The sequence below is a fragment of the Nicotiana tomentosiformis genome, chromosome 5, assembly GCF_000390325.3.
Source record: "Nicotiana tomentosiformis chromosome 5, ASM39032v3, whole genome shotgun sequence".
In the NCBI taxonomy this organism is placed as follows: domain Eukaryota; kingdom Viridiplantae; phylum Streptophyta; class Magnoliopsida; order Solanales; family Solanaceae; genus Nicotiana; species Nicotiana tomentosiformis.
This window is the reverse complement of record NC_090816.1, coordinates 18661878-18733966: the sequence shown is the minus strand read 5'-3', so window position 1 is coordinate 18733966 and position 72089 is coordinate 18661878. Positions and strand designations below refer to the sequence as shown.

Genomic DNA, 72089 nt, shown 5'->3' with positions numbered 1-72089 from the left:
AACTTTGATTAAATTGATGCAACTTGTATGATGTAGCTTTGTTTCCATATCATTTTCTTTTAGCCTGGCATCATAGGGTATTTAAGACCATCTAATATTTTTTGAAAAAATACTCAACAAGAACATTATTTGCTTTCCATCTTTCGAAATGACTACCAGTGTTTTAAAACGCGTTTTCGGGGCTAGCCCTGGAGCGAGGCGCACCAAAAACACCCTGAGGCGAAGGTGTGGGGCGAAAGTCTCAAGAGGCGTACGCCCAACAATTCGGGGCGTACACCCGGGCATTCGGAGCGTACGCCCGGGCGTTCGGGGCGTACGCCTGGGCGTTTGAAGCACGTTTTTTTTAGTGATGCGTAAGCCCCAGAGACCTTTTCAAATTAAAACAAAAATTGTTGAATAATTCCTTTATAATATACCTAAATTCTCAAAAGTGAGCTTGGTAATTACTCAAAAGTTTTAAAAAGGAACTGAAATGTATTAAATTTAAAAGTCAAGACCTTTTTTTATTGATTGGAGCCCTAATTCATGGTCTTTTCCAATTCTTTATCTTGTCCGCTAGTCTGCTAATATCTCCCCAAAAGCAACGAATATTTAATTTTTTTTAACAAAACAAATACAAAGAGAACTCCATTCTCCTTCATAGCAGCAAGTTCAAAGTTCAAATTACAGGTTAGTCATTCTTTTTGTCCTCCATGTAGAAAACTTTATTCTTTTCGACTCAAGTTAGTTGTGCTTCTAAGTAGCGTATAATAAATTATTTTGACTAGTTTGTTTTGGGAATGGAACACACACACACATATATATATTTATAGTTTTCTTTATTTTTTATGCAATTTTACGTGTTTATAAATATTTTCTGTAGTTATATTTTTTTATAAAATATTAAAAATTAAATACTTATGGGGCTTACGCCCTGTGCCTCGGGGCTTACGCCTCGCTGAGGCATATGTAAAACGCCTCGCCTTACGCCCACGCCTTTTAAAACACTGATGACTACAATGTACTAAAAACACAAGAGGGCGATGGAACCTAATTTGGATCAGAGGCGAATCCACAATTTGACTATTATGAGTTCGGAATGCCATTGAACTATTGACCATTTGAGTTACTAGATTTGAAATTCAATATTTCAATAACGAGTGATTTTTTCACGATCAACACGAATGTTTGTTTTTTTCGATCATGATGAAATTAAAAAAAATAATTTTTCTCTCGCCCAACAACGACGAAATTACCCTCACGTATTTTCATCCTTTTACAAAAAACTTCCTTTGACACCAGCTAAGTTTTGATAGTATTTTTTTAGTGTACTTATGAAAATATAGAAAAAATGATATTGTATAATCGCACTCAAAATAATAGTTAAAAAAAGTATGTTATATAATTGCTCTATTATTTTGAGAGCGGCTATACAGTGTCATTTTCCCAAAAATAAATCGCTTTAAAAGATCTCGGGCTTTTGCAACTATATCACTCTTTAAAAAATAAACTGATTTAAAATCTTTTATTAATCTAAATATTATAATTTATATAGACTTTAGGAGGAGACATGAGCAGAGATTAGGTGGCAATGACAATATTCCAGCGTGGCAAAAAAGCAAAGTGGGGTCCAATGAGCACGAGATTGATATCTGGAAAGCATCTAAAGGCCGAGAAGGGACCCACCTCATCTAAATCTTTAGGAATGGGCGGTTTGTAAGGGCCCACCGGGTTTTGTGGACTTTGTAATAATTTTAATTAAAAAGGAGGTGACACGTCAGATTGTATATGTTGTTTTTGGGGTCTAAAGTCAGCTTTAACTCTGTATTTGCCGGCGCGGATCTACCTTAGTCCAAGCGGTGTCATGTGAGGAAATGTTTTTTAAATAAGTATATATAATTAAAATTCATCAGAAAAATATAGATAACTTTATTAGAGTGACACCACTTAACATGCGCGATTATGTAGCTCAACTGGTTGGGCGCTCTAATTTTCGTTAAGATGCCACAAGTTCGATTCAGCTTGGCTTCATTTGTGATTTAAAATCTTTGTGCCTCATCTATAATAAAAAATGTGTTGAGGTTTGAACCATTAACCTATTAAGCATTAACATTACACTAAATCAATGGATCAAGAGTCACATTTGTATATTTTATGCAACAAAATTTATTCTTGTACTATAAGTTGGCTACTTTTTTTTTTATTTTTTTTTTATTTTTTTTTATTTTTATCTTCTTTCTCAGCATTGAAATTGATTAAAAACAATTTGCAGAATAGTGCGAATGACGAATTTGTGTGATTACTTGTTGTTCTATATATCAAAAAGTATTTAGTATTATTTCTAATGAGGTTATGTTGAATACATTTCAAATAATAAAAATTCATATCTAGTAATATACTTGAGTTGTGTTTTATAAAAATAATTCAAAATATATATTTTTAATATGCTGTTATAGTGAATTATTATTTGTGTACTGTTTAAAATCGTGACACCGCTTATGAAAAATTATGTGTACGCCACTGTATATTTAATGTTATATTTTTTGGTTTCCGATCTGTGTCGGTACTCGTATTGGAATCCCAATTAGTTAGGAATAGTGTCGCACAAGCTCAATAAAAAAAAACTGACTCTCTCCTTTGTCCTGCCACATTTTCATGTCTGAGGCTCTAATACATGGACTCGATCACAACAACATATTTGATATATACGACTGTGTATGAATATTATGTATATGTTGTGTAACTTTTTACAAACTCAAAGTGTATTTAATTTGTTTTTAAATTATTCACGTTTTTTTAATTAATTTTGCACAGTTAAGACATATTTGAACGAAAATGAAAGATCCGAGCAACATAAGTCAAATCGAAGAAAATATGGGGGCGTAAATGATCAAAATTTGTGAGTGGGGGCCGAATAAGCGCCGGCCTAGCCCCCTAAAAAAGGTTTTGGCCATAGTGTTTGCCCGTTCATGTCCATTGTCCCCATATGAATCTAAATATGGATGTGAATATGATGACACAATTTTTTTTGGTAGGGTTATTTTTCTCCTTTAGAGAAGAACGAACAATGTTGCACTCTGATTTCGTTGTTTTTTTTGAAATTATTGTTTATATTGTGAAATAAAAATTTGAACTTAATAGATAAAATTATCTATGCAATAAGAAATGTTCTGCTATTTTTTTTTACTTGTATACTATTTTTTGAATATACCACTATTCCTCATATTATAAACCACTCAGTGAGGTAAAAAAATCGATATCAATGAAAAAGTAGTTTTTATGTGCGTCAAGCACATCTATGATTTTGGAGATAACTAATAAAGAAGTTGGCATGATCAGTAAGAGGGTATTATTGACGTGGATGGGGGCTTCTTCGCGTCATATCGTTGTTTCATCGTAAGATAATTCGATTTCGTGATGCAAAAGCTGATCGATTCTGCTTTATCTCTGATGGTTTAATTTAGGTGCATAGTTACACCTTTGAATCGAGCGGTAAATTGCGTTTATTCGACTAGCTTAGAGTTTGAGAAATTCTTTACTAACGAAAGCTCGTTTGACTTACAAAAATATGAGACAAGACCGATACAACTAATTTTCTCTTTTTCTGGAGCGAAAAAATTTATTTTCTCTTTCCTTTTTCTCCTAAAAAAGATAGGTGCACTTATTATTGCATTTTGTGCCTGGTAAAATTACCCAAGCACATTAAGATTCAGTAACATTTAGAAATACTTTATGGTGACAACACCTATTTGTTTCCTTTTTTTTTTTAATCTATTTGCTTATTTAGTTTTATCTTCTTAGGTGCTACTGTAAGCTTCGATATTAGAGTAAGAGGGCGAATGATTGTTGCATGCCGTAGAGGAAGCGTTTGGAAGAAATCTGTATGATTTACGTGAATAAGGCCAATAGTTTGCATGATCCAATAATACTTATAGAAATTGGAGTTTTTATTACATATAAGTTGTATGACCATCAAATATACATACATTTTCCTCGACAAATTAATAAATTTTTGTGAGAGTAGTGACAGATCTAGAATTATAATACAACGGAACCATCCGTATTCTGCTAAATCAATGGCCTCTAAAGGCTTTTAATGTTTGGGGTATTAATTTATTCAAATTAATCATTTTCAAAATATAACTAGAGGAGGACGAGGGGTGGAGCTAAAACCAAAAAATGCAATTAGAGAAAGAAATAGGACAAATTGCACGGAAACAGAATTTTTTTAATATAAAACTACACGAACATGAGAGCATGATAGTCTCAGTCACCTAAGCAGTAGACTTATTATTTCATTTTTTTCTCCTAAAAAAGATAGGTGGACTTATTATTTCATTTTGTGCCTGGTAAAATTACCCAAACACATTAATTAAGAGTTCAGTACTATTTAGAAACACTTTATGGTGACAAACTACCTAATTGTTTCCCTTTTTTTATCTATTTATTTATTGACCTTTATCTTGTTATTTGCTGCTGTGAGCTTCGATATTAGAGTAAGAGGGTGAATGATTGTTGCATGCCTTAGACGAAGCATTTGGAAGAAATCTGCACGATTTTACGTGAATAAAGCCAATAATTTGCATGATCCAATAATAGTTTTAGAAATTGGATCAAGATAAGTCAGTTTTTTTATTAAATTTAAGTTGTTTCACCATCAAATATACACTTTCCTTGACCAATAAATTCTTGTGTGGGAGGACTAGTATCAATGATTAAAATTTGATTGGTTCAATTTTTAAAATTTTTAATATTAAACTTATTATATTGTTAAAATTATAAGTTCAAATATAATATTTATTAAATTTTAATAGATTTTTGCATATATATATATATATATATATATATATATATATATATATATATATATATATATATATATATACTCAATCTAAATACTTATGGGTTGAGATGAATCCGTAGCCGATAAAATACATTCATCCCGAAAACGCGGGGTGGAGCAAGAACCAAGAAATACAATTAGAGAAGAAATAGGACAATTGCGTAGAAACAGAAAAAGAATTATATAAAAATACATGAACATGAAAGCATGATAGTCTAAGTCACCTAAGTAGTAGACTGCACAAAACACAGAATAAACCTCTCAAGACTGCCACCACCGTGCATGTGGCTTCGCTATTTCCTAAAATCACATCATATGGGCTTACACAACTAAGTTAATTAATTAATTAAATTAATTAATTACTCACTCTACTTGCGTGTTCGGCAGAATTCGGTGCTTTGAGGTTGAACAATATATATACGTGTGACAAAAAGAAAAAAAGAAAAAAGAAAAAAAAAAGGGTAGATCGGTGCATAAGGCATCTTGCGTTCATGCAAAGTCTGAGGAAGGGCCGCACCCACGGGCGAAGTCAGATTTTTTTTAAGGGTGTTCAAACTTGAAAGAAGTAAAAATAAAATTCCGACAAAGAGTGTTCAATATATGATTTATACATCTAAAATTAATATTTTACTCATATACACATTGTAATTTTTTGCAATATTAGCAAAAGATGGCTTCGCCCCCGCACTCAAATGGGTGTGATGTGGACAGTTTAACCTAATGCAAGCATTAAACAAAAATATAAATAAAGTTATACATACATTTTATAACCTATTTTCTCAACTTGTAATACATATCTAATTCTAAATCCACCACTGCTCCAACCTTATATAGTTAAGCAATGGTTAATTTGACCAACTTTTAGAGTCAAATTACAGTCAATTTAACTATATATGTTCTTAACATAAATATTAAAAATCAACATAAATGGTGTTGTCGAAGTTGGAGATCAGAATCATCTAAGTATCTCCATTGATGAACCAAGTTGAGTTTGTGAGAGAAGGTTCTAGATGACAGAAGAATTAGAGAAATGAACTCTATGTAATTTCTATTTCTATAAAGTGTATATACACACACGTATGTAAGAGTGTAACAGAAAAATAGAAAAATATCCTAATTACAAAAATGCCACTCTAACTAATTCAACTACATTGACCAATATTGACTAATCAACTACACAACTAAGTCTACACAACTGATTTACACATAAATATTACATCAACCATTTTCAATACCCCCCTCAAGTTGGCGGTGAGGGACTCATTGCCAACTTGCTGAGAAGATCAAAATGCTTAACCCTTGTAAGTGTCTTTGTCAAGATATCAGCCAATTGGGCAGAGGTGAAAATGTGATGTAACGTAACTAGCCCATCATATATCTTGTCTCGCACAAAGTGGCAATCCACTTCAATATGCTTTGTCCTCTCGTGGAATACAGGGTTCCTTGCAATATGAACAGCTGTTTGACTATCACAAAACATAGTTATGGGATTGGTGCACATAACTTTTAGTTCTTCTAGTAATCTCTTTATCCATACCAATTCACCAACAACTTTCCTGATTGACCTATACTCTGCTTCTGCAGAAGATAATAAGGTAGTAGTTTGTTTCTTTGACTTCCAACTAATAGGGCTTTCCCCAAGCAGCACAATGTACCCACTCACAGATTTCCTTGAATCAGGGCAAGCAGCCCAATACGAGTCACAATATGCATTGATGGCATAGCTGGGATTATTGGACAGAAATATTCCCAAAGCAGGATCTTTCTTCAAGTATCTAAGAACATATATAGCAGCCTTTAGATGTGGTTCCCTTGGCGCCTGCATAAACTGGCTTAAATGTTGGACACTATAGGCTATATCCAGTCTTGTGTTTGTTATGAAGTTTAATTTCCCAACCAACTTCCTGTAATACCCTGGATCAAACAACAAGGGTCCTTCTTCACTCCTCAATTTAATAGTGGAATCAAGTGGAGAGCTAATAGTAGAGTATGTCAAGCAATCATACTCCTTTAGTAGGTCCATAGTAAATTTTCTCTGGCAAAACAATACTCCATCAGCCTTACACAACATCTCTAGCCCCAAGAAGTAGTGTAACTTCCCAAGATCCTTTTTCCTGAATTGATTGTGCAGGAAAGCCTTCAATTCTTTAATTTTCTCTAAGTTAGTGCCGGTAAGAATCACATCATCTACATATACAATCACAAAGACTGTTGAGTTCCCCTTTTTATTGTAGAACAATGAGTAATCACTAGCTGAATGTTTGAAACCCCTAGAATGCAGGGACTCTATCAACTTATCGTACCACTGTGTGATGTCTTGTTTTAAACCATATAATCACTTCCTAAGTCTGCACACTAAGTTTCCATTAGGCACCATTAGACCTTGTGGAACCTCCATGTACACTTTTTCATGTAGATCCCTATAAAGAAATGCAGTGTTTACATCTAGTTGATAAAGATCCCACCCTCTCTTTACTGCAATGTTGATTATTATTTTGACTGTGGTCATCTTTACCACTGGTGAAAAAGTTTCTGTGTAATCAATTCCTGCTTCTTGTGTGTATCCCTTCACTACAAGTCTTGCCTTAAATCTTTCTACACTTCCATCTGCCTTGTGTTTGATCTTGTATACCCATTTACAACTTATAGCTTTCTTTCCTGCAGACAATGCAACTAAATCCCTAGTATGGTTAGCATATAAAGCTTCAAATTCGTATGTCATTGCCATTTTCCATACAGGATTCACAGATGCCTTCTCATAAGAAGATGGCTCACAATCATGTGAAATGTTTTTAAGTAATTGTTGGCTTTCAAGATGCAAGACATTGAAAGAAACATGTTATTTGTTGTTGTAGAATACATTAAATGGTGTGTGAATAGCGTGGTGTTCAAGTTCTATGTTATGATGCTGAAAGTTTGGCAAAGAGTACACATAGTATTTGAGGTGTGTAAGAGTGTTATATGTTCTGCCTGATCTTCTAGGTTTTGAGGGATTTGTTTGAAGGCTGTTAGACTCAATGACTTGAGATTCAATGGATTGTACCTGTGTGGATGATTGAGAAACATAGCTAGTTTCTGGAGACATGTGTGAACTTGACATATCTTAATTTGGTGTTGTTGAACTAGGTGGAGAAAAAGGTGTAGCATTATCTGATACGGATCTACTAGAGACAGAAATTAATGCATCCTTATTGTCACGACCCAAAATCCTAACCTGTCGTTATGACACCTCTCTCAATACTAGGCAAGCCGACAACATCAATAACCCACAATTTCTTTTAAATACTGAAAATATAATAATTAAGTTCAAGAGAAATCCCACGAATACTAGATGTAAGTACACTCCTAAAACCCGGTGTCACTGAGTACATGAGCATCTATACATCACTAGTTTGGAAAATACGGTCTATAATGTTTTGAGAATAAATACAGTAAACAAAATATAGGGAATGAGAGACAAGGTCTGCGAAACATGACAGCTACCTTAGAATCTCCGAAAAATTAACTATGCGAAGGAATCAATACCCATTGTGTCCGGAATCACCTGGATCTGCACACGAAGTGCAGGGTATAGTATGAGTACAACCAACTTAATAAGTAACAATATTAAATAAAGAATTGAAGATAGTGACGAGCTTCACAGCTAAGTCCAAATACAATACTTTCCAACATAAAAAAGGAGGCATGCTTTCAAGTTCAACATTTAAAACTCCACAGTAATTTCATATCAATTTCAACTGAAACAGAAATAATGTCTTTCAGAAATTTTCAAAACATCGATATATGGCAGTTAAAATGCAACAATAATGAAATCAATGCATCCTCTCAGGGCAACAATGTTACATCTCGCGTTTTCATACGTTAAAGTTTCATCTTCAGTTAATCGACGTAGACTCGGGGATGAGATTATCTTGAGGTTATACGCATTTATGCTATGTATAACGAGCGATAAATAAGTGCCGTGAAGTTTAAAAGGTAAACGAATCAAAGAAAATGAGTTTCGTCGAAGGTGATCAATTTGGGATATAATACGATCCGAGCCATAATACCCGGTATTTATAGACTAGTGCCACACAAGGTACCCCATGACCATGATAGTAGGGTACATAAAGTGTATTAAAAGTGAGTAGTATTTTATGTAATTTGAGGTAATTCTTAAATTATGTGGGTAATTGATTAATTATTGGATAATTAATTAAAGAGTGGGATAAGATTTAACCCCTTCCCCCAACATGGCAAGCATCCCTTTCCTTTTAATGACTAAGTAATAAAGGTTGCAAGGTGTCACACTCTGAGAAAGAAATATGACACCAAGCTTAATTATGTGGGGCCACCTAAAAAGTTAAGGATAACAATTATAATATCTTATGAAAGAACTTCACTCAAGCTTTCCAAGAGCTTTCCATACAGTAGTAACGTTATTTCTAAGAGCTTCAGTCAAGGTTCCCATTTCATAGTTACGTTAATTCCAATCACTTAAGGAAAAGTTTCAGCCAAGATGGTCTTTGCATAAGCAACATTATTGCTTTGAGCTTTTCATACAACTTGTTCCGTGTTTTGTCCCAATTAGTGTGTGTTAGAGGATTGTCAAGAGAATCGACTTAGGTATGTTACCCTTCTTTCTTTTGGCATGATCTATACGACACAAACGAAATGAGCAAATGCGCAATTTTCATAAATGACTTTATTCATAGAAAAAATAGAGATACTTATGTTCTTGATTCCCCATGTGTCATATTATTCTATCATCGGTTCATGGGTCTCAGAAAATATGTAAGTTGATAACATCTATTTCATGATATTAATCAGAAGCATAATGGTCTTATGACACTCCGAAAGATTTTATTGACGTACTTATCATGCATTGCATTCATTTACATTGACCCATGACCAGATGGCGTTATATACGCGTATATATGTATATTGGATATGAGAAAAAGTTACGGGTATATGATGATGATTTTGCCCACAATGGCCGAGATGAGATGATGGGATGCCCTCAGAGGCTTGATGATATTATGTACACCTATACCTATGCATGACACGACATTTATACGCACGTGCATGACATTATAAATATTTTAGGATTTACAAAGTTATTTAGACTTACAGGTGGAATTCTTTATTCCATGTTTCATCTATGTCTTTCATGTACTGATTTTTATGCCTTACATACTCAGTACATTATTCGTACTGATGCCCTATTTCCCGGGGCCTGCGTTTCATGCCCACAGGTGCAGGTAGACAAGCCGACGGTCCCCCTTCTTAGGATCCTTGATCAGCGAGAGTTGGCGTGCTCCATTTGATCTGGAGCTGCTTTTGATTTTGGTATGATATGCTTGTATACATGTATGGGTATGACGTGGACAAATCTCGTCCATGTACAGTTGTATATTCTATTAGAGGTATGTAGACAATATGTATAGTTGTATAGTATGTGGCCTCGTCGGCTTCCAGTTTTGGATATATAGTTGTCTATAGCAGCCTTGCCGGCTCGCCCCACTGTATTCTGCGTGTTTATGTATATATGTTTTTTGGACAGGTTTCCCTCAAGTACACTAATAATGTTTATATCTTAGACGCATGCATAAGGGTGTTCGACAGGTAGGACTCGGGCATCCATCATGGCCCATCGGTTTGGGTCGTGACAAAAGTGGTATCAGAGCAGTTTTGTCCTAGGGTTGTCTACAAACCGTGTCTAGTAGAGTCTTGTTTATGAACGTGTAGTGGACCACACTTATAAACAGGAGGCTACGAGACATTTAGGATGGTTACTTTTCCTTCTAATCCAGATTGTGCGATAGAACCGAGTTGTAAGTATCCACTCATGATCTTTGCTTTATTTATGTTTTTAGTGATGCCTATTACTACTAGAAGACATACGCAAGCCACTAGCACGGGTCAGAAGCCTACGAAGGTTTTAGAAGGAGATATAAGTTACATAATGGAGTTAGATCCATCGGAGATCATGGGTTCTATCGAGGAGGATCCATCTGAGTCATCCGTTCGAGCAGTTTCGATCTCGTCGACAGCAGATGGGGTGAGAAGAGTTCCAACCTCACCAAGGCCCTTAGTTTCATTATTAGGGCCCGTTGCTCAGGGTATAAGGGGAGTGGTGCACGGATTGGCACAATCGGGTTACCCTCAGGCTCCAAACTATGTTAGGGTATTTATAGACACCAGCTCTTCTGAGGTTCCAGATAGTCCATAGTCTTGGGAGTCCGTCAATCAAGGTTTGTCTGTGTATATTGTGGGACATGTAGAAGAAGAGGATAGCAGTCGGGCCAAGAGGAGGAAAGTAACTGATAAGGATATGAAAATTCCGCTTCGAAGTGTGTCTGACCAAGGCTCTCATATAGGACGAGGCAAGGACCCTCTACTGTAGATTTCCTCCAGATGTCAGCTTTTGGTTGTTGAGCTCCACTTCTTCTTGGAGTATTACCAAGTCAGGGTTATAAATATGTTAGGTGGTTGTAAGGAGGTAGGGAGTCTTGTCCCGACTTATATATATTATGGTTATGGTTCTTAGAGGTTTTGCAGACAGTATCACGTGTATAGTTTTGGGTATGACATATCTACGACCTTGTCGACTCCTATGTATATAAACTTTTTTCTAAATTAGTTATGCGAGTTATATCTTAATTGTCACGACCCAAACTAATGGGCCGCAACGGTCACCCGGTACCTTACTCAACCGAGTACCAACATAACGTATCTTTTCGTATCATACTATCATAGATAACTGAGCCGTAGAGACTGCCGTGAGATAGGTAGAATACAACATGTAATACCAACTTATACATAAGACATATGGGCCTATAAGACCAAAATAACCACTCGTACACTGAACATAGGATGACAAGGCCACACAATCTTTTACGTACATGACATCTGTCTACAAGCCTCTAAGAATACATAATTGTCATAAGGGTAGTGACATAGCCCCGCTATACCAAACAATACACATCAAAATCATACTGACCAAACAAGCAACTCTGGAGTAAATGGAGTGCACCAACATATTCCGCTGAGCTGATCGCCTACTTGGAGGACTCTCGACCTATCTATCGAGACCTTTGAGCATGAAACGCAACATCCCCAGGCAAAAAGGACATCAGTACAAATAATGTACTGAGAATGTAAGGCAATATACTGAAAGATAAAACTGAACTGATAATATAATAACTGAAAGTAACTGGGAGTCAAGATAATCTGAAGGTATTCTTACCTGTTGATACTGACTCAACTCTCTCAATATAGTAAGTAAAGTAGTTGTCCGACCCTATAAGGCTCAGAATATTTATATATTTGCTCTGCCGTAGTAGGCTCACTCATAGGCGCTCGGCCATACTTGGCTCTGTATCTCGGCTAACTGGGCTCGCTCATAGGTGCTCGACTACAACAGGCTCAGTATATAACTTACCATATGATCAGAGGTTGCCCAATAGAGGCCTGCCCATCGATTATAGCTCGATGATAATGAAAATATTGTAATACTATATATATAGGTTCTCTGCTCTCATGACTGTAAAAAAAAAATACTCAATTGAATATGAAGTCCCGATAAGGAGAATATTGTAACTTACAAGACTAGAAAAATATACGTAAATTCCGGGATATGAATTTTTCTTTATGCCTCGTTATCAAACTCGTATAATTACGAGACCATGCCAAAATGAAGAAAGGGCTTAGCCTTAACATACCTGAACCGATTCTCTTGACAATTCCTCTAACACACGTCTTTTGCAAAAACACGTAACATCGGATCGAAGTAGGAAAAAATCCATTAGCAAGCTTAGCATCCAACGTTGCTGGTCCATGGAGATTAAATCTTAGCATCCAACGTTAGCAAGCTTTAATCATATCCAAAAGCTTCTCCATGTAAAATATATCTTTCCCATTTGCCAAAATATGTATCACTTTTTGTTATTTTGGGAAGTCTTTTACCTTAGTGGGTGTGGGCCCCACTAAGGTGATGACTTAGACAAGAATTGCTCTAAATGAGCCACCTTATTTGTTGAGTAAAGAGTCACTAAATTAAACTTAGATTGCTGCCACGTTGAGGATAATATCCATTAAGCTTATCCACCATTCTAATTAATTGTTAACTTATTAATCTCTCACTAACCAATAATTAACCAATTACCCACATAATTAAGAATTCTCTCAAATTACTTAAAATACTACTCACTTTTAACACACTTTATACACCTTACTATTATGGTCATGTGGTACCTTGTATGGTACTAGTCCATAAATACCGAGTATTTTAGCTCGCGCCGTATTCTATCCTAAAATGTCAAACTTCGACGAAATTCATTTTCTTCGATTTTCTTACCCTCTCACCTTCACGAATTTACTCATCACTTGTTTGAAATAGCATAATATTTATAATCCCAAAATAATCTCATTCCCGAACTTACGTCGATTAGCTTACGACAAAACTTTAACGTACGAAAATGCGGGACGTAACATCTCATTTCCGAGATTTCATCACTTTACTTATGGCGTACTTTCACGTACAAAAACATGGGGTGTAATATTAATATTGTTACTTATATATATAGATGTGGCCCGTAATGGTCTGTGATAGATTTGATAATAAACAAGGATAAGGTACGTGGTGTTCGGTTGGGTAGAACTTGATGTTATAATGGGTATGGATTGGTTGGCCTTTTGTTATGCCAACATCAAGTGTAGATCAAAGATGGTTTGATTTCAATTCCCAGGAGAGCCTTCTTTGGAATGGAAAGGTTATATGGCAACCCCGAGAGGTAAATTTATTTCCTATCTCAAGGCAAGAAAGATGATAAAAGGGCTATATTTATCACGTAGTTCGGGTTCGGGATGTGGAAATAGAGTCACCAACCATTCAGTCCATCCCTGTGGTTAATGAGTTTCCCGATGAGCTTCCGGGTCTTCCGCCAGAGCGAAAAATTGAGTTTGCTATTGACCTACTACCAGATACTCATCTAATATCTATTCCTCCCTATAGAACGGCCCCCACGGAGCTGAAAGAGTTGAAGGAACAACTAAGGACTTACTTGAAAAAGGCTTTATCAGACCTAGTACATCACCGTGGGGAGCACCCTTGTTATTTGTGAGGAAGAAAGATGGTTCCTTACGGATGTGTATTGATTATAGACAGTTGAATAAGGTGACGATCAAGAATAAGTATCCTCTCCCGAGGATTAATGATTTATTTGATCAGTTGCAAGGTGCGAAGTGTTTCTCAAAGATAGACTTGAGGTCGGGGTACCATCATGTAAGGGTTAAGGAGAAAGATATTCCGAAGACAGCATTCAGGACCAGATACGGGCACTTGGAGTTTCGTGTTATGTCGTTCGGTTTGACCAATGCCCCAGCAGTATTCATGGATTTGATGAACCGTGTGTTCAGACCCTTTTAAGACCCGTCGTAATTGTATTTATAGATGATATATTGGTGTATTCTCATTCAGAGACTGAGCATGCAGATCATTTGCGTACTGAGCTCAGAGTTCTACAAAAAGGGAAGTTGTATGTAAAATTCTCTAAGTGTGAATTCCGATGGAACTCTGTAGCTTTTCTTGGGCATATTATTTCAAGTGAAGGTATACCGGTTAATACATAAAAGATTGAGGCAATAAAGATTTGACCTAGACCCACGACACCGACGGAGGTTTGTAGATTTCTCGGTTACTACATGAGACTTATAAAGGGATTTTCTTCTCTTTCAGCACCTTTGACAAAAGTGGGGTGACGATGTGATGTCTCGCTTGATGTTCCAGAATAACATAAGGAAATCTATAGTGCAAGCAAGTTGAAGGAAGATTGCGAATGAGTATAAATAGATATATGTAGGTCGCAGGCTAAAGTATGGTAGAGCGACAAGGTTTTAGGAAGACATGAGTAAGGATTAAAAAAAAACAAAGGGGTGAGTGAGAAGGTAACGAGAATGGATAAGTCCTCGGGAATAAGCCCGTGAAAATAAAGGAGCTGATGGTTTGAATGAACTCAAAGGAGTTTAAAACTAGTAGCATTTATAAGAAATGGAATAGTGCCCTGGTAGTGGAATAAGGGCGTAATTATGATAGATAAAGGATGACGTTTGGGACTTCGATTGAGTAATGATTGTACAGGATTAGAATACCCATGTAAGTTGACTTAGAAGGGAACTAAGTTTCAATGCACTGATGCTTGCGAGCGAAATTTCCAGACATTGAAGGACAGATTAACTTCAGCACCGATTCTAACGCTCCCAGAGGAACCGATAGTTATGCTACCTATTGTGACACTTCGGACGTTGGATTGAGGTTGTGTACTGATGCAACATACTAAGGGTGTAGCTTACACTTCTAGATAGCTAAGAAAGCACGAGAAGAATTACCCGACCCATGATTTAGAGTCATCCGCAATGATTCATGCACTAAAGATGTGGAGGCACCACTTGTATGGCATTCACGCTGATATTTCTACAAATCATAAGAGCCTCCAGTATATCTTCAAAAAAAGGAATTGAATTTACGACAAAGGACATGGTTGGAGCTACTTAAAGATTATGACGCTGATATTTTGTACCATCCAGGGAAGGCGAATGTAATAGCCGACGCCCTCAGCCGTAGATCAATGGTAGCATGTCATATTTACAGCTAGAGAAGAGGGGAATATCCCATGAGATTCATCATCTAGCTAGTCTTAGGGTTCGATTATTGGATTCAGATGATATCGAAATTACTATTTTGGACACGACAATATCCTTTTTAGTAACTAAAGTGAATGAAAGCCAATATGATGATACTATGTTAGCTCATTATAGGGATACAACCCCTCGGAAGGAGAAGAAACCATTTGAGATAATAAAAGATGGGGTCCTCAGGAGCAACGAAGATGTATCATGATATCAAGAAAGTATATTAGTAGGACGGAGTGAAAAAGGATATAGCGGAGTTTGTTGCTCAGTGTCCTAACTGTAAGCAGGTCAAGATTGAGCATCAAAAGCCCGGTGGATTATTGCAGGCTATAGAGATTCCGACTTGAAAGTGGGAAGTAATCAATATAAATTTCATCGTAGGCTTACCTCATACCCAGCGTAAGTTCAATTCTATATGGGTGATTGTTAAAAGACTTACAAAAAAATCAGCCCATTTTCTGCCCGTTAGGACTACATATTACGCAGAGGATTGTGCAAGACTTTACATTAAAGAGATAGTACGACTGCATAGCGTCCCTATATCTATTATCTCGGATAGAAGAGCTCAGTTTACAGCCAACTTTTGGAGGTCCTTCCAGAAAGGATTGGGAACTCAGGTAAGTCTTAGTGCAACATTTCACCCCCAGACAGACGGACAGGCTGAACGTGTTATTCAAACACTTGAGGGTATGTTACGGGCTTGTGTGATAGACTACAGGGGTAGCTGGGATGATCATCTGCCTCTTATTGAGTTCGCATATAATAATAGCTACCATTCCAATATTTAGATGGCTCCATAGAAGCTCTTTACGGACAGAAGTGTAGGTCGCCTATAGGGTGGTTCGATGTTGGGGAAACTACATTAGTAGAACCAGAATTGGTATAACAAGCAATCGAGAAAATTAAGCTTATACCGGAAAGACTATTAGCAGCTCAAAGCCATCAGAAGTCTTAAGCGGATAATCGACGGTGAAACTTGGAGTTTCAGGTTAATGATTAGGTATTCCTAAAGGTATCACCGATGAAAGGTGTTATGAGGTTCGAAAAGAAAGGAAAACTTAGCCCTCGATACATTGGACCATATAAGATCATACGCAAGGTAGGCCATGTAGCATATGTGTTAGACTTGCCTTCGGACTTGGAGTCTGTACATCCAGTATTTCGTGTGTCTATGCTTTGTGAATATATCGAAGATCCTTCCAGCATCGTATCAGTTGACGATGTTTAGGTCACAGAGTAGCTATTATATGAGAAATCTCCCATGGCTATACTGGATAGACAAGTTCGGAGGTTGAGGACTAAAGACATAGATGAAAGTACTTTGGAGAAACAATAAAGTGGAAGAAATAACTTGGGAAAATGAAGAAGACATTGAGTCTAGATATCCTCACTAATTTCCTCTTCCAAAGAAGGATCCGATTGAGACATCACAACCTTTATTTTCATTGGTCGTGTGAGGCCATTGTCGTTATTGATGATTGTGGTCCTATGTGGCGTTGAATTATTGAGTTTCTACAGGAAGAGTTGGTAGTAGTATTGTTACAATGGCAACTTTGCAAGAGTTATATAGATCCCGGGAAGTTAAACATTCGAGGACGAATGTTTCTAATGGGGAAGGATGTTACATCTCGCGTTTTCGTACATTAAAGTTTCGTCTTCAGTTAATCGATGTAGACTCGGGGATGAGATTATCTTGAGGTTATACACATTTATGCTATGTATAACGAGCAATAAATAAGTGTCGTGAAGGTTAAAGGGTAAACGAATCAAAGAAAATGAGTTTCGTCGAAGGTGATCAATTTGGGATATAATACGATCTGAGCCATAATATCCGGTGTTTATAGACTAGTGCCACACAAGGTACCCCATGACCATGACAAGAGGGTACATAAAGTGTATTAAAAGTGAGTAGTATTTTAAGTAATTTGGGGTAATTTTTAAATTATGTGGGTAATTGATTAATTATTGAGTAATTAATTAAAGAGTGGGATAAGATTTAACCCCTTCCCCCAACGTGGCAAGCATCCCTTTCCTTTTAATGACTAAGTAATAAAGGTTTCAAGGTGTCACACTCTAAGAAAGAAATGTGACACCAAGCTTAATTATGTGGGGCCACCTAAAAAGTTAAGGATAACAATTATAATCTCTTATGAAAGAACTTCAATCAAGCTTTCCAAGAGCTTTCCATACAGTAGTAACGTTATTTCTAAGAGCTTCAGTCAAGCTTCCCATTTCATAGTTACGTTAATTCCAATCACTTAAGGAAAAGTTTCAGCCAAGATGGTCTTTGCATAAGCAACATTATTGCTTCGAGCTTTTCATACAACTTATTCTGTGTTTTGTCGCAATTAACGTGTGTTAGAGGATTGTCAAGAGAATCGACTCAGGTATGTTAAGGCTATCCCTTCTTTCTTTTGGCATGATCTATACGACACAAACGAAACGAGCAAATGCGCAATTTCCATAAATGACTCTATTCATAGAAAAAATAGAGATACATATTTTCTTGATTCCCCATGTGTCATATTATTCTATCATCCGTTCATGGGTCTTAGAAAATACGTAAGTTGATAACGTCTATTTCATAATATTAATCAGAGGCATAATGGTCTTATGACACTCCGAAAGATTTTATTGAATTACTTATCATGCATTGCATTCATTTACATTGACCCATGACCAGATGGCATTATATACGTGTATATATGTAAATGGGATATGGGAAAAGGTTACGGCGTTATATACACACCACCACCTGATCAGTTGGTATATGATGATGATTTTGCCCACAGTGGCCGAGATGAGATGATAGGATTCCCTCAGAGGCTTGATGATATTGTGTACACCTATACCTATGCATGACACGACATTTATACGCACGTGCATGACATTATAAATGTTTCAGGATTTACAAAGTTATTTAGATTTACAGGCGGAATTTTTTATTCCATGTTTCATCTATGTCTTTTATGTGCTGATTTTTATGCCTTACATACTCAGTACATTATTCGTACTGACGCCCTATTTCCCGAGGCCTGCGTTTCATGCCTGCAGGTGCAGGTAGACAAGCCGATGGTCCCCCTTCTTAGGATCCTTGATCAGCGAGAGTTGGCGTGCTCCATTTGATCCGGAGCTGCTTTTGATTTTGGTATGATATGCTTGTATACATGTATGGGTATGACGTGGACAAATCCCGTCCTTGTACAATTGTATATTCTATTAGAGGTTTGTAGATAGTATGTATAGTTGCATAGTATGTGGCCTCGCCGACTTCCAGTTTTGGATATATAGTTGTCTATAGCAGCCTTGCCGGCTCGCCCCACTGTATTTCGTATGTTTATGTATATATATCTTTTGGACAGGTTTTCCGCACGTACACTAATCATGTTTATATCTTAGACGCATGCTTACGGGTGTTCGATAGGTAGGACTCGGGCATCCATCGCGGCCCATCGGTTTGGGTCGTGACAAACAGTCACTCAGACCTCCCATTCACTCCAACCTCACAATCAATCTTTCCTCACAGTCACTCTTTCCTCTCAATCACTCAGCACTTGGCACTCGCACTCAGTAGGTACATGTGCTCACTGGGGGTGTGTACAGACTCCGGAGGGGCTCCTTCAGCCCAAGCGCTATAACAAGCCAATCATGGCATAAATCAATGAAACATGTTGCGGCATGCAACCCGATCCCATAAATATCCTCATAATTAGGCCCTCAGCCTCACTCAGTCATCAACCTCTCTAGTCTCTCGGACTCTCAAAAATCATGATAAGCAGCCCAACAACAATGATATGATGCATCAATAATGAATAAGAGAGACTGAGATGTAATATACGAGTAAAAATCGCGACTGGGTATGAAACTGCAATTTAGCAGATAATTCAACATGTACATGACCTATATGGATCCCAACAATGTCAACACATAGTTTAAACATGATTTATAGATTAATTTCTCTAAATACGTAGAAAATTGTACGGATATCAACAGATTATTCAACTACACAGTTTCATGGAATTGACCAAGTCACAAATCCTACGGTGCACGCCCACACGCCTGTCACCTAGCATGTATGTCACCTCAAAAATAATTACATAACACATAATCCGGGGTTTCGTACCCTCAGGACCAAATTTAGAACTGTTACTTACCTCAAACCATGTAATTCTTTATTCGGCAATGCCTTTGCCTCACGAATCGGCCTCTAAATGCCTCGAATATAGCCACAAATAATCTGATTCAGTCAATAAAAATTATAGGAATTAATTTCATACGAAAATACAAATTTTTCATCAAAATCCGAAATTTCACCCAAAAATTGCCCGTGGGGCCCACATCTTGGAACCCGACAAAAATTACACAATCTAAAAGCTCATTCAACTACGAGTCTAACCATACCAATTTTACCTATTTCCGACATCAACTCGACCCTCATATCTTCAAATTAAACCAAGAGTGTTTTCTAAACTTTCTAACTTAAATCACCCATTAAATGTTAAAAACAACCATGAATTCGGGTAATTTGACCAATAATGAGTTAAGAACACTTACCCCGTTATTTTTCTTGATAATCTCCCAAAAATCGCCTCTTCTCGAGCTCCAATCCGTCAACAAGAAGTCCCATTTTCCAGAACTTAAACATTTTGTCCAGGCATTCATTCTTCGCAAATACGACAGGTCCCTCGCATTCGCGAAACACAAAGTTGTGCTGTCCTAACATTTCCCTTAGTGAATGCGAGACACAGCTCGTGAACATGATGCTTTACCGGGCGAACCTTCGCAAACGCGAAGGCAAAAATCCACAATAGCTATTTTCCCTTTCGCGAACGCGATGAACAACCTCGCCTGCCCCCAGCTCCTCTTCATGAACACGATACCCCTCTCGCGAACGCGAAGAGCAAATCTTGCCTGCCTCAAGTTCCCCTTTGCAAACTCGAGAACCCACTCGCAAATGCGAAGAAGGAAACCAGACACGGGCATGAGAAAATTCTAGCCAAGTTTCAAGTTCAAAATTCATTCCGTTAACCATCCAAAACTCATCCGAGGCCCCCGGACCTCAACTAAACATACCATCAAGTCCCAAAATATTATACAAACTTAGTCGAACCCTCAAATAACCTCAAACAATGCTAAAACCATGAATCATACCCCAATTCAAGCTTAATGAAACTAAAATTTTCTAAATTCTACATTAAACACCGAAACCTATCAAATCAAGTCCGATTGACCTCAAATTTTGCACACCAGTCATAAATAACATAACGGAGGTATTTTAATTTTCAGAATTGGATTCCGTCCCCGATATCAAAAAATCAACTCCCCGGTCAAACTTCCAAACTTAAATTTCTATTTTAGCCATTTCAAGCCTAATTTAGCTATGAGCTTCCAAATAATTTTTCGGACACGCTCCTAAGTTCAAAATCACCATACGGAGCTATTGGAATAATAAAACTCTATTCCGGGGTCGTTCACACATAAGTCGACATCCGGTCACTATTTTAACCTAAGCTTTAAATCTTGGAACTAAGTGTTCCAATTCATTCCAAAACCTTACCGGACCCAAACCAATTACCCTGGCGAGTCACATAACAATTGTAAAGCATAAATTAAGTAGTAAATAGGGAAACATGGTTGTAATACTCAAAATAACCGGTCGGGTCGCTACACTTATCGTATATGCTACAATCATTTGAAGTCCCAGAAGTAGAATGGGAACAATATGGATTAGAATTCATCAGATGCAATACAGAAGGAAAGCTGGAGTGTTTTGGTGAAACTGCAAAAGGAAAAATATTTTCATAGAATACTACATCTCTAGATATATGTATTCTCTTTGTGGCCAAGTCTAGGACCTTGTAACTCTTTGTACCAAAGGGATAACCTACAAACACATGGGGTGTGGCTCTTGGTTCAAACTTGTTTTTGTAAGTCTTTAGTGTACAAGGGTAGCACAAGCAATCAAAACTCTTAAGTTGTGAATATTTGGGCTTTTTGTTGTACAAGAGTTCAAAAGGGCTTTTGTTATTAAGAATAGTGGATGGGAGCCTGTTTATCAGACAGGTGGCTGCTAGAATGCACTCCCCCAATACCTTACAAGTAGTTTAGACTGGTAAAGTAAGGCCCTTGTTGTTTCAAGTAGGTATTTGTATTTTTTCTCCACCACACCATTTTGTTGTGGTGTGTATGGATAAGATTTCTGATGTACTATGCTTTTTCCTTGGAAGTATGTCATGGTTTCATTGTTGACAAATTCTAGACCATTATCAGATCTAATGGTCTTAGCTGAGGTACCAAGCTGATTTTTAATCATAGACAAAAACTTTAATGGTATGAAATGTGTTGCTTTTGCAGTTTAAGAGGTGAGTCCAGGTTGACTTACTAAAATCATCAACCATGGTGAGGAAGTATCTGTAATTATCATGTGTGAGTATATGGTAGGGCCCCCATAGGTCTACATGGAGTAATTCAAGAATTTTGGTGGATGAAGTGGTCCTCTCAGGCAATGGTAACCTTGTATGTCTGGCCATAGGGCAGATTGAACAAATAAAGGGTTGTTTAGGGGAAAAATTAGCTGGTATAGTAGATATTTTCCTCATTTTTACAAAAGGTACATGACCTAGTCTATTATGACACAAGTAGTCAACACTATTTTCAGAAGATGTAGAACATATAAGAGAGGAATTCACAGTAAAAATGATCAGTTTTATTGCATAAGTGGATACTATTTACATTACTGAATGGATGAGATGACTCATTTACAGTTGACAATGAATGAAATGGATTAACTTGATCCTTTTTCTTGCTAGCATTATTATCAGGAATGGAAAAACATGAATGAGGCAAACTAGAAATTGAAGTAGTGGGTAGACTCAACTCTGAACAATTGTGACACTTCGAACAAAGAAAATACAACTCATTCCTTGCCTTACCAATCTCCAGAGGCCTATACATTAAAAGGTCCTCCATTAAAGAAAGATATTTGTTGAAATTAACCTTGCAATTAAGATGCACTGTTAATAAGTGGATTGAAATAAGATTGTATTTGAAGTTAGGTACATACAAGACTCTAACCAGAGTTAGTCTATGACTAAGAAAGGCATCACCAATTTCTGTCACATTCACCCTATATCCATTAGGTAAGGTGACAAGGAAGGGATAAGGTAGGGTTCTAATATTAGTGAGAAAAGACTTTCTATATGTCATATAGTTTGAAGCTCTACTGTCCAAAATCCATAGGTCAACAATTGATTTTGAACATTTACATGTGGTTGTTTCAACTATCTCTTTATAAGTAGAGCAAGTTAGAATACCTGCAAAGTTCACAGCTCCACTGATGATGATGTTTGAGTTTTCCCCTGCACTGTTGGCCTTAAAGTTCTCCAGCAAACTCAGCAACTGGTTGTATTGTTCCTTCGTCAGGTTCTGAAGATTTTGGTTATGGTTCCTACTATCAGCATCTCCACTGTTGCAAGCTTGCATCTCTTCACACTGACCATGGACATTGGCAGCAAATCCTATGTTTCTTCACTTTGTAAACTTGAAATCTTGTGGAAATCCATGTAGCCTATAGCACTTTTCTCTGGTGTGCCCTGGCTTTTTGCAGTAATCACAATACAATTTAGATCTATTAGGGAAAAATGTAGGTTTATAAGAGTTTTGTCCTGCAGTATTGCCTTGTGGAGTATAACTGATTTTGAATTTGTTGTTTCCCGATCCATTCATATTCAAAGAAGTGGATTCCATGACTAGGCGACTACTTGGCCTAACTTCTCTCTGTTTCTCCTCCTGAATGAGGATGGAAAATGCATGTGCGATGCTAGGCAGGGGATTTATCATTAGAAGGCTTCCCCTAATGACTGTGTAGACTTTATTGGGTCCCATTAGAAACTGAATTAACCTTCGATCTTGCTCTGCCTTGTGCATATTTGCTTTGGCACCACAGGTACATTGACAACCACATTGTGCGTGTGCATTCAAGGTATTGAGCTCCTCTTAGAGCTTCTTCATTTTTTGTGTAGTATCCAGTTATATCTAGGGTTTCTTGATTTAGGTCGTTGATTTTCTTTTGCCATTGGTAAAGTTTTGCCCCATTCGTTTGATCATACTTGTCCTAAAGCTCTTGCCATAACTCCTTTGCATTATTCACGTATTGTAGACTGTCAGTCAAATCCTTTGAGAGTGAGTTCAGAATCCACGATGTCACCATATCATCGCATCGTGCCCATTGATCGTAGATTGCTTCTCCAGCATTAGGTTTCTTACCCTTTCTTATGATGCACCCGACTTTGTTTTTCACAGAGAGAGCTCTAAGAACGCCTCTCCTCCAGGATCTATAGCCGGTGCCGTCAAATGCCATCGGTACCAGTACAGTCCCAACACTTTTCGATGGGGGCATGTATAGCGGGTTGGTCGAATCCAAAATTGTGGTGGTATTCTGAGTATCCTTGTCTCTAGCCATGGATTGAAGCATAAAATGTCAGAAATTCGAGTCAATTGACGATTGAGCGTGTGTGAACCAATGATTCCCAAACGAAATTACGAACTGAGAACTTCCGATTTGCGATTTCTAATCGGGTGAAAACAATGAAGAAAAGAAGAGAAGACGAATTAGATGTAGATCGAAAATTACGAGTTAAGCTCTGATACTATGTCGAAGTTGGAGATCAGAATCATCGAAGTATCTCCATTGATGAACCAAGCTGAGCTCTTGAGAGAAGGTTCTAGATGACAGAGGAATTGGGGAAATGAACTCTGTGTAATTTTCCTTTCTGTAAAGTGTATATATACACGTATGTAAGAGTGTAAGAGATAGAAAAATATCCTAATTATAAAACTATCATTCTAACTAATACAATTACATTGACCAATATTGACTAATCAACTACACAACTAAATCTACACAATTAATATACACATAAATATTACATCAACCATTCTCAATAGTGGTACAAGCTATAATCTTTTCTATATCAAAACAATCAAAGAGTAATATTATAAAGTCTTAACCGATTAGTATCACCGTATCATGTCTACTTGTAAGGAAGAAAATAGAATAATTTTGAGATAAATGGATCAACTATTCAATAATATCTGCACATCTTAAATATTTTTAAAAAGTCGAAACCAAGTATTATTGATTTGTTTTAATACTTTTAAAGATATAGTAAAGCATAAATATATTTACAACTAGACCTGCCTATTTTGTCCCACCTTTTATGTCATCGATGTGAGATGTCAATTTGTATATCCCTCAAGATTCTTCTCCTTTTATTATATTAATTTAATTAATACAATACATTTTACTTCCCTATAAATAGCCCTCAATTGATCTTTTTTCATCATCAGTCTCACATTCAAAGCACTTTGGCCACCTTTGCTCCTTTTCATCTTTACCCTTTCTTCACATCTTAGTTTCAAGTTTATTTCTCCATTTCCAATGGCCAGTGTTGAGGTATATTTTCCTGGTTATTTATGCATTGATTATTCTTCATGTTTTTTTCAAATAAGAACGTAATGTTTATTTACTCTAAGGAAGATCAGCTAGCTAGCAATTCTTTTACAATACCTCTATGTAATAATCTTGTTTGTTCCGATTTTTTTTTTTTTTAGTATAGTGAAGTGTTTTTATAGAAAACATATAAGAAAACTTAGCCGGTATAGTAAAAAATTGTTATAAAGTATGGCTTGTACAGAGATGTCTGACTATATAACAGATCGGTTAACCTTTAATCTTGGTATCAAGTTTAGTGGGAATTAATGATCATTGTTGTGAAAAAGAAAACAAGATAATAGATCATACTTGCACAAGGGGTTTTAAACCATTTCATAATGAAAATTAAACCTGGAGATTACATGTTTTTATTTTCTTTTTTCGGGCGAATTTTGTTAGAATATGTGTATTTAAATCGTCAAGAATTCAAAAAATAGTATGTCAATTATCAATAGTACCTTGATTAATCAAATCTTGGCTTTCAAATAATAATAAAAAAAGAGTAACCCCATTTCATCATTTTGGATTGTTCATTCAATATGATCTTTAGTTTGATGATCAACCAACGACAGTGTGGCGAGGTTAGAAATTTTGATAAGGATATGCTGAAATTGCAAGAATGTTAATACCTACGATCCAAATTTGCAACTTAAAGCAATTTCTGAATCAGCTTTCTCACTACACTTCCTTATGTCAAAGGAATTCAACAATCTATGTATACAGTTAGTTCCTTTGTATATTATAATTTTTCGACAAAGCAGATTCAGTTTTCATTTGTACCATATAGCTCCGCCCCTGACCAATGATCTTACTTCAGAAATTGATAGCAATTTGCCTCTTACATATTCATTGAGATATTTCTTTCTTTCATTCTTTTTCTTTTTAATTGTTTTTGGTTATGAAGGTTCAATCTGCCCCATTAGAAGTAGTAGGAACTGCTCCAGTTGAGGTCGAGGTGAAAACTACACCAGAGGCACCCAAGGCAAACGAATCCGCCCCAACACATGTGGCGGAGGAAACTGTGACCGAAACAACACCAGCACCAGCAGAAGAGACTGTTCCAGTTGAAGAGAAAGCAGTCCCTGCTGCTGAGGATGCAGTAGCTGAAGAAGTAACGACAGAAGCAGAAGCAGAAGCAGAAGCTCCAGTGGCAGAGGAGACAGTGGCTGAAGAAGCTGCAAAAGCAGAAACAGAAACACCTGCAGCTGAGGAAACAGTAGCTGCTGCTGAAGTTGAAACTCCAGCAGTAGAATTAGCTGAAGTGAAGACTGAGGCAGAAGAAGGAAAAGTTGATGAGACAACTGAAGCTCCAGCTGCAGCAGAGGCTACCACAGAAGTTCCAGTGGAGAAAACTGAAGAGTAAACTGATGCACTCTTTTTATAAGGAGTGAAAATGGATAGTGCAATGGTTGGTCAATTATGGGATGGTATTTGATATTTTCATTTTCTAAGTTAAAGTTTATATATTTACTACTACTTTATTACTACTACTATTAGTATTATCACTACTACCTAGTTGGCTATGTTTGTGGGAATTCAGTTGTCAAGTTTTATGGTTGTAAGAGAAGATGAGAGGAGATCTGATCTCTGCTTTTGAATAATAAAGGATTACTATATCTTTTTCTCTGTTATGTGTCTTTAGAAAACAACAACTCGATTCAGGTTATCTAACAGTTTCGAGAATATTTTCTTAGCTAACTCGCAACCTTCTACCTTTGTACATTAGATTAACTATAATATACACAATCAAGGGAGCGGTGGAACAATTGAGATCCATCAGCCTTAATCGAAAGTCTCGGGTTTTAATCCTAAGAATAGAGAACATTTCTGCAGAGAAAGTTTTGCCCTCCTTGACGGACATAAGTTTCAGAAACCGGATGGTTAAACCTCCTCTCCCCCCTCCCTCCTTCGCCAAAAAATATTAATAAAAACTAGTATAATCACAAGTAAGTTAAGTTCGACTATATAAATTCTCACTTATTATGTCGCTCCAATTAAACTCAACCAGACCAATATTATTCAGAAAATAAGAAAATACAAATAAAAACTACAGACTGCCACATTTAGAAATTGATGCGAGACATGATCATATCATCTCAAGAACCTTTCGCTTTATCTTCCTTGTATGCTACTTGCACCTTTTACCGAACGTGGAAGTTTTTAATATTATTTTGTATGATTACACAACCATCTTGGCATTTGTATATCTGCAACACTCATCGATATGTTGGGTATTTTAGCAGCCCAAGAGCCTCCCTATATGTATCTATTAACATAACACTCCAGCAACACTTCCCTATTTCAACCATCCTATTTTAATTCGGTGCAATATCTACATCTATCGTACTATTCTCATGGAACATGGAGTATATGTCTCAATCCCACTAGCTTCGGGCTTTTCAATTCACAATCAATGTTGTATTACTGCCCAATCAATGAGTTTGATATGTACAACTTTTGCTCATTTTCACTAAAAGGTATTACCATTCTTCAGAAATTTTCCGAATGAGGGGCAGAAAGAATGCCACTAAGTTAGAGGGTATCTGGCATATCAGATACAAGTTGACGATTTCAACCATAACAGAAGTGAGATGCCGAACAAATCGCAGCTTGCAAGTCTGTAAGACTATAACTATCAGAAATATTGCACTGAATACAAATGGTACATTTGCTGCCTAACTAAAAGGAGAATACTAAAATACCAGCTCCAAAGGCATGCTCTTTTTAGCATGACAAAGATTGAAAGTAAGCTCTATTATTTACAAATATAAACACCCGCACGTGAGTAGAAATGAGTGAGGAAAGAAACTGAAACAGAGGCTAGGCCTAAGAAGTAAAAAAGGAAGAAATAGAATTAGAAATTAAAAGAAAAACTTGACCCTTCTTGCTTTCTTTATTAACAGATACTATACTTATATAAAGTTAATTGGGTTTGGGGGGTAACTAGAACTACAACCTTCCGCCATTTAAACCAGCCAAAAAAACCTTACCACAGTCAAGTTCCAAATGGGAGCATATCCTATACATATGTACAAGCTGATTACATATCTTATGTGCAGTTGATTTCAGGTCCCAGAAGATCACAGATGTCACCATGTACCAAAGCTGCAACCAACATGCTCCTGGGTTATAATGCGAAGTCGATCTTGCATGACATCCATGGATGGGTAAGGAGGAAAGCATAGACGGTAGAAGCATGTGTGTGACGAAGGCAGGCGATCATAAGACTCTCTGGTTTTGTAGATGTAAAGCCTAGAAGCCAAACCACCGAAACCCTCTACTGGAAGATACTTTATTGAAGTCCAAAAGAAGAGGAGAACCTTTCTCTGCTCGGCAGACATGCAACCAACAATCTGCAGGAACAAAAGAAAACAAACTTTAAATTGGATTGAATCAGATCTCATGAACCAAGGTTCATCCTCATAATATTCTAAGTGGTACCAACTAACAACCAAGTTCCAAAGTCCACCTTAGGAACAACTAGGTAATCCAGGACTTATATCCAATGACCACCAGATACCTGTTCGTTTGCTTTGTCCAACTCTGCCTTCTACATAAAAATTGCATTAATCCAAGGACTCAGAGACACATACAAGTGGACAGCTTATTGCCTCACTAACATTCACACAAGTGAAACGCAAAGACACAAGACTACTACTCCCTCCGTTTCAAATTAGATGAGGTACTTTCCTTTTAGTCTGTTCCAAAATAAATGACACATTTCTAAATTTGAAAATAATTCAACTTTAAACTCTTCATTTTACCTATTTTACCCTTAATGAGAAGCTTTATAACCACACAAATGTCATGGCCCCAGAAAACTTTTACCCCCTTAAACTTTTAAGACCACAAGTTTCAAAAGTCTTTTTTTTCTTAAACTCCGTTCCGAGTCAAACTGTCTCATCTAAATGAAACAGAGTGAGTAAATACAAAAGAAGGGTGGCTCTAAATGGCATGGGTATGCTCAAACTTTAGACTTGTTGAAGCAGGACAAAGAAGACTTATCTTTTGGCACTGTTCAACTTGTTTAGCATTCTACTCAAACACCACTTTGCAGCTCTCAACCGAGAGATCCTTTCTTAAGTTACGTAGAATGAGAGATGAGGTGGAATAAAATCTCCATAGATGACTATAGAAGATCAAAAGGACTGCAAACTTCTCCAAACAGCACAACGGAACAAACCTTTTTATAGTTGCTTTTGCAGATAAATTGCTATACAGAATCAAAGTATTTTTTTAACCTGCAAGATGCTCTTCACAGAAACCAATGGTTCTTCATTGTTGATTCTTAGTCCACCTAAGAATGTGGAGAAATGTGTGAGCCAAGGGCAGCAACATGCCCATAGCCTAAAATTAGCCTCTAAATTTGGTCACCCCTGACCTTCAGGAAAAAAGAAAAAGATAACCAATTCTATAAAGTAATTACTTCTCTCTTCTATCTATCCAAGCATTGAGCGATCACAGAAGACTTCCTCTTTTCTTTTTCCTCTAAAAGAAGACTTCCTTTCAACACTGGCCAATTCGATTAATTCTTTTCATGAATTTTGCTCCTTTATCTTCTCTTCGAAGTATCATCTGTTGTTTAGAAACTTTGTCAAGTATATGTGTGTGTGTGCGTGTATATATATATAATTTTATTTTGCCAAGTATAATAATCATGTCTAGTCCTGTTGTCCTCCTTTTGTTGGTATAGTGGTGATCGTCAGCTCTCGAGAGCAGACTAGCCATTCAAAACTTTCTTTGGCACCTCCAATGAGTTACGCTCTCTACATGAGCCACGGAAGAATATTAATCCCAAACTAGTCCAGTTGGCTATATGAATCTTCTGTAATCCTTCGTTCACTTTAGGCTATAGAAATATAAAGTCCTTCAGAAGTTTCAACTTCCAACCCCCCTACCCAACCAAAAAAGGAAAAAGAACAAGACAATATCCTCATTCTCAAAATGAAGATAATGTCCTTATGACTAAAAAATCCTTAAAACAGAGTAAGAAACACAAGGACCTTCAAAACTTTCTTAGGCACCTCCAACCAGTTACAGTCTCCACAAGGGTTGAGGAAGATTATTAACTCCAAACTATACTGGGGTGGCTATATGAATCTTCTGTTACCATTCCTTCCACTTCAGGCTATAGAAGGTTATAGGCAGAATAAATATTCTTAATGGAGCTAACAAATTGTACTATTCACATTTACTTGATGCCATTAACGATATCACTTCATCAAAAAATAAAATATATTCTTCATCACAGGAGGAAGAGGGGGGGGGGGGTAAGGAAGGGGTAAGGCAAAGAAAAGGTAAAATAAATGTTGCAATGAGCAAACAATCTGTCACTTGCACTCTCTTGCATGGGTTATCTTATTGCAAACTCAAAATTCAAACCAACCAAACGGACCCACGGTTCCGGTTGAAAGCATCTTAACAACAACAAACCCAGTGTATTCCCACAACTGGGGTCTGGAGAGGGTAGTGTGTACGCAGACCTTACCCCTAACTTTAAAAAGGAAGAGAGATTGTTTCCGGTAGACCCTTGGCTCAGGGAAGATAAAGGGAAGGGCCAATGACAAGCAAACCAATCGGAAAATCAAGCTAAAACACACAACTATCACTAGTTAGTACAATTAAAACCGAAGCGACGGCAACCACAAGTAATAACAGAACTCCAGAAGGCGATAATACAAAAAGACACTAAGTAGTGTACTAAATCTATTGTAACAAAACAAAGACAAAGCTCGACTGTACTAAATCTATTGTAACAAAACAAAGACAAAGCTCGACTACCTAACCCTCTACCCTAATTCTCAACCTCCACACCTTCCTATCCATGGTCATGTCCTCAGTAAGCTGGAGCAACGCCATATCTTTCCTAATTACCTCTCCCTAATACTTCTTCGGCCGACCTCTACCTCTCCGTTGGTCCTCCAAGACCAACCCCTTACACCTCCCCACCGGTGCATCTGTGCCTCTCCTCTTCACATGTCCGAACCATCTTAGTCTTGCTTCCTGCATCTTGTCCTCCACAGAGGCCACGCGCCCACCTTGTCCCGAATAACTTCATTTCTAATTCTATCTAGCCTGGTATGCCCACACATCCATCTCAGCATCCTCATCTCAGCCACCTTCATCTTCTGGACATGAGAGTTCTTGACTGGCCAGCACTCCGCTCATACAACATAGTTGAAAGCATCTTAAGCTCGAGGAATATGGAAATCTAAGAAATGCATCAACAAAGTTCTTTTCATTGCTATAGTGCCAGATCTTAGAATGGAAGCAGCTTGGGGACAACATGGTTGGAACATCAATTTTAGAAGAGGTCTGCATGATTGGGAGCTTGGGAGAATTGTCGAGTTTTTTACAACTTTGGAAGCTTTCCAAGGTCTTAAAGAACATGAAGATTCTCTTATCTGGAACAATGGTAAGAATGGGATGTATACTGTCAAAGCAGCTTATCTTTTGTTATCAAACACTGGTCGTCAAATAGATGCTTGGCCATGGAAGAGTATCTGGAAAGTTAAAGCTCCTTATAAGGTGATTTGTTTCACATAGCTGGTAGCAAGAGAAGCATGCTTAACTCAAGAGAACATGAAAAGGAAGGAATTCCAACTTTGCTCTAGATGTCTTTTATGTGGCAGGGAATTGGAAACGTACAACCACTTATTCCTTCACTGCCCTATTACAAGTCAACTGTGGCAATTGTTCCTTAACATTGTTGGGCTAAGATGGTCTATGCCAGCTACTACTGTTGAGTTGCTAAAATCTTGGAACAACACTGGAGACGACATGGTGGAGACTGATACATGCATGCATATGGTGGACAGTATGGAAGAAGAGAAACTCAAGAGTTTTTGAAAACAGATACAAATCCGTTCAGGATGTCAAGATGGATTGTATTCTTCTATTTCATTTTTGGTGTAAAGAAAGTCTTGTACAGGATACAGAATCTCTGGTAGACATGTTAGGCTTTTTGTAATTAGGTAGACCAAGATTGATCTACTATTCCCTGCACATATGGTTATGCACTGCCTTAGTGCATTTTTTATTTATACAAATGTTACCATTCTCAAAAAAAAAAAATTCTTTTCAAAAGGAAATTTCCAGTTGATACTAAGGATCAACAACAATTATGTATGGAACTGTTTCTTCTTTTTCCACCACCTTCTCATACTCTGGCATCAAGGACAAATAAAAGGGTATCAAGATAGGGAATATCGTAGTGCTTAGAAATCATAACTTAACCGTACTTTATCATGTAAATATCGAGAACTCCTCTAGATTGCCCAAATTGGACATATCTCTCCTTTAATATTAAAATTACAGGAAAACAACTAAGCTTGTAGTTTTGTTACACACACCTCTGACCTCTCTATGAGAAATTCAAAAATTAGCTAAAAGCTGTTGATATTACACGAAAATGTGAATTTACACCAACAATACCCTTCTAGAAACTAAAACTGTTTTTTCTTTTTCAAGCATCTCTAATTAAACCTTAATCATATATTATTTTCAACATATCCTGACCTGACCTGACCTTAAATTAAAAGGAAAAAAGAAATTAATGGAAGTACCTTTTTTTACATAAGTGGAGACATAACAGCTTGTATTCTCTATATTAACTCAAAGATTTGCACATTCAAAATTAAGTTTATCTGGGTATATAGGTACCCATCACTTTTTGTATAGTATTAAGTTTTAAGATGGACTAATTTGTTTTGAAGTTAGGTCTTTCTTGCTCTTTTTCCTAGCCTATAATTTCTTCTTCATAAAGCACAAAGGACACACAGGTCACAACATATTCATTTGCACACTTGTGAATTGAAGGGTCTAACAAGGGTGCCACATAATTTCACAAAGACCTTAGGTATCTGTAACTTAAGCGGGTCTAGCAAGGGTGTCCCTGTATCTTACCCTAACAATAAAGTAATAACAAAAGCAAATATGAACAGCTGCAGTTTCAAGAGAAAAAATATAGCGATATGAATAGGCATACAGGTGAAACGGACTCTTCCTTAAGGTTTCTCCTTCAACAGTGTCCGTTGGATTCAGAATCTCTCTAAAAAAAAAAGACATTTACTATTAGGAAGGTAGAGTTTTTTGGAAAAGAAAATTAAGCTGACAACCCTCCCTCCTCCAATAAATAAATAAATAAATAAGGGAAAAAGAGAAAAGGTAGAAGAAAATATAGGTTTTGCCTGGAGCGATACCCTTGTAAACAATCAAGCTTCTGCACTGAATATTAACAGAACAAAGAAGAACATGAAAAAAAAAGAATGAAGTCTTCAATAACGGAAATATATCAATATGAATCAAAAAGAAGAAGAAGAAATACCTTCCAAAACCAAGATATTTGAGGATCACTTTCTTTGTAGCCATTGTAATCAGTATGTGCTTTCCAGTCTTCCACAGAAACAGCAGTTTCGCTCCCATGGAGCATCCAGTCAAGATCTTCAAGATCTAAGCTCTGGAAAAAGGATTTCTGGAGCCTTAAGGTAGTTATAATGTCCGCAAAACCTTGAGCAAAATGAGCTACCTGCTCAGCAATGGATGTGACAAAGCGATGCTGAATAAGAAGCTCAACATACTGCTCCCTGTTTTTACTAGTCACCATAGTACTTCTCCCATTGGGGCAAAGCTCGACAACCTTCCTGGATCCTAACTCTTCAACTTCACGAACAAATGTCAAAGCAAGAGTATCTTGATCCACCATCTCTGGATCCATCTCCAATATCTGCTTGCAGCTGCTATACAAGTATGGATCTGCATCCCTTATGTCATCTAATGAAATATTCTTGCCCGACAATTGTAAAAAGAACACGCGATCAAAAACAACACCAACTTGTATTTTATGCATTAAGGCCAAAGCAATTACCCTGCCAGAGAAGCTAAAATACTCAAGGTGCAAAGGGTCCACCTTAGATGCTGCAATAAAAATATGTAGTAAGAAGATAAGGTCCCAATAACAAGAGCATTACTATCGTCTTGCAAAATAAAAACATTGCTCCAAACAGAACCTAGCTATTAAATGCACTGCAGGTTCATCCAAATAAATGGAAACACTCACTATTAACGAAAATATTCAGCTTGTCTAACCAGTAATCACACATCTTGAACAGAAAAAAAATGATACTATGCCTTGGAAGTACTCCATATGCAGTGCAACCCAAAATAAGGATCAGTATGGTCATCTCACACAATTTTCCAGCTTCGTGTGAGAAAGCTGAAAATTGTCATTTGGTGACTGTCAGTCTGTCTCTCCTTTTTTTTGATAACCAAGAAATCGCCGAGGCCAGTGGTGCTCGATTCGAACACTGTGCATAATGGGCCCACATCTCTACCCTACTCCACTTAACTACCAGGCCTTGTCTGCAGTAGGGTTCAAACTCGTGAGGTGCGTCCAATCCACATATTACGTGTTGCGCTCTTACCACTAAACCAAAGCCTTGGGGGGGTCTAATACTCCCATTCAAATGGTTACATTCATATAGTATTGATGTTGGGCATATTTTCATATGTTTTGATATTATTTACTCTACATTTTTACCGCTTTTTAATTGTATTTTATGTTGTATATGCCCGACTTAGCTTGATTATGAAGTTTTATACTTAAGTGTATGTTAATAAATAATGTAGGTACTTTGGAGATAAAATTTGGAGCAGAATACATTAACACTCGAAGAGAATGAAGGTCTAAGACAAAACAAGGGAAGATAATAGCTAAGTGGCATATGTGCATTACGTGGAATGAGATAAAAGTACGTGAGGAAAGAGAAGTTTGGTTGCTGGATTCCAAAGAAGCATGAAGAAGCAACTGAGAACGTGGTGTTTCTTCAAAGACACCAAATTTCTACCTCACTCTTACATATATAAGTAATTTGTGGACTGACGAAGGACTTGGTGGATATTCCTACAGGACGTTCATTTGATGTTACAAATTTAATAACAATGTTTCCGATGTATCTCTTCTCCAACAAAAAGACAATAGATTTCTCTGTGTTTTTTCCTTTCATGGAACGTCAAACTTGATGCAATATAGAGTGCAACTTGATTATCACACAATATGGGTTGGGGATGAATGCTTTAAAAATAAATTTACTACTCTATTCAATTGCTCAACAAATAAGAATGGTACTGTTGCTGATTTTCATTCTAGTTCTGGTTGGCAGATTGTCTTCCGAAGGAATTTGAATGATTGGGAAATAGTAGAATTTTGCGAGATGCTTCAGCAATTGAGATCAGTTTATATTGATCATAGTAAGATGGATACTCTAATCTGGCTGGCAAGTAAAGACAAGAAATTTTCAGTCAAGAATTGCTACAGTATGTTGATAAAGCAGTCAGGACAGTGGGATACTTCTTGGCCATGGAGGATGATATGGAAGACAAAAGATCCTGTGAAAGTAGCATGTTTTGGATGGGTGGCCACCTGGGAGGCATGCTTAACTCAAAATAACTTGCAGAAGAGAGGTTTTTCCCAACGTAACAGCTGCTACCTGTGTCAAGAGGATCAAGAAACAGTTGAACATTTGTTCCTCCATTGCAGATTTTCTAGAGAATGCTGGGTTATTCTTAAATATTTGTGGTATTGCATGGGTGATGCCTCAGAACGTGAAGGGGTTGATGGTAGGTTGGCAGCATCAGGTGATATCAAAAGAGATAAAGCAAATATGGAGAACTATCCCGTTGTGCATCTTATGGACAATATGGCTCGAAAGGAACAAGGCTTGCTTTGAAGGACAGAGAACTACAATTGCTAGAATTAAGAGTATTTGTTTACAAAATTTGCATCTTTGGTGCAAATCAAGCCCACTAGTTAGTTCAGATCAGTACATGGATTTCTTGGAGTTGTTAGGAAGAAGATTGTAGTAGGCTGTTTTTTGTTTCCTTGTTATCTTCTGTACCATCTTGGTACCATTCAATAAAATCTTTATCTTATCCAAAAAAAAATATATATATATATATATACTCCCTTCGTTCCAATTTATGTGAACCTGTTTGACTGGGCACGGGGTTTAAGAAAAAATGAAGACTTTTGTAATTTGTGGTCCTAAACAAGTCAAAAAGGGGTCCGGGGTATTTTTGTGGTTATAAAAGCTTCTCATTAAGGGTAGAATTGGAAGTTTAAGCTAAATTGTTTCCAAATTTAGAAAGGATCATTCTTTTTGGAACGGACCAAAAAGGAAATAGGTTCACATAAACTGGAACGGAGGGAGTATATAACTTCACAAGTTGTCACCACCATGGCTCAATATTCTACTCTATCCTAGAGGCTAGAGCTAACAACCATAGTATTTTATTTCTTTTTCTTCAAAGACACCAAATTTCTAACCGAAACACAGCATCCAACTGAATGTCTATAAAAATGTGAACGTGTCAATCTTCTGTAGAAGCCTTCTATCCTAGAGATGTTTAAGAACTATCACAATCTATCTAGGTTCTTAGACTAAAAGTGCTGATAGAGATGTTTCAACTTAACATTAACCTCTTGATTAATACTATTGCATGCCATAACTATATCATCAATATAAATTACCAAAGCAAATACACGGATTCCGAGCAGGGTACCAATTGAGCAGAAAAATAAAGAGATGAGTTGTGTTACTTTTGCATAATTGTGCTAAACATACAAAACCATACTCGAATAGACTGGTTCAGTCCATATAGTGATTGACAAAACTTGTATACAAAACCATAGATTCCCACTGAGCAACAAAACCCGGTAGTTGCTCCAGGAATACTTCATCCTTAAGATTTCATGAAAAAATGCATACTTGATGTCCAAACAATGAAGAGGCCAATGAAAAACAGAATGCATAAACAATATGAGACTGATCAAAGTAATCTTAGCCCCGAGAAAACATACCAACTCAAGTTCAAAAATCAAAGTACAGCAAATGTACCTTAAGCAAATAAATCTGAGCATTTGGACCAACTATTATTGTGAACACCAATCAACAACCAACAACATTTTCACTAGGGGTAGAGAAACAACTCTCGAGTACCATTAGAGTATAAAGCAAACATCTTCTCATTTACAGCCTATTACCAACCTGGATGAGAAGCTTCACCTATAGGCTCAAGGATGGGAATAGAGGAGAAGGACTATACAAACATAAAAAGGGATAACAACAAATATTGATAACTCAAAAAGATACGATGAGATGATGATTACAAGTAAAGCGAATACTTAATAGCCCTTGAAACTAGAGGAGACAGGTTTGCAATAAGAGAAGAATCTGAATCAGGATGTGTCGGAGGCAGGTAGTTTTTATATAAAAAGGACTAAATCAACTATGGCGGTTTGCTTACACCAAATGACCAAATGAAACAAGTGAAGAAATTTGCTTTTTTCTATTTTTCGGTTGTCATTTGGAATGCAAATTCAATTCATTCAATCCGCTAGAGCTACGGATAACGATGTCAAATACAAACAAAGTATCCACCATGCCACGTCAAGAAAGTCTCAAATTTTATTGTATTTTCAGCATATAAAACTTTGAAGTCAAATACTAACAAAAGGTTTAAATTTGCGAGTTCATATAGAACAAAATGCCAAAGAAATAATAACAAAGGCAAGAAAAGCTTACTTGGATTTGGAAAAAACCTTCTACGGTCATTTGGGCAAGCAACAAACAGAGCATTTTGAGGGTTGAAGATTGCTTGACATACCAAGAAAAACCACTCCCTTAAGACACCAGGCCCCGTAGCTTCTTCATTCTTGAATTCCATAAATAAGCCACCACGGAGTGACTCAGGATCTGCATGTGCAATGTACTCAAAAGATTCTGATAGCAACTGTGAGCGGTCAATGAGCATCTCATGAAGCTCCTCGTACTCGTCCTTCACTTCTGGAAGCATCATCATGGCCAAATGCCTCCTCGCCTCAAAATTAGTTACTTCCTTGTGCTCCAGTATCCACCGATGATCTTCAGATCTTTTAGCAAATTTAACAATCAGAAAACACAACGAAACCCTTCTTTGAATTATTTTTTTCCAAAACTCGTCCTCCGAGCCCTTAAAAAGCTTTGAAATACCATTTATCTCCTTCAGAATTGCAAGATACTGAGACCACCCAAGTGCGAAGGGCTCACCTTCTCCTTTCTCTTTCCCAACAAAATGTTCTTCCATTTTCTTCAAACACAGCTCCAGTTTCTCCAGCAAATCAAAGTAAATATCATGCAAACATTTAATCTGCTCTCTGTAATACGGCATTCCATATCTTTTGCTTCCCCCTTCACTGGTGCCGCATTCCTCCTGCAACGGGAAAGCGATCGGACTACAAATAGCTACATGATCCCCTATCACATTCCTGACAGGACGCATAAAAGCAGTAAAATCACGCACATCATTCAAAGATGGCCCCATAAAGGCGTTCAATGATTCCATACTCGGATCCAAAGCACGTGATAACTTAACCCCTAGCTCGCGGACGAACGGGAAAATATCTACCAATGCTATCACATCCTTACCATTACTCTCCCACCTCGAAATCCCAACGGACTCTACTATACCCCCTAAACTACTCCGACAAAGGCCATACAACGAATCATCAACACCAGCAGCTCCACTTAACAACTTACAAAATTCTAACACTATAGGCGCACATTGCATATATATAGGTTTAGGCAAAACAGTCTTACTCGAATTAACAAACTGACGAATCGATTCATCAGCAGTATCTTTGTTTACCTTCGCTTGAGACATGTAAAGCATTACGAGAGCTGCGGGAGCACACGAGGAGAGGAAAATCTGGAGGTGTTCGGCGGCTTGTTCAGCGTCGTTACGTGGCGTCATCGTGAGAAACTCCGTGAGCCTCGTCTTTATACGACTCGAAGGCCTAGGGTTTTGGCCTTTGCAGAGGTCGAAAATTTGAGAAACCAAGTCGTTGATCAGCTGCCACGCTTGCGGATGTCCCGTGCTCCGCATTCGGCCGACGAGTTGTAATCCGGCGTCGTTTTGGACCTCGCATTCGACTAGCGTTTGCTCCCACTGTAACTGTTTCCCCCTGTATATTAATCGCTGCTCGATTATCGGTATTCCCGTTATGAATTGAATTTTTTCGTGAACTGATTTCACTGAGTCAGTTGACTCGGTTTGAAGCACTAAAGTGTTGCCGCCGGATAATAACCGGACGAAGAACTGAAGACGGCCGGAGGATGACGCCAGCGAAGATGAGGACGGCGTCATCGATGATGACGATGAAGATGAAGGCGTCGAGGATGAAGACGGAGAGTGATGACGTGGACGGGAATCATCGGTGAAGGAAGTAAGGGTAAATTGGTCTTTTCTCATCCTGACGGCGGAGGGTGGTGGTACTAAGTCGTCAGAGGCATAATCGTCGAGCTTCCGTTTGGGGTTGTTAACGGCGCCGGCGTTAGACGTCATTGGAAGTCGGGGGGTTTTACGGTACACATGAGTCCATCGAATTAAAACCCCATCACCAAAACCCTTAATTTTTTTTTCCTTCAACAAAATTCAAACAAGGAATTTGAGAAAGGAAAAAAAAACATGAAGAGAGCGAAAGAGTTATAAGACTGTGTGTTTGAAAAGGTCGTGAGAGTAGAGAATGAGGAAATTGGGAAAGAAATGAAGGTTTTGTTTACGCTAAGTAGTGTGCAATGACGAAAATGGGTTTCCCGCGAGCTACATGCTTTTTCAGTTACTACTGATACTTTATTCTAAAGAGGAGAACATTATTATGTATCCATGCACATAAATATCTTCTTTATTTTATTAGAAAAAAAAGAAAAAAAAGAAAAAGAGGGATAAGAAAGGGTGAGTTATTATCTGATACACAAACTATTTTGCGTCCCCGTAGGAGTGAAGAAAGATCGTATTCCTAGAATGTGATATAAGCAGTTTATCCTAATATAATTATACAAGCATTAGTTACTAATTTTACAGTTCGGATACGTGGAGATAGTTTTACGTTATTTAACTGAGTACCCTTTTGTAAACTAAAGACAAAATAGAAGAATTTGTAGTACAATAAAAATTTATTGGCAACCAATGTTTACACATAATCGATGAATATAAAATAAGTGTCTTTATAAAGAATCTGCACAAATTACTATAATCCATAGTTATTTTTAAAATATCATAGTCAAACTAAAATGTTTGACTTAACAAATAGTAATAGTCAAATTCTTTTTTTTTGGTTGAAAATTGTGCTTTTTATTTCTCAATTATTGGAGATTTAGAATTTAGTTTTGTGATATTTAGCTAAGTATATTCAACCTTCAATTAATTGGATGTGTTTTGTATTTTCGCACGTGAATCCTCACAAATATAACGAATTATATAAACCAATTAATTATCAATGTGTTATGTTAAATTTGCTTTATATTTGAAGGTAATATAATTCTAAAAGTACTTTGTTTATAACATGGTTCCTATCAAGAAGGAGTGCAATTGTCTCTTATTTTTGGACGATTGAGCTATTTTGAAATTAGAAACAAGATTTCTCAAAATTTGTAATATATGAATTTAAAGATCATAATAATATGTAAATTTAGGTTTAATATATTTATTGTATAAGTTGTGCGAAACTTTGAGATTTGGTTTTTAATTAGTGATTATTCATATTTAGTAACTTGTTCATTAAGTTACTGTATCAATTTTTGTAATAAAATCTGATACTACTAATTCTGGATTTGCTATCTTGACCATCACGTAATTTCATTGAATTAAAAATTCCTTTTTACAGAAGAGAATGTGTACAAGCAGCTAAAAGGGTGAATTCAGTGCTGCGTATTAGCAAGTCAGGTTTTATACTTACTAAAATATTAAAGCCAACCTCTAAAGGCTGTTGACTTGTTCACATAGCGTGTGAATTAGGGGCTTTTGAAACTTTCTACCGACGTACAATAACACACACTAAAGTATTACGTTTTGAAGGAGGAAAAAACTCACACTTGATAAATGAACCAAAAAGAAAAAAAGAGAGAATAAAGCATGACACATATCCTTCCCTTTTTACACAAGCCTTTTTTTTCTTTTCTTTCGGTGTCCGATAAAATTCAGATTCGCGCCAAACAGGGGCAGAGAGAGAGTATTGCTAATGGGACCGCTCCCTAATAAAGACGGCTATATACCAGAGCTCGAACTCGAGACATCTGGTTAAGGACGAAAGAATATTTGCCGCTCCACCACAATCCTTATTGGTCACACAAGCTTCAACTTACATAGATAAGGTATATATGTTGTTTTTTATGATCTTGTTCGGATTAATTTACATTCATCTCAACTAATTTATCAAATATTTGATATTTCTATCAATACATGTACAAGTAAATTCACCAATCAAGACTTAAACTATCGAAAATAAAATTACTTTTTTTCGCTTCTGAAATTTGAACTCTAATGTCCTATTGTCGTAATCATTAAACGACATCCCAATTAATTAATTGGATGTAAATAATATATATATATCTTGTGTAAATGATTTAAAATTCACAATAATGAGTCATGGTTCTGGAAAAAAATCAGCGGAAGCTTTTATTTTAAAAGGTAAAATGGAATGCTAGATGATTAGTGAACTTCTATATGTGAATACTGAAAACATTGCAGTTTTTTATTTTTCTTGGTACTGGAGACTGATCTAAAATTTAATGAAAGCCAATCCATTTTTGTTAAAAGAAATGCTATATCAGCTTAGAACTCTAGAGTTACTACTAGAATTAACTGAAAGATAAAAACATAGTAACAGGGGAAAAAAAGAGAAAAAGAGAGTTAAATTTGGTACTGTATTTCCTTTTTGCTATTGTAGGGATTTTGTCTTCTTTTGAGCCGAAAATCGGAAAGAAAATAGAGATAAAATTTGCGTACATATTATTCTTGTCCAGACCCTACCGGTGAAATTATGGTGGGATTGTTATTGTTGTTGGCAAAAAACTAAAACTGTAAAAGTTTCCCCGATTATTTGAAGATATTGCTATTGGCACCCCAAATTTACTTACCTTTTAAGCAATTGAATCCTCAACTGAGCTGGTGTTGCACTTCGCACCTAACAAATTAACAATTATACTTGCTTTTTGAACTCTAGCTTTTAAAAGTATCTTTTTGTTCAAATGCATTTCTTCCTTAGACGCGATATAGATGACGATTTTGCATGTAAGCTACTTACCATTGTGACTATCCGTAAACCACAGGCTCTGCACTGTTTTACATGTATGTTAATTTGAGAGCATTTATGTATCACTAAAGAACTTGGTTCGTTACCTTACTCCTTAAGTGTAAGTAAAAATAAGCAGTAAAGTAAACACAATAATTTTTACGTGAAAAATCACCCGACTCAAAAGGTACAAAAACCACGACCTATCACATAGGATTTTAGCTTCAACTTCACTAGAACAATGAGCCAAATGTATCGATTACAAATCTGTAACTCAATACTCTCCAGTTCTCCTACTTCAACTATTTGACTTACAAGTTACTCTAATTTGCGAAATCAAATACTCACTACAACTCACTGATTGTATATGACACTTTGATTACAACCCGATTTCCTAAAACACATTTACTAGACTGACTCAAGAAGGACACAAATATTGGTACTCGACTTGAGTATAGAAAATGTAGTTCTTCAGTTGATGTACAAAAAGATGATCTCAACAGTCCAAAAAGATAGTATTTAAACTCCCTGGACTCCGAGATCTTTTAGGAGTCCTATGCGTAGTCAACTTCTAGTTTGATAGGACTCTTACTGCTCCAAGGACTCCACAATTCTTGGGATTTTTGTCTCTCACTTGTACGAGCATATCTTCTTGGACAACGACTCTTATCACATTTAGCAGTCCTCTTCCAATGAGCTCGCACTTCAGTAAATTTGTGATAAAGTTACTGTCTTGTAGGAATGTGCAATCATCAACCTTGAGGACATGGTTCTTAGAACAGTTAAGCAGCTACGTTGAGGACCTGGTTCTTAGAGCATTTCCTCTGAACAAACTTTGTTAATCATCAAAACCTCAATACTCAACAAATTTCCCATTTTTGATGATGACAAACTTTGTGCACATAAATCAGGTAATCACCTAATAACTCAGCCACCCAAAGTAGGTACAACAAGCACACAAATAGGCACATCAACACCAACCCTAACTCTATCTTGCCCCTTTTGGCATCATAAAAAAAATGTTGGACAAACTAAGCACAGTTAATGCAAGATTCATGGCCATTTAGGTTACAACACAAGCTCAAGAATTATCAAAGCAAATAAACTAAGCTGATTATATAACCATGTGCGAAGCAGTAAAACAACATAAGAGTATTTATTTAGCAGTGCTAAATTAAGCCCAAGGCCTTGACATAAAACATTAAAGCAAAATAAACTAAAACATCCTGCAACCTACTTAGAACTAGAATAAAATAAAAAGAACTAAAGCACCACTGGGTTAACAAAAAAAATCTTAAGACATGGGTTGAAGGACCAGGGTCAATGGTGAGAGGATGAGGGGGTCAAGGCTTTCACAAGGGTGGAAATCTGTTGGGCATGGGCTTATCTATCCCTTCTGAGCTCCTCCCTAAGCTGCGTGGTTTCTTTTCTCAACTCCTCATTGTCTTCTCTAAGCTTGAAATTCTCCTCAAGAGCTAACTCCAATCATTTAAAGACCTCTGCTGCCCTGTTGCTACCAGTAGAATAGCAAAACCTGTTGGTCCCCTAGCCTTGATCTCCGCATAGCCACACTACTTGAGGGTAACAACATCCATAACATCATTGTGATTTCCAAACTTAAGCTCAGGCAAGGCAATATTGAGCTTGTCAAACAGCTTAGTTAACATGAAGCCATAAGGCATAGCATGCTTAGGTTTGGAAGTGTCTGCATCCCTTGACATATGCTGAATCATCAGGCTAGGGAGATTGATAGCTTTACCAGTATCAAGTAGTTTCATCACAGCCATGTTAAGCTGTCATGACCCCATTTTTCCCTCCATAGAATGTCGTGATGGCACTTAGTCTCCAAGACTAGGTAAGCCTAACAATTTACGGAATAACTTAATAACAATAGGAACTCAAATCTCAACACATGATATATATATATATATATATATATATATATATATATATATATATATATATATATATATATATATATATATATATATATAAGCTGCATTTTAAATAATTACAACTCCCAAAACCTAGTAGAAATAAGTCACAAGCTTCTAAGAGAAATACTATGCGTCTCTATACATCAGAGTCTAAAGAGAATAAGGAAAATAATATAACAAGAATAGAGGGGGACTCCGAGGTCTGCGGACGCTGGCAGATGTAACTTGAAGTCTCCGCGTACAGGCTAGTTCACTGATACCTGATCTGGTAGGAAGTACCTGGATCGGCACAAAAAGATGTGCAGAAGCATAGTATGAGTACATCATAACGGTACCTAGTAAGTGCCAAACCTAACCTCGGTAGAGTAGTGACGAGGTCAGATCAGGCCCTACTGGAAATAATAGGAAAATAAGGCAGCAGATATAATAATAAAATGAAACGATTGAGAATTTAACAACGAGAAATTTCAGAAAAATAATAACATAGCAAATAGAGGTAAACAACAGGGGCGCTCCCGAGGTACTGCCTCGTAGTCCCAAAAGTAAGTATGCACTAGCAGGGGGGATCTCTCGAGGAACCGCCTCGTAGTCCCAAAGTAAATATTCAAGATAGGGGGATCTCCCGAGGAACCGCCTCGTAGTCCCAAAGTAAATATGCAGTACATGGGGATCTCCCGAGGAACCACCTCGTAGTCCCAAAGTAAATATGCAGTACAAGGGGATCTCCCGAGTAAACGCCTCGTAGTCCCAAAGTAAATATGTATCAGATAATCGGAGGAGCAACGAATTTCCAGCAAGAAATCTTACAGTTAAAGATTTAATTCAAACCAAGGGAGCATGTAATTCAACTAAGCGTGCTGCACATATTGCAAGTAAAAGTTAAGGCACGTAGGCATGCGATATTAGACTAAACATGATAGTTACACATACTAAGACAACTCAGTTAAGGAATAAAAAGGAGACTACTCAGCAAGAACCGATATTTCCAAATTTAGCCTGAAATCCTAAGGGGATTTCCCCCACACAATGTTAAACAAGTCACTTACCTCAAATCCCGCTCAGTCAGTCAAGTAGTATGTCTTTGCCTCGCCAATCGGCCTCCGAACACCTCGAATCTAGTCACAATTAATCTGATTCGGTCAATACAATTTATAGGAATTAATTCCATATGAAAATACTAATTTTCCAACAAAATCCAAAATTGCACTAAAAAATTGCCCATGGGCCCCACGTCTCGGTACTTGACAAAAGTTACAAAATATGAACGTCCATTCAACCACGAGTCCAACCATACCAATTTTACCAAATTCCGACACCAACTCGACCCTCAAATCTTTAATCCAAACTTAAGAATTTTCACAATTTTTCAACTTAAAACACCAATTAAATGCTAAAAATAGCAATAGATTCGGGTAATTTTACCAAAAGTATGTTAAGAACATTTACCCCGTTGTTTTCCTTGAAAATCTCCCAAAAATTGCCTCTTCCCGAGCTCCAAATCGTTAAAAATGGAAAATGGGACGAAAACTTAAACTTTCTGCCCAGTCCTTTCTTCTATGCGATCGCGGACCAAGTCCCGCGATCGCGAACTGAAATTGACCCACTGCCCAAAATAACCCTATGCGATCGCGAAAAATTCCACGCGATCGCGAAGCACAGTCTCTGCAAACCTACGCGATCGCGAAGAACAAAACGCGTGACCCAGCTTCTTCCTCCTTTCCTCTTCGCGAACGCGACATGCCTCACGCGTTCGCGATTCACTGGCGTCCAAAGCTACGAAATCGTAGCCTTATTCTTGCGATCGCTTAGAACAAAATTCTCCTCTGCCCAGATCTGAGACACCAGAAAAATTCCAGCCAATCTCCAAGTCCAAAATTGATCCGTTAACCGTCCGGGACTCACACGAGGCCCTCGGGACCTCAACCAAATACACCAATAAGTCCTAAAACATCATCCAAACTTAGTCGAAGCCTCAAATCAAATCAAACAACGCTAAAAACATGAATCATACCCCAATTCAAGCCTATTAAAACTAAGAAATTCCAACTTCTACATTTGATGTTGAAACTTATCAAATCAAGTCCGATTGATCTCAAATTTTGCCCACAAGTCATAAATGACATAACGGACCTATGAAAATTTTCATAACTAGATTCCGATAACTGAAGCAATATTCTTTGACCTCAACTTTTGGACCTGCCTATCCAAAATGGCCACTAGCTCCTCAACATAAGATAGATCCTAGTCCAACTGGACTGAGCTGAAATCTAACACATGAGATGGATCGCCGTGATACTTTCGGAGCATGAAAACATGGAACAGTGGATGCACTGCAGAGAGACTAGGTGGTAGTGCAAGCCTGTAAGCCATCTCTCCAACCCTCTCAAGAATCCCAAAAGGCCCAATATACCTAAGGCTCAACTTTCCCTTCTTCCCGAACCTCATAATACCCTTCATAGGCGAAACTCGGAGCAAGACCCGCTCACCAACCATGAATGCAACATCACAAACCTTCTGATCTGCATAACTCTTCTGTTTGGACTGGGCTATACGAAGTCGATCCTGAATCAATTTAACCTTTTCCAAAGCATCCTGAACCAGGTCTGTACCCAATAGCCTAGCCTCGCCCGGCTCGAACCAACCCACCGGAGATCGACACCACCTCCCATATAAGGCCTTATATGAAGCCATTTGAATGCTCGACTAGTAGCTGTTGTTGTAAGCAAACTCCGCAAGTGGCATGAACAAATCCCAAGCACACCCAAAATCCATCACGTACGCACGAAGCATATCCTCCAAGATCTGAATAGTGTGCTAAGATTGTCCGTCCGTCTGAGGATGAAATGTTGTACTCAACTCCACTCGAGTACCCAACTCACATTGTACGGCCCTCCATAGCCGTGATGTAAACTGCGTACGCTAGTCAGAGATGATAAATACCGGTACGCCATGAAGTCTGACAATCTCGCTAATGTAAACCTAAGCCAGCTGCTCTAAAGAGTAAGTAGTAACCACATGAATGAAATGAGCTGACTTGGTCAATCTATCCACAATTACCCAAACTGCATCAAACTTCCTCTGAGTCCGTGGGAACCCAACAACAAAATCCATAGTGATCCGCTCCCATTTCCATTCTGGAATCTCCAACTTCTGAAGCAATCCACCCGGTCGTTGATGCTCATACTTCACCTGCTGACAATTTAGGCACCGGGAAACATACTTCGCTATGTATTTCTTCATCCGCCTCCACCAATAGTGTTGTCTCAAGTCCTGATATATCTTTGCGGCACCTAGATGAATAGAGTACCGTGAACTGTGAGGCTCCTGGAGAATAAACTCACGCAAACCACCTACATTGGGCACACATAGCCTACCCTACATCCGTAATATACCATCATCTCCAATAGTGACTTCTTGGCATCACCGTGTTGAATTGTGTCCTTAAGGACAAGCAGATGGGGGTCATCATACTGACGCTCTCTGATATGATTATAAAGAGATGACTGAGAAACCACACCAGCCAAAACTCGACTTGGCTCGGAAACATCCAATTTGACAAACTGGTTGGCCAAGGCCTGGACATCCAAGGCTAGAGGCCTCTCTGCTACTGGTAGATATGCTAAGCTGCCCAAACTCTCCGCCTTACGACTCAAGGAATCAGCCACTACATTGACCTTTTCGGGATAATAAAGAACGGTAATGTCATAATCCTTAAGCAACTCTAACCATCTCCGCTGCCGCAAATTAAGATCTTTCTGTTTAAACAGATGTTGTAGACTCCGGTGATCGGTGTAGACCTCACAAGGGACACCATATAAATAGTGCCGCCAGATCTTCAAGGCATGAACAATAGCTACTAACTCGAGGTCGTGGACAGGATAGTTCTTCTCATGCACCTTCAGCTGTCTAGACGCGTAGGCAATCACCCTACTATCCTGCATCAACACCGTACCGAGACCAATGCGCGATGCATCACAATACACCGTATAGGAACCCGAACCTGTAGGCAATACCAATACTGGTATTGTAGTCAAAGCAGTCTTGAGTTTTTGAAAGCACTCCTCATACTCCTCGATCCACGTGAACGGAGCACCCTTCTAGGTCAATTTGGTCATAGGTGCAGCAATAGAAGAGAAACCCTCTACAAATCGATGATAATACCCCGTCAAGCCAAGAAAACTCCGAATCTCCGTAGCTGAGGATGGTTTGGACCAACTCTGCACTGCCTCAATCTTCCTCGGATCTACCTTGATCCCTTCGCACGATACTATATGACCCAAGAATGCCACAGAATCTAGCCATAATTCACACTTTGAAAATTTTACATACAACTTATTTTCTCTCAAGGTTTGAAGCACGGTCCTCAGGTGCTGCTCGTGATTTTCCCGACTCCGGAAGTACACTAGAATGTCGTCAATAAACACAATGATGAAAGAATTGAGATAGGGATGAAATACATTGTTCATCAAGTGCATAAATTCTGCTGGGGCGTTAGTCAGCCTAAAAGACATCACAAGGAACTCGTAATGGCCATACAAAGTCCTAAAAGCAGTCTTCTGGATATATGGCTCTCGAATCTTAAGCTGATGATAGCCTGAACGCAAGTCAATCTTAGAGAACACTCTAGCACCCTGAAGCTGATCAAATAGGTCATCAATATGTGGCAATGGATACATATTCTTCACTGTAATCTTGTTCAACTGGCGATAATCAATATATATTCTCATAGAACCATCCTTTTTCTATACAATTATTATAGGAGCACCCCAAGGTGACACACTGGGCCAAATGAAACCCTTATCAAGCAACTTTTGCAACTACTCTTTTAACTCTTTCAACTATGCTGGGGCCATACGATAAGATGGAATAGAAATAGGCTGGGTGCCCGGTAACAAATCAATGCCAAAGTCAATATCTCTATCGGGCGTCATGCCCGGAAGATCCACCTGGAATACATTTGAATAATCCCTCACTACTGGAACTAACTCGACAGTAGGAGTATCAACACTAACATCTCTCACATAGGCCAGATACACATCACACCCTATCTCAACCATTCGTTGAGCCTTAAGAAATGAAACAACCCTGCTAGGAACATAATATAAGAATCCTCTCCACTCTAGCCGCGGTAGACCTGGCATAGCCAACGTCACCGTCTTGGCATGACAATCAAGGATAGCGTGATAGGGCAACAACCAGTCCATGACTAAAATAATATCGAAATCTACCATACTAAGCAATAATAAATCATCTCTGGTCTCAAAACTACTGATAACAATCAAACATGACAGATACACATGGTCGACAATAATAGAATCACCCACGGGTGTAGATACATAAACAGAAGAACTCAAAAATCACGGGATACGCCCAAATACAAGGCAAAATAAGATGACACATAAGAATAAGTGAAGCCTGGATTAAATAAGACTGATGCATCTCTATGACAGACCGAAACAATACATGTGATAACAGAATCATATGCAAATGCCTCCGTCCTAGCAGGAAAGGCATAATATCTAGCCTAGCCTCCCCCTATAGGGCGACCTCTACCTGTCCGACCTCCACCCCTAGCTGGTTGTGTAGGTGGAGTGGCAACTGGTGCTGTAATCATAGCCTGAGGACCCGGTGGAACACGCAGTGCCTGAGTAGTCTGTAGAGGTGCACCCCTTCTAAATCTGGGGCAATCCCTCACCAAATAACGAGTATCACCATACTCAAAATAAGCGCTCGGAGGACGTGGCTGCTGTGACTGGCTCTGGCCTGATCGATTGGACTGACCGCTTGAAGCACCACATACAGGAGGTACACTAGACACTGGTAGTGCATAATAAGGATCCTGGGGCCTAGTAGTTGTCAGAGCACTGCTGGTTGCTGGAAGTGCTGAATGGACAGAGCGACCCATATAACCCCTGCCCTGACGAGCTGTAGCTGGGGAACAAGAACTGTTATACGTTCTAGAATCCTGAGGCCTCTTAGCTTCCCTCTCTTCTCTCTCCTGGGTCCTCATACCCTCCAATCTCCTAGCGATTACCACGACCTGCTGGTATGTGATATCCATCTCTAGCTCTCGGGCCATACTGAATCTGATACTAGGGAGGAGCCCCTCAATAAATCGACGGACACGCTCTCTAACAGTAGTAACCAGGGCAGGTGCATGCCTAGATAAATCACTGAACCAGACTGCATACTCCGATACTGTCATAGAGCCCCGGCGCAATTGCTCAAACTCTGCGCGCCATACATCTCTGAGACTCTGAGGAACATATTCCGTCAAGAATATATCTGAAAACTGAGTCCAAATGAGTGAAGCTGCCTCAGCTTGACTATCTATCCAACTCGTATGCTCGCCACCACTGGTAGGCTGCTCCTCTAAGCTGGAATGCCATAAAAGAAACCCCACTAGTCTCCATAATACCCATAGTACGGAGGATACGGTGACACTCCTCAAGAAAACCCTAGGAATCCTCTGACTCCAAGCCACTGAAGGTAGGAGGGTGGTACTTCTTGTACCTCTCGAGCCTGAGCTGTGATAAGTGGATATTTTGACTACTTATTTGCGCCTTTTGACTTTCATTTTGGTTCAAAAATGCTTAAAGGTATTCTCGAAAACTGATGAAATATGCTTACTTGTGGGAGTATTGGAAAATGAGCCAAAGTTATGAAATTCAACTCAAGAAGAAGTAATTTTGAACAAGGACAAAAAATCAAACAAAAAGGCTAAAGTGCGGACCGCAGAATTTTGTCTGTGGTCGTAGAACAAGAAGAAAATTTGACAGTGCTGCAATGCAAAGTGCGGACCGCACAATAATTATGCGGCCACAGAAGTCAAGATTCAGAGAGTTGGGAATTCAAGACAATCATGATCCGCAGACTGCACTATAATTGTGCGGCCGCAGAAATCAAATGTGCGGTCGCACCCAAAATTGTGCGGTCCGCAGAACTCAAGAAGTGCGGCCGCACCCAGAATTGTGCAGCCGCAGAACTTCAGTTCAGAATTGTGCGGCTGCAAAAACCACTCCTGTCAAGAGTTGCAGCAAAGTGCGGACCGCATATAGAATTGTGCGGCCGCAGAACCTCCGAAAGGGCAATTTTGTCCGAAAATTCTAGCTTTGTGTAAATAGACTACTTTCACAAAAATTAGGTCAAGCTTTGAATATCTGAAAGTTGGTAGCCGTTTTTCTTTACTGTTTAGGGAAACTTTATCATAGCTTATCAATTTTACATTTGATTTTCATCTATTTATCATTAAATATGAGTTTAATCATCTTTTCTTCTTTATTTTCTTCTTCATCCACTATGAGTAGCTAAATTTCTAGCTAGGGTCATGGCCCAACCCTAGTGTGGGTACCTAATGGGTGTTTGATTTAGGGCTTGTTTATGGTTGGGTGTGTAATATTTAGCCTAGTTCTTGCTATAATTGTAAAATTAATGGTTGCAAACATTGATTCAAGCCTATTTGACTTAGTCTCTGCTTGAGAAAGAGAGACTTAGTCTAGGAAAACTTGGCTAATAAGAAATTGGGATGAACTCAAAAAATTGATGGTCCCAATTAAAGGGTTGAATCTAGAGAGAGTAAAACCCGACTTGAGCATCTATCAACTGTTTTGTGCATTACCCAATTGGACTTGAGAAAGCCAAAATTAGATAAAACCACTCTATGACCGAGAGGTATTGAGGGGGTAATTATGTGTTGATTGCTATAATACACCCCGACCAACAAAACCCGCTCTAAACCCGTTAGGCAAACACCTAGGTAGAAGTCACAACCCTAGATCTTTTACATACTTGAAAAACAACACCAAAAATATTATTCTCTAGCTTTACATTTGCAAACCATAGCATAATTTAGAAGTAGAATCAAAACACAGTTTATGGAAGTGCATCTTAGATAGTTTACGTGCTTATTCTGAATGTATACCTAATCCCATCTACGCTCCCTGTGGATTTGATCCCGACTCCTTGTTGGGTATTATTATTGCAATCGAGCGCTTTACAACCCTGAATAGAGGTGTGATTTGGGCGAGACCAATTTTTGGCGCCGTTGCTGGGGAGCTAAAAACGGATTTAGCTATATATTTAGCTTTGTGTGTGAATTGTCTTCTTTTCCTTCCGTGGTACTAATCTTTTTGGTGAAACAATTGTAGGTGAAACAACGGCTCTCAACAACAATGATCCTCTCGGAAACATGTATTTGGGGGATATGGACGTGGAAAATGACCAAGTTGAAGAGGTTCCTCTTGAACCTCAAGCAAATAGATGAGGCCGACCTCCTCAAGACAACATTCCCGTTCTACCCCCAAATCCATCAAGAGAGGCTCCACACCGGGTGTTGTCGAATAAAGGGTATGCAAGTGCCATAGTCCCGTCCCGCATTAGGGCGGGCAACTTTCAAATCACAAATGTTATGCTCACGTTGCTAGAGCAATGGGGATTCTTCACCAGGGCTCCGAATCAAAATGCGTACAAACACTTGAAAGGATTTGTGGACACTTGCTGGGGGAGTAAACAGACAAACGTCTCCGAGGATGCTTTAAGGTTGAGGTTATTTCCTTTCTCACTACGGGGGAAAGCCTTGGAATGGTTAGAAAGGTTGCCAAACCATTCCATCCATACATGGGATGAATTGGCGGAGAAATTCATTGCCATGTTCTTTTCTCCTGGGCATATGGCTACTCTTAGAGACGAGATTCTAGCATTCAAACAAGAACCCAATGAGCCTTTGCATGAGATATGGGAGAGGTACCGAACTATGGTGAAATAGTGCCCGAACAATGACATGACGGAGGCTATGATTCAACAAACGTTTTATAGGGGGATCGATACTACCAATCAATGCGTGGTCAACCAACTTGCCAGTGGAAATTTCATGACAACGCCATATGCGGAAGCTTGCGAGATCTTAGATGAAATGGCGGATGCTTCATCGACATAGCAAAGTATAGCAAATGTTCCTCAAGGTGATCCAAATATAATTCACTTACATAAAGAATTGCATGATCATGGGCAAGCAATTGCCGAGTTGACCACTACAATGAATCAATTGGCCAAAGCTCAACTTCAACAAGTTCAAGGTACTAAGCAAGTAAATGCAATGAAGGGTGTCAATATGATGGTAAACAAGAGAAGGCAAAAGGGCCAACAAGTGCAAAATCGTGCGGAACAATATGTGCAAGAAGATAGTGAGTTTAACCAAGATGAATCTTACAATGAACAAGAGGAGGGAGTACAATATGTGAACAACTACCAAGGGCAAAAAACAACTCTCAAGTCCCGAATCAACAACAATGGCGATCTCAGGGTAATCAAGGTAATTGGAGCAATCAAAACAACCAAGGTAATTGGAGCAATCAAAACAACCAAGGTAATTGGAACAATCAAAACAATCAAGGAAATTGGAATGGTCAAAACAACCAAAGCAATTTGGGTGGCAATAGTCAAGTATATTGGGGAGGCAACAACCAAGGGGGATAGAACAATAATCAAGGAAATCGGGGGTCGGGCTTTCAAAGGCCCCCGATGTTTCAACAACCAAACAACCTGCCTCCTTATCCTTCCCATGGTCCTAGATCTTCCAACAATGAGATGGGGCAAATTGGGAACATGTTTAAACAAATGATGGATAAGAATGCCGACTCCGATGCTCAACTAGCCTCTCACAACACTTCAATCCGCAATTTGAAAGTCCAATTGGGGCAAATCTCGCAAGCTTTGAACACTCGTCCTAAGGGGGCACTACCAAGTGACACGGTGGTGAACCCAAGGGGTGGGAACAACACGGGACATGCTATGGCCGTAACTACAAGGAGTGGAAAAGGTGGGGATGCAACCCTCAAAGGCACCAATGCCAAGGCCTTCTCATTTATACCCTCAAAGTCTTGCCAAGCAAAATGGCGAGAACCAATTCAAAAAGTTCATTGACATGATGAAAAGCTATTAATGTGTCATTGGTTGAGGCTTTAGAGCAAATGCCCGGTTATGAAAAATTCATGAAGGATTTGGTGACAAAGAAGAGGTCGATGAATTATGAGACTATAAAGATGACACATCAAGTAAGAGCAATTGTGCTAAATTAGAAGATCCTGGCGCTTTCATAATCCCTTGTACTATTGGAAGCGCTGACTTTGCAAAAGCTCTTTGTGATCTTGGGGCAAGTATCAATTTGATGCCCTACTCGATTTTCAAGACTTTGGAAATTGGGCAACCAAGACCCACATCTATGAGGTTACAAATAGCGGATCATACTATGAAGAGATCATTGGGTATTATTGATGATATGTTGGTTTGAGTTGATAAGTTCATCCTCCCGGCGGACTTTGTGATTCTTGATTGTGAAGTGGACTATGAGGTGCCTATTATTTTGGGTAGACCTTTCCTTGCTACAGGGAAGGCACTTATTGATGTGGAAGCCGGCAAGCTTACCTTCCGGGTGGGTGATGAAAAGGTGGTTTTTCATGTATGCAAATCTATGAGGCAACCGAATAGCAATGAAGTTTGTTCGTTTGTGGACTTAGTGACCGAGGTGATTATTGATGATGCTAGTGCCATGATGAATGTTGATCATACTTTGGAGGTCATATTGCTTAATCATGATGATGATGAGAAGGATGGATATGTGGAATATGTGAATGCATTGCAAGGAATGGGGTCGTACACTTATGAACCCCGCAAACTGTCCTTAGATCTTGAAAAACGGAAGACTCCTCCAAAAAAAGCCCTCAATCGAGGAGCCTCCCACTTTGGAGTTAAAGCCATTGCCTCCACATCTCAGGTATGAATTTCTTGGCCCGTGTTCTACTTTACCGGTTATTCTTTCTTCTTGTTTGACTAACGTGTAGGTAGACTCTACTTTGGCGGTGCTACAAACGAGGAAGAAAGCTATCCGATGGACATCGGTGGATATACAGGGTATAAGCCCCGCCTTTTGCATGCACAAGATTATTTTGAAGGAGGATGCCAAACCCTCCGTTGAACATCAAAGAAGACTAAATGAAGCAATGCAAGAGGTTGTGAAGAAGGAGATTGTTAAGTGGTTGGATGCCGGGGTTGTTTACCCCATTTTTTGATAGCTCGTGGACTTCTCCGGTGCAATATGTCCTAAAGAAAGGGGCATGACTGTGGTCACCAATGACAAAAATGAGTTGATTCCTACAAGAACGGTGACCGGGTGGAGAGTGTGTATGGACTATCACAATATCAACAAAGTCACAAGGAAAGATCATTTCCCACTTCCCTTCCTTGATCAAATGCTTGATAGGTTGGCCGGTCGTGCTTTCTATTATTTCCTTGATGGATATTCCGGATACAATCAAATTCTTATTGCTCCAGAGGACCAAGAGAAGACTAATTTCATATGTCCCTATGGTACTTCTGCATTCTCGCGGATTCCATTTGGGTTATGCAATGCACCGACGACTTTTCAAAGGTGTATGATGGCTATCTTCACCAACATGGTGGAGGATTTTCTTGAGGTCTTCATGGATGATTTTTCTGTGGTTGGGAATTCCTTTGATGATTTATTGAAAAACTTGGATAAGGTCTTGGAAAGATGTGAGGAAACAAACTTAGTATTGAATTGGGCGAAATGTCACTTCATGGTCGAGGAAGGCATTGTCCTCGACCACAAAATTTCAAAGTATGGTATTGAGGTCGACAAGGCCAAAATAGAGGTGATTTCTAAACTCCCACCCCCTACATCCATGAAGGGAGTGAGGAACTTCTTGGGTCATGTAGGGTTCTATCGCCGTTTCATCAAGGAATTTTCCAAAATGGTGAACCCCTTGTGTAAGCTTTTGGAGAAGGATGCCAAATTCCATTTCAACGAGGATTGCATGAAGGAATTCGAATTGCTTAAGTTCAAATTAACTACTACTCCTATTATCACCGCACCGGATTGGAGCTCGCCTTTTGAGCTCATGTGTGATGCAAGTAATGTGGCGGTCAGAGCAGTTTTGGGACAACGTATCACCAAAATCTTCCATTCGGTCTACTATGCTAGTAAGACCATGAACGATTCCCAAGTCAATTACACGGTGACCAAAAAAGAGCTCCTTGTTATTGTCTTTGCTATGGAGAAGTTCCACCCGTACTTGATGGGTACAAAGGTGATTGTCCACACCGATCATGCGGTGCTTCGGTACTTAATGAGCAAAAAAGATTCAAAGACGAGGTTAATGCAGTGGGTGATTTTATTGCAAGAGTTCAATCTAGAAATACAAGACCGCAAAGGCAGTGAAAACCAAGTGGTGGACCACTTGTCTCGCTTGGAGGAGGAGGAGGGGAGGCCACATGACGGCCTTGAGATTAATGACTCCTTCCCCGACGAGCAACTTTTAGCCATTTCAATGACCGAGATGCCATGGTTGACTGACTTAGAAAATTATCTTGTAAGTGTTATTGTACTAAATGAGTTCTCTTCAAATCGAAGGGAGAAACTCAAAAGGGATTGCCTTGGCTACAATTGGGATGAACCGTACCTCTTCCGGATTTGTACCGATGGTGTGATTAGAAGATGTGTGCCGGAGGAGGAACAAGTGGAAATTCTTGGTGCTTGCCACTCTTCACCATATGGTGGTCACCATGGTGGAGCGAGGGAAGGGGCGAGAACGACGACAAAAGTGTTGAGTTATGGATTCTATTGGCCTACTCTCTACAAGGACGCTAGTGATCTAGTCAAGCATTATGATGAATGTCAAAGAGCAGGTGGGATTTCTAAGGAAAATGAGATGCCCCTCACCACCGTCTTGGAAATTGACATTTTTGATGTGTGGGGTATTGATTTCATGAGACCGTTCGTAAGCTCTTATGGGAACACCTATATTTTGGTAGTTGTGGATTATGTGTCAAAATGGGTTGAGGCCGTTGCTCTACCAAACAACGAAGCTAGAAGTGTGGTGGCATTTTTGAAAAAGAACATCTTTACAAGGTTTGGTACTCCAAGAGCCATTATAAGTGATGGGGGATCGCACTTTTTCAACAAAGCTTTTGATACCTTACTCACCAAGTATGGTGTCACTCACAATGAGACGACCCCCTATCACCTTCAAGCAAGCAGACAAGTGAAAGTCTCCAACCGGGAGATCAAGAGTATTTTGTCAAAGACAGTGAATGCCAACCAGACAGATTGGTCAAAGAAACTTGATGATGCTCTATAGGCCTATAGGACGGCTTACAAAACACCGATTGGGATGTCTCCACACCGGTTGGTGTTCGGGAAAGCTTGCCACCTTCCGGTGGAACTTGAGCACAAGGCTATGTGGGCATTGAAGAAGCTAAATCTTGAGTGGGATGTCGCTGCCAACTTAAGGGTGACACAATTGAATGAACTTGATGAATTACGATATCATGCTTATAAAAGTTCTTCCTTATACAAGGAGAAGATGAAGTACCTCCATGACAAGTATATTAGGAACAAGGAGTTCAAAGAAGGTGACCTTGTATTATTGTTCAATTCTCGGTTATGGATGTTTCCGAAAAAGTTGAAGTCTAAATGGAGCGGCCCGTTTGAAGTTGTGAGTGTGACACCCTTTGGTGCATTAGACTTGAAGAATAAAAATGATGAAGTGTTTAGAGTCAATGGTCACCGGGTGAAGCATTATCTTGGAAAAGTTGATGATGGCCACATCGTGGCATTAATTCATTTAAAGTGATTGATGGTATCCTGCGTTGTGCCGCGACGTTAAATCAGGCGCTTCTTGGGAGGCAACCCATGTTTCTTTTTATTCTTCTTTTTAGATAGGTTTTGTTTTGTGCTAACTGGTTTTGAAGTGAATTGCAGGAATGAGTGTGCTTTGCAGGAACTATGCTCGAAAAAATGGCTATTGAAAAAGTGCGGACCGCACATTTATTGTGCAGACCGCACAATCTTGCATGTCACGGCAGAAAGGAGTCTATGGCCACACAATTCTTTGGGCGGCCGCACAACTGGAGATCCGAAATTGCAAACTCTCTGAAGTTGTGCATGTTAGAGAAATGGCCAAAGTGCAGCCACACAAGGAAATGTACGATCCGCAAAAATATCTGCGGCCGCGCTAAAAAATGTGCGGACCGCAGATCATCAAAAGGGGGATTTGTAATAGGTAAAGGAGTGTGGACCGCACATAAAATTGTACGTCCGCATTCATCTCTTGACTTCTTGCCCTAACCGGTCAACTATAAATAGTAGCCTTCTCACTATTGTTGAGACTTTACGATCTCTGAACAATTAACACAAAGGCAAACACAGTGCACTCAACTGATTCATGCAACTAACACTTATTTCATCATCTTTGATTCTTCCTTAGCATCACTACATTACTGGTATGTTCAATTCATCTTTAAATGTTTTAATTTTCTTAATTTTATTCATAATTAGTTTAGTTATTTTTAGGCCTAATGTCAAATGCATCATCATGTGAGCTTAAGTTTGCGTGGGTAACTTCCTATTTGCTATTTGGGGGATGGGTAAACTGTGTATCCTGTCTAGATTACTACTACTATGTCTAAATTATGCGTGAATTGGAAACCCTAAGTTTACTGCTGATTGTCTTTGAATTGTGCGGCCGCATAAGAAATTGTGCGGTCCGCAGATCACTAGGCTAGGGCAAAATTTTGTGCAATGATTGTGCGGTCCGCAGAAATTGAACTGCGGCCGCAGAAAAGTGTGTGCGGCTGTAGATCGAGCAATTCTCTAACTTTAGAGAGTTGTAATTTTTGAGCTTTCATTGTGCGATCACACCCAAAATTGTGCGGTCCTTAGAAAATGATCTACGGCCGCAGAAAAATTTGTGCGACCACAGATCCAAACTTCAGAGTACTGGTATTACTGGGCCTGGAATCGTGAGGCCGCACTCAAAATTGTGTGGTCCGCACTTCAATTGTGTAATCGCACTTCAAAATTGTGTTGTCCGTACAAGCCATTCTGCGACCGCACTCAGAATTGTGCATATCGCATTTTCCCCTCCTGCCCATTGTTTTATCTACAACTGTTTTATAGTCTGTGTTTGCACTTTAACTGACTCATGTTGCTATGTATTGCAGAAAATGGTTAGATCAAGAGGACGTGGTGATACTTCCAAAGTGAGGGGTGAACCCTCCCGAGGCCGAGGCAGGGGTACCCTGCCACTCTCCGTGCAAAAAGTGATTAGTAAGAAGGCAACAGTAGGCCGAGGTAGACAACCGGAGCCCTCCGAATCAAGTTTATATGCCCCATCTAGGGAAGCATCGGAGGGCGACTCAGTGCAAAGGCAGCCTGCTGTGCCATTACAGCCATAGCTACCCCAGGATATATTCCGACTGAGAGATGAGCCTACCTCTTCTGAGAGTACTTCTGAGGGATTGGAAGGGAACAATCAGGCTATGGAGCCCTCATCTACTCATACCCCCGCCGCACCAGTCACAGTTGATGATGATGATGGTATTCCGGATGACGGTCGGGGGGTGATACCAGAGTTGTAGGCCTGTAGAGGTCAAAGAAGAAGGAAGTTTGGGAAGATAGGTTTGTGAGCCTGACTGTATTCAACAGGTTCCGAGAGTGGTGGCCGCAGAGATCGCTCACTCTTGAGCGGCAATTTGTGTTGAAAGATCTGGATAGATACAACCCGAATGTGTTAAGACAATTTCAGGAAAGAAAATGGTAGAAATGGTTCATGAAAAGCATATTAGATGCCAAAGAGCACTTAGTCCGGGAGTTTTACGCCAATGTGGCGCACATCAAAAAGGGGACTAAGGTGACTAAGGTGTGGAACTTAAAAGTACGATTTGTTCAGACCACCCTGAACACTTATTTGGGGCTCGAGGATATGGAGTCGGTGCAGTATTTAGAGAAGTTCACAGTGGGTGATGCAGCTCGCCCTTGGCTAGCTGAGATACTAGCAGCTCCAGGACCACCACCATGGATCACAATAGGGGTTCCTATTCTGCGGAAAACCCTCAACTTTGAAGCAAAAGGGTGGCAAACATTTGTATGCAGACGCATAGACCCAAGCGGAATGAAAACAATCTTCCAATCCCCCGAGCAGTCTTAGTTGCATCTATCATGGCTGGGTACCCAATTAGTGTGGGTACCGTCATGTCAGACAACATGTCTCTAGTTGGCAGGTAGGGTGAAAGCTCCTATCTGTATCCCAACACTATCACGGAGTATCTCACGGATGTGGGGGTGGAGCCCAAGAGCTTTGATACGAGGGTAAGGGCTAAGCAGCCTTTCTCCTAGTACTACCTGAAGGACCCAAGGAACCCGAAAAATAAGGGTAAGTCAACTACTACCATAGGCCAGTCTGATGAGCCATCAGTGGTAGTTGCAGATTCTGCTGCTATGCCTTCTACAACTTCCATGCCTTCCACAGCAGCCGGGCCTTTCACCGAGCCAGCTGCCATGCCCCCACCTCCATCTTCTAGACCATCAACATCAGTATCAGTACCTTTCTCCTCCACATATCCACTCACTGCGCTGCGAGTCTCAACAAATGGATGCAGACAACTACTTCAAAGCTGTCTAACCTATCCAGTGTTGTTGCAGTACAGACTTATACCCAAGCACCCCAAATTCCTCCGACAGTGGAGGAAACTTTCAACAAGATTTTAGAGAATCAAAATACCATCATGAGCACTTTTGTGGCACACGGGGGAGCTATTGAGGAGTTGGGTAAACAGGTGAAGAAGATAAAGAAATCACAGGCCGCAAGAAAATCAGTGGACAAGTTGAGAAAAGAGGTGACCAAGATAGCAGCAGTTGGTGATCTTCCATTCGACTTATTGATGGAGATAGATCCATCAGTACCAACAGACCAAGCAGCACCATCAGCACCAGTGGCACCAGCTGACCAGTCTGACGAGCCAAACCTTGCTGCCCATACTACTGAGGAGGTGCTTCAGATGTTCACCAACCCCATTACTCCCCGAGCAGAGGATGATGAGATCCAGTTGGAGTCTGACGAGCCAGACCTTACTTCACATACTGCTAAAGAGGTATTTCATATGTTCACCAACCTTGTTACTCCCCGAGCAGAGGATGATGAGATCCAGTTGGAGGAGCCTGGGGGTGGTGATGTTGCCATGCACACTGAGACCACATAGGGAGTTCTCTTTACTCTCTTCCCTCCCTTATTTTGATTTTTGTTAAGCATTCAGGACAATGCTTATTCTTATTCAGGGGGTGGTCTATTTTGATTTGATATGACATTGGCCTGTAATAACTATACTACTATCTTTATTTTCTTTTTCATTATGTATATATTCCTCCCTCTCTATTGATGCATATATTCTCTTTCTCATTCTCGGCTTGTATATTCATTTTTTGCTTTCAGTAGTTACTTCATATCTTCTTTTTTTTGTTTCTTAGTATTTTAGCTTTTTATTTACTTTAATAGCTTCTTGTTGATTTGGTAGCTTCTTTTTATGTTTAAGTGATCAATAAGTCTTTGGTTTTCTTAATGCCACGGTTCTTTCCAAAGGTGATTTTTGTGTGAACCGGGTGGCTCTTCCCAGCGATGGATGGTGTGACAACCTTCTTAAGGGATTGAGTCCATTTTTGATAATTAGGTAAAAACAGTAGTAATAATGAATAAGAGGGTCAAGCATGCTTCACTTGGTATCAACACACTTAACCACTCGCTTATTGTTAAAAACAAGTTCTTGAAAAGAAATGGCTCTAGTTAGTGACCTTGTGACTCTTGTGTTGACTTAGGCAATCATCGAGTAGTTTAGTTAAACTATTAGTGATTTTCGATCTTGAATACGGTTGTTGTGGGCCTTCGACTCCATCCTTTTGAACAATCCAGCTATGTTAGAGGTGAGATGTTTTGTTACAAGTCCAAGTACCCGTGCGAATGGTCTAGAACTTGCCCCGAATGTGCTTTTAGGCGAAATTCTAAATTTTTCTTGGCTTGAGAAGTGATTGTAGGCTCTCCTTGACCCGTTTCAAAATTTTCCATGGCCCACCAATGATGTTATCCCTAGTCAACCCTTTTGAGCCTAAAGCCTTTCTCATTTAATAACCATGTTACAAGCCTTTACCCATTTTGTAGTGACCCTCTCTTGGCACCCGAGCTTTCTTTAACACTCATGAGAAGCAAATTGGTGAAAACATAAGTTTGGGGGAGAGACGAGGAGTTTGAAAGTAGTATCAAGGTACAAAAGGAGAAAAGAAATGAAGAAAAAAAAAGAACAAAAGAAAAACACAAAAAGTAAGTGAATAAATTGAAGAGTTGAAGGGATTCAAAGAAAAGCAAAAGTGCAAAGCATGGAGAAAACAAAGAAGGAGAAAATGAATATCATGACCAAGAAAGAGCGATGTCAAGTCACTCTAGTTCCCCTAAGGAAAAAGAAAATGACTCAAAGAGTCGGCAAAGCATGAGCCAAAAAGAGAAAATGGAGTGCTTAAGGAAAGATGAACCCGTTCTATTCCAACATTTTCTACCTTAGTCCAAAAACCTTCATTACATGCCAAAAAAGCCCTACGTGATTTCAAGCCGAGTGAGCTTACATTAGTGGTAATTTACATGAGGGGCAAGCATATGGGACTTAGAGCCATACTTGTGACATTCTTCTGAGAGTGATGAACGAACTTTTCACAAATCATTGAATTGAGTGCTATATTCTTATGTAAGATGAGCTAACGGAGAGTATAGGAGGAAGAGTTTGGGATCCACAGTGACCTACATGAAAGTGCGAACTTCCTTGATGAGTAAAGTCAACTCTTGATGCTCAAGTGTCACATTAGGGCCAGTTGTGCTTTAACCTTCAAAACATTGCCTTATTGATGATTCATGAGTATGTAGGTAATTGTTGGTCCCAATTGATGTGTGTATGATTCACCTTAGCTTAGCTGGAACAACTCTTTTCTTGTGGAGGTAGGAATTACCTTATTTTCTTGAGGACAAGCAAAAGCTTAAGTTTGGGGGAGTTGATAAGTGGGGATTTTGACTACTTATTTGCGCCTTTTGACTTTCGTTTTAGTTCAAAAATGATTAAAGGTATTTCCGAAAACTGATGAAATATGCTTACTTGCAAGAGTATTGGAAAATGAGCCAAAGTTATGAAATTCAACACAAGAATGAGTAATTTTGAACAAGGACAAAAAATCAAGCAAAAAGGCTAAAGTGCGGACCGCAGAATTTTGTCTGCGGTCGCAGAACAAGAAGAAAATTTTTACAGTGCTGCAATGCAAAGTGCGGACCGCACAATAATTATGCGGCCGCAGAAGTCAAGGTTCAGAGAGTTAGGAATTCAAGACAATCAAGATCTACAAACCGCACTATAATTGTGCAGCCGCACCTAGAATTGTGCGGTCCGCAAAACTCTAGATGTGCGGTCGCACCCAGAATTGTGCGGTCCGCAGAACTCAAGAAGTGTGGCCGCAGTTCAGAATTGTGCAACTGCAGAAACCACTCCTGTCAAGAGTTGCAGCAAAGTGTGGACAACACACAGAATTGTGCAGTCGCAGAACCTTCGAAAGGGCAATTTTGTCCGAAAATTATAGCTTTGTATAAATAGACTACTTTCACAAAAATTAGGTCAAGCTTTGAATATCTGAAAGTTGGTACCGTTTTTCTTTAATGTCTAGGGAAACTTTATCATAGCTTGTCAATTTTATATTGGATTTTCATCTATTTATCATTAAATATGAGTTTAATCATCTTTTCTTCTTTATTTTCTTCTTCACCCACTATGAGTAGCTAAATTTCTAGCTAGGGTTGTGGCCCAACCCTAGTGTGGGTACCTAATGGGTGTTTGATTTAGGGCTTGTTTATGGTTGGGTGTGTAATATTTAGCCTAGTTCTTGCTATAATTATAGAATTAATGGTTGCAAACATTGATTCAAGCCTATTTGACTTAGTCTCTGCTTGAGAAAGAGAGACTTAGTCTAGGAAAACTTGGCTAACAAGAAATTGGGATGAACTCAAGAAATTAATAGTCCCAATTAAATGGTTGAATCTAGAGATAGTAAAACCCGACTTGAGCATCTATCAACTGTTTTGTGCATTACCCAATTGGACTTGAGAAAGCCAAAATTGGGTAAAACCACTCTATTACCGAGAGGTATTGAGTAGGTAATTATTTATTGATTGCTATAATACATCCCGACCAACAAAACCCGCTCTAAAGCCCACAACCCGTTAGGCAAACACCTAGATAGAAGTCACAGCCCTAGATCTTTTACATACTTGAAAAACAACACCAAAAATATTATTCTGTAGCTTTACATTTGCAGACCGTAGCATAATTTAGAAGTAGAATCAAAACACAGTTTGTGAAAGTGCATCTTTGACAGTTTACGTGCTTATTTCGAATATATACCTAATCCTATCTACGCTCCTTGTGGATTCAATCCCGACTCCTTGTTGGGTATTATTATTGCAATTGACCGTTTCACAACCCTGAATAGAGGTATGATTTGGGTGAGACCAAGCTGCTCCCCCTCCGAAACTGCTACCCTAACCTCGGGCCGAACTGAGACAACTGGCTGCACTGGTATAACCTCTGCGGTATGATCAACCTGGTCCCGTAGCTCTGGGGTACGGGCAGTGGGAGTCTGTGCTCCTCCCCGGGCTTGAGATGTGGCAAGAGCAAGTGGAATCAACCCTACCATAGCTAGAGTGCCAAACATGCTCTCAAAACTAGGCAAGAGTCTCCTAAAGTGCAGAGGAAGTAACAGGCACCTCAGGTGCCTGCTCTCCAACTGGAGCTACTGGTAGCTCCTCTACAACAGCTCGTGCAGGTGCTCTGGCTGCACCACGTGGTCTTCCTCGGCCTCTGGCTCGGCCTCTGCCCCGGCCCGGCCTCTTGCGGCTCTAACAGGGGGGCGCGGGTGTCTGATCATCGGATCCAGTTGTGTGTGTCCTCACCATCTGTGAGAGAATAGAAAGACAATGATTTAGAATTTCGAAGTCAACAAATGCACACGATAAGGAATCAAAGAAGTGAACATTTTCCTAGCAGTTCCATAGCCTCCCGAAGATAAGTACAAACGTCTCCGTACCGATCCGCGAGACTCTACTAAACCTGTTTGTGGCTCATAACACCTATGAACCTAGAGCTCTGATACCAACTTGTCATAACCCCATTTTCCCCTCCATAGGATGTCGTGATATTTTTTCCTCCATAGGATGTCGTGATGGCACCTAATCTCTAAGACTAGGTAAGCCTAACAATTTGCGGAATAACTTAATAACAATAGGAACTCAAATCTCAACACATGATATATATATATATATATATATATATATATATATATATATATATATATATATATAGAAACTGCATTTTAAATAATTACAACTCCCAAAACCTAGTAAAAATAAGTCACAAGCTTCTAAGAGAAATACTACATGTCTCTATACATCACAGTCTAAAGAGAATAAGGAAAACATCATAACAAGGATAGAAGGAGACTTCGAGGTCTCCAGACGCTGGCAGATGTATCTTGAAGTCTCCGCGTACAGGCTAGTTCACTGATACCTGGTCTGGTAGGAAGTACCTGGATATGCACAAAATGATGTGCAGAAGTATAGTATGAGTACACCACATCGGTACCCAGTAAGTGCCAAGCCCAACCTTGGTAGAGTAGTGACGAGGTCAGGTCAGGCCCTACTAGAAATAATAGGAAATAAGGCAGCAAATATAATAATAAAATGAAACAATTGAGAATTTAACAACGAGAAATTTTAGAAAAATAATAACAAAGCAAATAAAGGTAAACAACAGGGGCATTTCAGAGGTACCGCCTCGTAGTCCCAAAAGTAAGTATGCAATAGCAGGGGGATATCCCGAGGAACCGCCTCATAGTCCCAAAGTAAATATGCAAGACAGGGGGATCTCCCGAGGAACCGCCTCGTAGTCCCAAAGTAATTATGCAGTACAAAGGGATCTCCCGAGGAACCGCCTCGTAGTCCCAAAGTAAATATGCAGTACAAGGGTATCTCCCGAGGAACCGCCTTGTAGTCCTAAAGTAAATATGCAATACAGGGGGATCTCCCGAGTAAATGCCTCATAGTCCCAAAGTAAATATGTATCCGATAATCGGAGGAGCAACGAATTTCCAGCAAGAAATCTTACAGTTAAAGATTTAATTCAAACCAAGGGAGCAGGTAATTCAACTAAGCATGTTGCACATATTGCAAGTAAGAGTTAAGGCACGTAGGCATGCGATATTAGACTAAACATGATAGCTATACATACTAAGACAACTCAGTTAAGGAATAAAAAGGAGACTACTCAGCAAGAATTGATATTTCCAAATTTAGCCCGAAATCCTAAGGGGATTTCCCCCACACAATGTTAAATAAGTCACTTACCTCAAATATCGCTCATTCAGTCAAGTAGTATGCCTTTGCCTTGCCAATCGGCCTCCGAATGCCTTGAATGTAGTCACAATTAATCTGATTCAGTCAATATAATTTATAAGAATTAATTCCATATGAAAATATTAATTTTCCAACAAAATCCGAAATTGCACTAAAAAATTAGCCCGTGGGGCCCACGTCTCGGAACCTGGCAAAAGTTACAAAATATGAACTCCCATTCAACCACGAGTCCAACCATACCAATTTTACCAAATTCCGACACAAACTCGACCCTCAAATCTTCAATCCAAACATAAGGATTTTTACAAATTTTCCAACTTAAAACACCAATTAAATGCTAAAAATAGCAATAGATTCAGGTAATTTGACCAAAATTGAGTTAAGAACACTTACCTCGTTGTCTCTCTTGAAAATCTCCCGAAAATCACCTCTCCCTGAGCTCCAAATCGTTAAAAATGGAAAATGGGACGAAGTCCCATTTTCAGAACTTAAACTCTCTGCCCAGTCCTTTCTTCTATGCGATCGCGAACCAAGTCCCACGATCGCGAAGTGCAATTGACCCACTGCCCAAAATAACCATACGCGATCGCGGAAAATTCCACGCGATCGCGATGCACAGTCTTCACAAACCTACGCAATCACGAATGCCTTCACGCGATGGCGAAGAACAAAACGTGCGGCCTAGCTTCTTCCTCCTTTCCTCTTCGCGAACACGACATGCCTCACGCGTTCGCGATGCACTGGCTTGCAAAGCTACGCGATCACAGCACCATTCTCGCAATCGCATAGAACAAAATTCTCCTCTGCCCAATTAAGCCTACGCGATCGCGGACCTGTCCACGCGATCGCATATAAGGAAACCAAATCAGAGACACCAGAAAAATTCCAGCCAATCTCCAAGTCCAAAATTGGTTCGTTAACCATCCGGGACACACCCGAGGCCCCCGGGACCTCAACCAAATATACCAAAAATTCTTAAAACATCATACGAATTTAGTCAAAACCTCAAATCATATCAAACAACACTAAAAATATGAATCATACTCCAATTCAAGCCTATTAAAACTAAGAAATTCCAACTTCTACATTCGATGCCGAAACCTATCAAATCAAGTCCGATTGACCTCAAATTTTGGCCACAAGTCATAAATGACATAACGGACCTATGAAAATTTTCAGATGTGGATTTCGACCCCAATATCAAAAAATTAACTCCCCGGTCAAACTTCCAAACTTAAATTTCTATTTTAGCCATTTCAAGCCTAATTTAACTACGGACTTCCAAATAATTTTTTGGGCACGCTCCTAAGTCCAAAATCACCATACAGAGCTATTTGAATCATCAAAACTCTATTCGAGGGTCATTTACACATAAGTCAATATATGGTGAGCCATTTCAATTTAAGCTTTCAACCTTGAGATTAAGTGTCTCAATTCATTTCGAAATCTCTCCGGACCCGAACCGACTACCCCGACAAGTAACATAACAACTATAAAGTACAAAATGAGTAGTAAATGAGGGAACGAGGCTGTAATACTCAAAATGGCCGGCTGGGTCATTACACAAGCAGGGTAGCCTCATGCCTCCTCTCAGATCTCTACAATATGCAGGAGTTCACAAAGTTAAACAGCAGCTTGTGAAAAGGAGTCATATCAGTCTTATATACCTTTTGGGGAGCATCTAACTCAAACTTCTAAGAAAACTTCCTTGTGACCACAATTCCTATGTCCAAATCATTATCTATGGCTAGTCACTTTTTCTTCAAATAATTATCAAAACCTAAGGAGGGAATATTCAGTAGCATCCCAAGATCTTCATCATCAAACTCCATCTCAAACCTCCTTACATAATGCTTGATAATTTTTCCATCAAACTGGAAGTTTGCATAGAACACCACCATATCAGGCACACACACAGAGGAGGGAGTGACTTAACAAAAATGTGTCTCTATCCATGTAGTTCAAGTTTTCAACTAATTGAGCCATACCTTTCTCGTCTGTGTTAGCAAGAATCTTCTCATTCAACACATTTCTATTTCTGAATTCAGTAAGCTTGTCAATCACAACAGGCATAACCTTCTTCCTTACCTTCACTCTCAGAGTCACCTTCTTCCTCACTATCTTTTTCTTCCTCTCCAGAATCTCACACTTGTTCACCTAACTTATCTTCTGTCTCACTCTCATTTTCCTATCCAGATCCCCCCCTCATTCTCACTCTTTTTCTCATAAGTATCATGAACCATATCCTGATCCTGATGCTCTTCATAACTACCTACCTCTCCCTCATTCTTTCTCTCCTTCATTATCATCCTCATCCTCAGTCCAGCTAAAAGAGAGACCATCAGAAGCCTCTTTATTCAGTGGTTCTTTCTCACCTTCCTCCTTAACTATAGGCATGACATTTGTAGTATCCACCAATTTCTCCTGAGTTGCAATGTCTGTTTCTAAAGTAGTTTCCTACATTCGAGGTTTGTCACTTATGGGTGGAATAATTTCTAAGGGTGTAACTTCAATAGCAGAAACCAGAACATCTAACTTTGATGGAGGTAATTTTACCTGATCAGTAATAGTTGACACAGATTTCCCCTGAGCCACAACTTCCTTAACCATTATGTCCTTCTTAGTAGCATCACGAATCACCACCTTGTCAATCTTAATAGATTTTCTTGACGTAGTCGTGATCTTGGCGATTTTAGAGGTGTTTTTCGTAGCAAACACAGGTGCATGGGAAGGTGGTTTTAGGGATGAAGGTCCAGTAGAGGTAGGAACAATGGTGCAACCGAAGCAGGGCACGATGGTACAAGTACAATAGAGGGTATAGGTAGAGAGGGAACAAGTGTAGGTGCAGGTTCACTAGTTGATTTTGCACTTTACTTTGGTTTTGGCTTCATGTTCTTGGGTTTGGCTTCAGTCTTGGATGAAGATTTTGCTTTAGAGGGAGTTTGGCTTCATTTAGGCATGGTGATGAGAGAATGAAATTGATGAAAGAATGAGAGAAAATTCTTGCTTAGGGTTTGAGAGGAACAATGAGGTCTGAGAGACAGATCACAAATGGCTTTTAAAGAGGGTAGTCCTAATTTGACTGGAAGGAAGAGAGTTACCGCATTTGAGTTCTAACAGGACTCTAATAATAGTTACTTTTGACTATTAGACTTTTAGAAGTAATTAGACTCTAATTGCTATAGGATTCACCCTTAATCCTTGACTAGATGGCAAATAGGAGTTATGCTAACAAGATGAGATAGTCTGAGTATAGCAGTAATTTCAGATATTAATCCCCAATGAATTAAGATAAAAGGTCATGTACCTGAGTCAAAGAACCAACTCCTTAGCAACTCCTTACTCATTTTTGCAATAAAGCTTCAGCACTATAGATTAGTATCATAAGACATATTTATCACTTAGATTCTTCTGGGGAGTGTGTGTGCTCAAGACAAGCACGAGACTAAATCAAGCACGTTATACTCGACCATCTACATCTAATTATAAATTTTTCTAGCCAATCATTGGGGTTCAACCTAGTTGGTAGTATTAATTAGACCCAGTTCTAGTCTCTTTCTTTCAAAGTAATCCCTACTCAGAGATTTAGTAAAAATATCAGTAATTTGGTCTTCAGTTTTACAGAAGTTAATTGAGATATTTTTCCCTTTTCAACATTGTCTCTAAGAAAGTAATGTCTAATGTCTAACATTGTCCCTTTTCATTGGCAGGGATTTATAGCAATGTTTATGGCACTAGTGTTTTCATATAAAGTAGGAACACAATCAACAAAAATACCATAGTCCCTTAGTTGTTGTCTTATCCACAGTAACTGAGCACAACAAGATGTTGCTTCCACATATTCTACTTCAGTTGTAGACAAAGCTACTGAGTTCTGCTTCTTTGTTCCCCAAGACACCAGGCAAGAACCAAGAAAGTGTGTTGTTCCTGAAGTGCTTTTCCTGAAGTGTTTTTCTTGTCAACATGAAAATCTGCATAGTCAACATCAGCATAACCAACTAAATCAAAGTTGAACCTCTAGGATACCGGAGATATAAATCGGGAGTCCCTTTAAGATATCTGAGTATCCTTTTGACAGCCTTCAAATGAGAGTCTTTGGGATTTTCCTGAAATCTTGCACACAATCCCACACTAAATACAATATCAGGCCAGCTTGATGTGAATAAAATAGTGACCCAATCATCCCTCTATATATCTTCTGTTCCACACTTTTCTCTTCTTCATCAAGGTCCAGCTTTGTTGCAATGGCAATGGGAGTGTCTATGAACTTAGAAGAGTCCATATTGAATTTCTTCAGCAGTTCCTTGATGTATTTTTGCTAATGTATCATGGTTCCAGTAGATGTTGGCTTGATTCGCAACCCCAAGAAGAAGTTCAATTCTCCCATCATGCTCATTTCAAACTCATTCCCCATCATCTCAGCAAATTCCTTGCACATTGCTTCATTAGTATCCCCAAAGATAATATCATCCATATATACTTGTATAATCAGAAGATTTTTTTCTTTACTCCTCAGAAACAGTGTGTTGTCCACCTTTCCTCTTACAAAGTTATTGGTTAAGAGAAATTTTGAGAGTCTCTTATACCAAGCTCTTGGAACGTGTTTCAGTCCATACAAGGCTTTGTCTAACTTGAACACATAGTTAGAAAATGATTCACTCTCAAACCTAGGAGGTTGTTTAACAAACATTGCCTCTTTCATGTAACCATTCAAAAATGCACTCTTTACATCCATCTGATACAGGGTGACCTCCATGTGTGCAGCAAAAGCTATTAGCATTCCTATAGCTTCCATTCTGGCTACAGATACAAATGTCTCATCATAGTCAATACTTTCTTCTTGATTGTATCCCTGAACCACCAGTCTAGCCTTGTTCTTTGTGATATTTCCTTGCTCATCCAGCTTGTTTCTGAACATACATCTGGTACCTATAACAGTTTTGTTATTGGGTCTTTATACCAAGTGCCAGACCTTGCTTCTTTCAAACTGATTTCGCTCTTCTTGCATGGCTATAATCCAATCTAGATCCTGTAGAGATTCTTTTATATTCTTAGGTTCAACCTGTGAGAGGAACGTTGTAAGTGCACATAGGTTTCTCAGAGATGACATGGTTTTCACTCCAGCATTAAGATCAGAGATGATGTTCCCAAGGGGGTGTGAGCTTTGATGTCTCCATGGTCTAATCTGCATCCCCAGAGATGATTCGCCCAAGGAGTAACCCAAAGGACCAGTGTCAGTAGGTACAAATTCATCTGTCTGGGTAGCAACCAGAGTAGTTCTCTCTTCTTCTTGTTCTTCCTGATCACTTTCAACTCCCTTAGGATCTCTTGATCCATCTTCAGATTGGTGTTCAAGTTCTTTAGAAGTTCATTCATCAGTGAGTCCTCTGTCATAGTCTTCATCCTGCAGATTTCTCTCAGCCATGTTGTTAGATTCATAAAAAATAACATGAATATTTTCTTCTACGCACATAGTTCTTTTATTAAATACTTTATAAGCTTTACTATGTGGTGAGTAGCCCAAGAAAATTCTCTCATCACTTTTGTCATCAAGATTTTCTAGAGCTTCTTTGCCATTATTGTGCACAAAGCACTTGCACCCAAAAGCTCTTACGTGAGTGATGTTAGGCTTTCTCCCTCGAAGTAACTCATAGGAATTTTTCTCAAGAATGGGTTTGACCATGCATCTGTTTAGCAAGTAACAAGAAGTATTCTAGGGATGTATTCTTTCTTTCAACAACACTATTTTGTTGTGGAGTTCTAGGTGCAGAGAAGT

At 38.9% G+C, this 72089-nt stretch overlaps 4 protein-coding genes across 5 annotated transcripts; 1 reads left to right on the top strand and 3 right to left on the bottom strand.

Annotated features, from left to right (window-relative positions):
- Nucleotides 1-23606: 23606 nt before the first annotated feature.
- LOC138891984 (uncharacterized) lies at nucleotides 23607-23954 on the bottom strand. Its single transcript, XM_070175674.1, has one exon. It carries the CDS (start codon nucleotides 23952-23954, stop codon nucleotides 23607-23609), a length of 348 nt encoding a protein of 115 aa, XP_070031775.1.
- Nucleotides 23955-24805: 851 nt separating this feature from the next.
- Nucleotides 24806-26612, top strand: LOC104116508 (induced stolen tip protein TUB8-like). Its single transcript, XM_009627377.4, has 2 exons — nucleotides 24806-24947; nucleotides 25891-26612. Exons 1-2 carry the CDS (start codon nucleotides 24933-24935, stop codon nucleotides 26347-26349), a joined length of 474 nt encoding a protein of 157 aa, XP_009625672.1. The 5' UTR covers nucleotides 24806-24932; the 3' UTR covers nucleotides 26350-26612.
- A 1235-nt stretch (nucleotides 26613-27847) lies between these two features.
- LOC104116509 (E3 ubiquitin-protein ligase UPL5) lies at nucleotides 27848-39570 on the bottom strand. 2 transcript variants are annotated; one of them, XM_018777777.3, is made up of 4 exons: nucleotides 37568-39570; nucleotides 33313-33902; nucleotides 32974-33036; nucleotides 28202-28339 (listed from the first exon to the last, which is right to left on the bottom strand). In XM_018777777.3, the coding sequence occupies exons 1-3, from the start codon at nucleotides 39363-39365 to the stop codon at nucleotides 33007-33009; spliced, it is 2418 nt and encodes an 805-aa protein (XP_018633293.1). In that variant the 5' UTR covers nucleotides 39366-39570; the 3' UTR covers nucleotides 28202-28339; nucleotides 32974-33006. The 2 variants fall into 2 exon arrangements, with proteins under 2 accessions (XP_009625673.1, XP_018633293.1); XM_009627378.4 differs by lacking the exon at nucleotides 32974-33036 and having other exon boundaries at nucleotides 27848-28339; nucleotides 37568-39566.
- Nucleotides 39571-43664: 4094 nt separating this feature from the next.
- On the bottom strand, nucleotides 43665-52679 carry LOC138891983 (uncharacterized). Its single transcript, XM_070175673.1, has 5 exons — nucleotides 52633-52679; nucleotides 49584-50407; nucleotides 48977-49164; nucleotides 47423-47764; nucleotides 43665-43817 (listed from the first exon to the last, which is right to left on the bottom strand). Exons 1-5 carry the CDS (start codon nucleotides 52677-52679, stop codon nucleotides 43665-43667), a joined length of 1554 nt encoding a protein of 517 aa, XP_070031774.1.
- Between the last annotated feature and the right edge of the window lie 19410 nt (nucleotides 52680-72089).

Coding starts and splice junctions, on each gene's coding strand:
- LOC138891984 (XM_070175674.1), bottom strand. CDS start 23,954: ATGGCTAGAGACAAGGATACTCAGAATACCACCACAATTTTGGATTCG.
- LOC104116509 (XM_009627378.4), bottom strand. CDS start 39,365: ATGACGTCTAACGCCGGCGCCGTTAACAACCCCAAACGGAAGCTCGAC. Junction 33,903..37,567: donor AAGGTTTTTTCCAAATCCAA/GTAAGCTTTTCT, acceptor TTTTTATTGCAG/CATCTAAGGTGGACCCTTTG. Junction 28,340..33,312: donor AAATATCTTGGTTTTGGAAG/GTATTTCTTCTT, acceptor TTGTTCCTGCAG/ATTGTTGGTTGCATGTCTGC.
- LOC138891983 (XM_070175673.1), bottom strand. CDS start 52,679: ATGGCAATGAATTTCTCCGCCAATTCATCCCATGTATGGATGGAATG. Junction 50,408..52,632: donor TCCCATGTATGGATGGAATG/GTTTGGCAACCT, acceptor ATGGCATTCCAG/CTTAGAGGAGCAGCCTACCA. Junction 43,818..47,422: donor AGTCACTATTGGAGATGATG/GTATATTACGGA, acceptor CTGATGATTCAG/CATATGTCAAGGGATGCAGA.